This window comes from Perissodus microlepis, chromosome 15, assembly GCF_051167445.1.
Source record: "Perissodus microlepis isolate ML-2025 ecotype Zambia chromosome 15, ASM5116744v1, whole genome shotgun sequence".
In the NCBI taxonomy this organism is placed as follows: domain Eukaryota; kingdom Metazoa; phylum Chordata; class Actinopteri; order Cichliformes; family Cichlidae; genus Perissodus; species Perissodus microlepis.
Genome location: NC_140475.1, coordinates 3,571,183 through 3,643,271, shown reverse-complemented (window position 1 = coordinate 3,643,271; position 72,089 = coordinate 3,571,183). Strand labels below are relative to the sequence as shown.

The window sequence follows — 72,089 nt, the reverse complement described above, 5'->3', positions numbered from 1 at the left end:
CATCTGCTGCGTATCAACGCGACATGAAGCAACACGAGATGAAAGTGTCTCTTCCAAGCCATGAGGTTTTGCAGATTTCACATGCATAAGTTAATAATTATCTGCTGGATAGCTGACTCTATAAGCTAGGTAGGGATTCAACAGAAACATGGGCTCGCTGTGCTCTGCTAAACACAAGTCAGCATTTCGTCACTTTAAACGCTAAAATTGATCATAAACTGGAAAGTTGGAAAATGAAGGTAATATCAGGATTTCAGCCCTCAGTAAAAGGTTTCTGTTCTCCTTTGAAGCAGCATAAAGGAAAGACAGACAGATGCTGGAGGTTGAATGTGGATATTTTAAAAGATTTTAAAAGATTTTGTATTCTTCAATGCAGTTTTGCAGTCGTTCATTGTGTGAACATTTGTACGTTTTATCTGGCAGCTGCTCCAAGTAAGAGGAAGATAAAATATGAATTGCTAGAGTTGTAAAATTCTCAAGGGTGTTGAGTGTTTATATTGTTTGATAAACGCATTGCATTTCTCTGTGAAAGAGTACTTAAATGCACAATTGTGCTAAATTCAGTAATCACATTACAGTTACAATTATGTCATTACTTGTGGTTCAAAACCTTTTCTTTCTGCCCACTTGTGCTGCAGTTAGCTTCAGTTCGTGTGCAGGGAGGAGGACAATGCTGGAGCAGTCGACGACATTTGACGAGTGTGGATTTGGACATTACTTTTATTTTTATTGCACAAAAAGAACAAGAGCGTGATGGTAAAGTGCAAACTGAAAGGAAAGAAACAACTGCTTTATTCTAGTTACACAAAATCAGCTCTTTGCAAGCATCTGCAATGAAAAATGCTAACGGAAAACTAATGAGGATCCTAGAGTGACATTAAAGCTGAGCCACGGCTGAGCAGACGAGGCCTGATTTTCGACAGGCAGCAAAGTCATTGATGAGCAGTCAGGCTTGTAGCCTCCAATTCTACCTTCACCTGTTTTTGGTTTTTTTTACAGTAGAATCAGTGGCGATCACTTTGAAGTCTCATGGGCTGGTTTTCAACTTCATACTGTCGGCTTTGTGTTCAAACGTAAAGGTTCATATTGCTACCTGAAATGTGACCGTGTATTTCAGGCCACGTTACAGAGTAATGCAAAAGTAATGTAATGAGTGGTGTTTCTCCAAATTACTGTAACATATAATGTGTAATGCATTCTGTTTTTAGATTAACAACCTCAACACTGTTGATCAGCCTCCATGGGTACGATGAGTTTTTAAAATCTTCTTTTTTAAATATCGTAACTCTTGTCTGGTAATTCTGGTAAAGCTAAATCATTCAGGTCAAATCATTATTATTCGGCTTTTGAGTTAACTGCTTTTGTCAAATCAAGATTGTTTGACAAATAAAAAATCTGCCACACAGCAAGTCCAACAATCTTAAAGTCTAAGTGAGAGTGGCATCAAGTCATAAAAGCGAGTTACAGTTTATTTAAACAGCATGTCCTGGGGGAACTGACTGTGTTTTATATGGATTAATTCATCATCAGTAGCCTAGAACGCAACATGTCCTTGAATAAAGAAGCCCCAACTTTTCACAAACATTTTTGAAGAGTTTTAGTCTGTTTTATTTGTATATGCTGCTTATGTTTAAGTTCAGTTGTTGAACAGCTTCATGTCTGCATGAAATGACACTTCCGAAGTAACATGATTGATATTTTTGCTTCCTTAATTGGTGTACATGCTTATATGTATGCTCAGCCCTTTGCATGTGCAAAAAGCTGTGAATGTGCATCTATGTGTTGTTAGATGTGTATGTTTGTGTGAGAGAGTGTGTGTGTGGGCGCGGGGCTGAAATTAAAGAGGCCCCGGGATGAATATGTAGAGCAGATGTAGCAGCCAAGCTCAAAGGCTCACGCCTGGAGCCTATTTGACGCTGTAGGAAATGTTGTCTCTGACAGAAGGAAAAGAGACTGCTGGGTCACCAGGTTGAACTAATAACTGGGATCTTCAAAATGATATAAACATATACAGAAGTATAAATGCTTGACCCTTCCAGAGGAGCGTTTCTTTTTAACAGTATAATGGAGGCTGTTGCCATAAGTCTGGGAGTGCACTTTTACGACTTCCCCATTTAATTTCTGCTCCTAACATAAAGGCATTTGTAATATAATAAATGCCAGCAACTTCTAGGGGGAAAATCTATAATTCACTCCAGTTGGGTAATTTATTCCATTTGTTTAGTCACAAAGGGCTTTGGTCAAGATCAGAGACAACTGTCTTTCGAAAGCGAGCAGACTGGCCGGTGATCAGTCAGTTCCTCCGGAGCAAGAACGAGGCAAACGTTTCTCTGTAGTCTCAACAACGCCTCCAAACTCACGGGCCATTTCTGCATCATGAGGAAACTGTATGTCAGCATTTCATCTCAGGACTCCCACTCTCTCTCTTTTTCTCTCAACTCTCCATCTTTCTGTGGCTCCTTCCTTCTTGGATTCTTCTGTCTCAACTCTCAAAAAATACTCACACATGCCCATAAACAAGCTGGAAAAGAAACATCCACTAAAAAGTCTGTGAAATTAAACCTCAACACCACAACATATGCTAAGCAGCAAGAAAGACATGTTTGATTTAGCAGTTATGCATGCAGACAGTATAGCAGGAAACTGGTGGCTGTAGCCTAAAGGTTAGAAAAGCTGATTTGTGACCAGAAAGTTGCTGAAAGGCTGGAATGGCTGTCGACCTGTCTCGTACCTTGTGTTTAACCCTCAACCAATCCAGCAGAGCTGCTTTGTGGCCAGCAGTTGATGACTTTGGATATTTTTGCAGCTACTAGGTGTGAATGTGTGTAACTGTATAAATGAGAAACTGCTGCTGAAAAGCGCACGTGTGGCGTGTTGACTTTCAAAAATTAGACAAAGTCCGTCAATGGCGACAATGAAGGAAAACGGAACAGAAGGTGCGCTAGGTAATAAACGCTAATTATAATGTCGATGATGGCCGACGGTGCAGATTAACCAGTTAACAGCTAATATGATCCGATGGAACATAAAATATACTTTAACACGACATCTCACTGAAAAGCCTGCTTGTACAATTATATAGCCATGATTGGTAAAACAGTATCCACCGCTACCCAGAAATATCTCAAGCAGCTGATGTAGCTGCTTTAGTTGTTACGTTAAAAGCAGCAGCTGTCAACTGTCAAGCTTCTAAATCTTTTCCCAGATGTTTTCTAAATTAAAAGTTTGGATTTAATGTTGTCCAGAGTTTTAGCTGTCTGTCTGAACCATAACCTACTGTGATTAGTGTTTTTTGGCAAACAAGCAGTAATGCAGCTTGAGCTCAGGTAGCTGCAAAAATACAGTGTTCAAGAACAAAGGTGTAAAAAAAGAAAAAAAGCTTATGTAATGAGAACAGCACCTGTGACTATGATAAACAATATGGAGCCAGTGGTAGCTTTTCTATGCCAAGAATAAATCAAGCATAGTGTCAGATCAGGTAGTGGAGTTCCCAGTACCAGTCATCATCAGCTGATGGCTTAGTCTTCGCCACGCATCCACATGGTAAATTGTTAGCACTGTTGGCGCTATCTAATCTGTGTTAGCCCATTTGCAGTTCTGCAAGCCACTTTGTAATATGCACCTGTTGAAATTAATGACTGCTTTGTTCTCTATGGGGGATTTTGTTGCTGCCTTATCCCCAGACCATGACGCGACCTCCACCGTGTTTCACAGATGAGTGTAGTTACTCTCTGTTGTACCTCTTTCCTGACCTCCTCTGTACACACTGACAATAATTTCAACCAAACATGTCAAATTTAGATTCATCACTTTACTTCACTCCCAGTTCTTGTGTCTTTTCTCCTTCTTTAAAAATGGCTTCTTGACAGCCGCACTTCCACATTTCTGGTGATGCTTCAATGAACAGCAGATCGTTGGCGTTTTTCATACATTCAGCTAAAGAAATGGGGACAAATTATGTGTGTTCTTTTTTTTCCCAAGAGGCTTCCAGTAACAAAGTGCCTAAAGATACATTTTAAAATTGGTTCTTGGCTAAGTTGTTTGTTATGTGTAGACACAACACTGATTCATCCTTTGAGTTAGGTGTCTTTTTTCTGCTTAAATGATTCATGGGTCAGCGTTAAGTAGCTTACCAAACAAAAACCATTCCTCTGAAAATGGTCAGGTACAAGGACTGGCCTGAAAATGAGTGAAAAGGAGCCCATGTCCAAAGAAAAACTTTGAAAGACCTTCAGAAATCTTGGAAAACTCTTGCTGGAGACCACTTTTAAAAATTACAAGAAAGGCTGGCTCCTTGGTAACAAAATATGAATAAATGAGAGATACCTCAAGACTTTTGCACAGTATTGTAAAGTGCTGCTGTGAACACTATTAACTATTATTTGACCTCAGCTGTCTCCTGTTAGCTCTACACCTGTGTGTGAGGAGGAAAAGGGAGAAACTACTGTGACTGTAAATTACAGCAGTTTGAACTGAAATGGGACCAGTCCACATAAATTAGATAAATGACACCAGCAAATTTTAATATTTTTATGTTGTGAGCCAGACCTTCCCAAAGTGTGGGGCCCGCCCCCCAGGGGGGGCGCAGAGCCATTGCAGCGGGGGCGCGGGATGAAAAGGGGGGGAAGAAAAAACAAAACGCTTGGACACTGCTAGCACGGGGCGCCCACAGAAATGCAAAGCAAGTATGTTTCCAAACCAACTTAATTCTAAGCCAAAGACTAGAAAATTTGGTGAAGCAAATCTTCCCTTTGGTTTCACCTGCACAAGTGCCGAGGTAGGTCTCCCTGCAGAATTGGTTTTCCCGGCGTCTGGAGCAGCGCTGGGCTCTCCAAATCACGGACAAACAGTATCCCACAGTTGTTTGTTTTTAAACCCATTTTGCACAGAGAGGCATTTTTTTTGAGAAATACATTGATAGCAATGTTGAATATTATTACACATACAGTAAAATAATCACACCGTGACGCCTCTGCCTTTCTGAATGGAGGGACAGTAACTGCTTGTATATATGTAAGCGTGTAAAACCTGCAGATAGTCAGATTAACAGTATTTTGTCTCTATCTGCCAGTCTGCAATTCATCTCATGTAAACAATAACGTGGCGCACAGCGTGACGTGAAAAAAGGCACATACCTTTGACGTTGCGTGACGAACTCTGTATTCCTCGTCCACACGTAAACGCAAAAAAAGGAGTTTTAAAAAATCTCAGTTTTCAGTGATTCAAAACGCCGTTTACGTGTGGACGAAACAGCTGTTTTTTCAAAAATCCCCGTGTAGGTGTGGACGCAGCGTAAAAGAGTTAGTAGTTTATTTTCTTACTACCAGTAATTTATTGCAGGTTACTTGTATTTGCTTAATTGTTTACTAAATGTTTGAGGTGTGAAAGAAACCGCAATAGAGCAAAATATGGGTGTGTGTGGTTGGAGGATGTGGTTGTGCGTGTGCGTGCACGCGTGAGAAGGGGGGGCAAACATTTTTCTTGTAAAACAAAGGGGGGCCTAGCAAAAAAAGGGAACCACTGGATTAGTTGACTGATAAGTAGGGATGGGTACCGGTATCCGGTGCCATCATGGCACCGGTTCTGACATAAACGGTAGTAACCAGACCGAAAAGCAGCGCACATTTCGGTGCTTTTTTTTCCTGAGCTTTGATACACTTTAGATTCTAGCCAATCATTTTACGTTTCCGAGGATAGTAGGCGGGTCCAGGTACGTACGTTCTTTTAGAGCAGAGCTACAGATTAAAAATGCCCAAGGTGAAGCGGTCAAAAGTCTGGCTGTACTTCACAGCAAAATATGCAAACTCAGCAGCCTGCAACAAGTGCTTTAAGCTGATACTGTGATACTGTCAAAGAAGGTAACACCTCAAATCCGATGAAACACCTGGCGACGCATAGCGTTTTTTTTTTTTTTTTTAAAGCCGAGAAATGCGCCGTATTTGATAGCTTGCTGCGAGACCTCACATCGAGCACATCTACTGCGGGTGTGGTGCCTGTTATCGGACCCGGAGTTTGCAACATCCCCCAAAAACCCGAAGAGGAGAGTCCTGGCCCCTAGCCCTGCCAGTGTAGCAGAAATGATGACGGATGATGATGGCAGCAGCAGCCGTTCTTCTCTGCGTGAGTAGCTTAATGCTGTTCGTGTGTAATTTACGTTGAGTAGGCTAACCACGTTATTAAATTAATGCATGTAAGGTGAACTAGCAAACACCATTATAGCTACATGCGGCTGTCTTCTTGTTTGATGGCAGATACTCCCTTCACCCTGGCCAAAAAGGCTAAAATGACCAAAGAAAAAGTGGAAAACAGTTAAACATGAGAGGTTTTTGGATAAAGTTTGTGTTTTTTTCCATTGTTTAAGCACTGCTTCCAGCCAAGAGTGATACCATATATGCCCCATAGCTGCAGAAAAGGCTAACATTGTTATCTTTTTACAAAAACAGCTGAACATGAGAGGTTTTTGGACCAATTTTGTGTTCTCCATTCTTTAAGCACCGGTTTGAGCACCGTTTAAGCACCAGCACCGTTTCAAAAGTACCGGTTTGGCACCGGTATCGGATAAAACCTAAACGATACCCATCCCTACTGATAAGTACCAAAAATTCAGTAAATTCATGTTCTTGGATGTGTCTAATTCTTGCATTTTACGCTACAAAATGAGGAAAGGTGTTTAATTTGAGCCTGATTTTTGTCTTAAAATTTAAAAAAATGATTCCCATTATCTTCCTCAGAGTGAGGAATACAGATTACTAATTTAGGAATTAATCTGATTAATAATTCAGTATCTGTTCAGTAGTTCAGTACTTTGCAGATACCCACAGCTACGGTATTGTTCTGTACTCAAGACTGTTTCTTGTTTCAGATCTTTTGGACGGTGGCATTGATGCCCCTATTCTCAGTGACAGAAACTATTTTGAATGTGTCCTCCTGTCTTGATTGACTGTGTTTATTTTTTCAGTGCAAGACTCAGAACAAAGACAATGCAAGGAGATTCAGACTGGGACGTGGCATATTTGCAGAGGCCCTGAAGCACATTGTGGGATAAATTTTTTTTGCACCTGTCTGTGTAGAGAGGGACAGGGACCAGAGCTGGGTGTTTTTCCAGAGTTTGTCACAGTAGGAAAAGATTTACTTTTCCTGAGTGTAATCTGAATTGTTTTAAAGCCTCGCTATAAATACAGCACTGCTCTACTAAAATGAAAGTGAATGGACTCATATGGCATCACTCTGTGTCTGTCTTATATCATGTATTTATCACTGACCAATTCCTTTAGAGCCCGTTTTACATCTTTCTGCAATTTGTAGCATGGAACTTCAGCTATCTATTGAAACCATGTGTCTCATATTAAACACTTCCCTTCCACTTCAAATAAATCAGCCATAGTTGATGTTCTAACTTTATTGCAGCTGTATTAGGCTGCGTCATCTCTGTAGATATTCTTTTATTTCTTTGTTACGGCTCCTGTTTGGCTACACAGACACCCAAAAAGGTACACCCCTTGATTCTTCTTTATACATTCACCAAACTTTAATCTCCGGTTAAAGATATGTTATGCTTGAGTTGATTAAAAAAGAAAGCTCTTTCATACCCGTCACTGAGCATTGAAATAGTGGAAGGATCTATTTTAAGGAGCACTGTTTAGAAAGGGGCCGCCACAGCCCCAAGTAACCGCACCCTGCCCGTGTCCCATCTTACCCCAGAGTACCTAAGTCCTCCTGCTCTTCAACCTGCCCACCCTCCTCCCCTGCACTCCCGAAGCTCTGCTGATGCTTCTCTGTGATAAAATAATCTCAGAGGCGAGGGTCAGGCTGCCGGAGAGGATGACACGCCTCTGACTCTCCTCATCCATCCATGCCTTTCATTACTAATCCCCGTGCAGCTTCATCTTCTGCAAAACCCCAACCTTATAGCCCCAGCCTCAGACTCAACCTCAGCCCAGGGCCCTGCAACAGCCAGGCAGCCAGACCCCTTAGAGAGGCACAGGGCCTTTGTGTGGCTGCTTGTCTGCTCCCTATTATTCCCCCATTCAAGCTCCAAATCAAAGCCAGCTCACATATGAAATGCTTTTGAGGTTTAAAGCTTAACTATACTGCGAGTGCAACTACTGCAGCTACTATTACCGGCACGGCATGATGGATCAATACACATACATGTGTCCAGCTCTACGGAGCTATAGGGACAGTCATCCTACAGCAACTAATACCTCTAACATTAACACTGTCTTTGTGTTTCCAAAATAACTACCTTCCAGTCATCTAAGCTCTAATGTGGGCTAATATATTTTATTTTAATTAATAACTACTCCATCTTGTGGTGAGCCGTGATTACGCTGTACCTTTTTTTTCACTCTCAGTTTGACAAGTGGTCAGTCAAACGGAGCGCCAGAGGCCTGCAGACTTCAGAGTACAGAGGGACTTTTTGCAGCTCGATCTTTATTTAATCTAGCACGAGTGGAAATGAAGTGACAGCTGCACCGCGCTCACATACTCCCCTAACAGTGATGATGGATGCTTTTTGATTCCCCTTTTTCTGATGTTCATTTTGCCACGGTGCCCTTTCAATAAATATTTTTAAGCCTGTCAGTTAATTCTGAAATTCCATCGATGAACTATGTTTGGAAAAATAAACAGGCCAGCCACAGCAGTTGGCCTGGATGGGGAAGTGTTATTTTGCTCGGACTATTGGCAGGGACTCTCCACAGAAATATTGCTTATTTTGCTTCATTTCAGATTCAAGCTTCTGACAGTTTATGTGAAAAACTGCAAAGCGGATTGCCATTTAAACACAACTGCTGTGCTCTGTAATTACAAGCTCCATTCACACAGGCTGATTGGGGCAGCCAGCCACAGAATGAGGATTGTTCTTGAGAAGCTTCTCGTTCCTAAGATCTATAACAAATTGTGGTCAAATTGCAATCAGAGGGGGGGGGGGTGGGACGGATAATTTTCCTCATTATATTAGTCATCTTATTTGTATCAGTCTCTGCTTGCTTTTTGAGGATTTAAACTAGAAACCTTGGAATTCCCAGGAGGGCAATTTGTTGGATAGAATTTGGGAAAACACTGTGGTGAAATTCAATGTCCGCTCTCTGTCATATTTCTTTATAAAGGATGTTGCGCTGTAGAAATGTTGACACAATCACCTCAAAAATGTCCTGCGTCAAAACTTGCAGCTTCGTAGGCTGTTTTAGACCCAATCATCAGTCTTTGCTTTAAAAGTCAAGAGTGGGCCAGTGGCCGTAGTGGCCCACAACCCACTGAGTGGGCTCAGTCAAAAATAGAATAGTACATTCCTAACCAATATAACAGCGGCACTGCACCATCACAAGACCGCAGTAAATGGCAAAATTATTGTGCATACTTTCTGAGGCACGCCTAAAAAACCCCACTGTGTCCACATGCACTCCCGCTAACATCAGGTAGCACTTAAGTGTCCTTCGCCCTAATGTATGACTAAACATGCTGCCCCTTCACCCAGCTGCCCCTGATACGCAGAGAGGGACGCTGACATGTGCCTCACGGCCACCGTAAAGATACCCAGGCTTTCAATAACAGGATATGATCCGCATTTCTCATTTTGAAAATGTGCACAAACAGCCCTTAAAACTAAAACACAGCTTCTGTTTGATTTTAAAAAACAAAACAAAAAAAAGCAAAGAGTCGCAAAGCAGCTGCCTTTCTTTTTTTTTTTCTCGGAAACTTTGGCGTGTCGCTGAAGCCTTTTAAAAGTCTTCTCCACTCTAACACCAGAGTGGGAAAAACTCTTGTGTTGTAAAAATCAGGAATGTCGCTGCTATAATGAAGCAGCTCTCTGAAAAGACGGGACGGGAGAAAATTGAATTAATGTTAATATGGCCATTAGCTTACCACCCAGCAGGAGAAATATGGCAAACCTCAGCCGTTCATGCTACCGCTGTTAATCACTTTGTTACACTCCAAACTTTCATCTGCATAGTTTTGGCCTGCAGCAGGGGGAGAAGGCAAAACCCAGAGCTAAACCAGAGATCTGTCTGCAGCGTAGTCTGTCTTCCAACCACGCACTGAAAGCTCCTGGTGAACACACAAACTCTGCTGTGAGGTATCCTTGAAGAAAATATCCACTTACTTCACAGCAACACACAAAGGTGTGTCTGAAACTGGGCTGAAAAAAAAGGCTGACACACGCCATCACTCTAGCTGTGTCAGATATCCCTGCTCTTTCCAGTTCTCAGGGGTGAGTGTATCTGGCAGTACTTGTTGACTCTTTGGGCAACAAAAAGGAGCAGTGACTTGGACCAAAGCTGTCAAACGTTTTAATTTAGTCTTGATGGAAAACTTCATCTCATGCAACAAATAAGTATTGCAGATTTTTATGTCGCTCGGGCTCTTATTTGTGAGAGAATTTATGGTCTAAATATTGACTTGAAATTGGTCTTTTAATTACCGTACCAGCCTGAAATAAACAGAAGCAGAAGCAATGAAATCAAGCATTTGGATGCAGTCACTGAGTGGAAGAGATGCAATCTTGTGCTCACATTACACAGATCCGAATCTCCCCGTGCCCTGTCGACGTATTTGTATATATCCTGTGAATCATCTGTTGTCTTTCAGCTAGATCCACAGATTCATCTGACAATGGGAGTAGCATCAACATCAATGTATTCCAGATCTGGCAACCTGATAGCCTGCTTTTCTTCTCCCTGTAAACAGATCATCTATTCAAAGCTTCTACGTTTTACTTAAGACCAGCCCAGGCTCTGCGTGTCCGCTGACTGGTTCCACGTGTATGCAGGCGGCACTGACTCGTGTGTCTATGTGGTTGTGTATGCTCCGGCTCTGCTGAGAGGGTCATGAGTCACTAGAACACGGGCATGACTGATGCCTTCTCTGAGTCTTAGTCTAATTACTGTGAGGTGTTTGTGATTGCCCCAGTGACAATCCCGAGCTTGGCTGCTGTGTTGTTACAGCCCCGCCATGATGACATTGTCACAAAACCCAAGTCCGTAATCTGTAATTGTGCAGGCTTCAAAAACACTGCGCTTCTCAGTCACTGCACACCTTGACGTTTGGATGTGCGTAGGTTGTGGCAAATAGCAATCCTGTCAACTGCCGTAGTAATTGCTGCTGAGTAATGTTCTTGCTTTGGCTCGGATCGCGAAAAAGCTCACCAATAAATCTGGAGGCCATTTTAGGACGTTCGGCTTTGAGTTCACATGGGAAAAAAGCAAAAAAAAGCCTGACTACTATAAGCCAAAGAAATGGCAAAGTTGAAACCATACAACCTTAACAACATCAAATTAAAGCTCCCATCAAAAGTTGGCTCCCGTGGAAAGAGGGCGAGAAGGCACAAAGTTGGCCAACAAAGAAGCACAGTTGGAGGAAATACCCACACCACTGACTGCACAGAAGCACAGCCTCTAGTCATTTCCAATGCTTGCAAAGACAATGGGGATACGCTGAGGCTTAAGTAATAAGCCCAAAATGACTTCCAGAGCAGCAGGGCCTCCTCATTTCAGTGTGGCAGCGATGCGGGGAAATCAGAGCCACGCGAGCTGAGGGTTTCGCGAAGGATCAAAGATCGTGATTAGCCTACACTGTCCATCCACCATTATGGGTAGATCTGCCGCCGATGGCAACCATATGCCGGCCGGATTAAACTCTCCATCACAATCACTACCCAAGGGAGGAGGAGACGAAGACAAGAGAAAAGAACAAGAGAGGGGGGGAAAGGGGAAGGAGAGGAAAGCAGAACAGAGAGGTGAGAGGAGCCAGAAGAGACGGGGGAGCGATGAGGAAGTGGAGAGGTAGAAAACATCAAATGTCAGTCATTGATGTGTGGCATAACACATGTGCCCAATATGCAGGAAGGCTTTTGGCAGGTTTCCCTGACCTATATAGTCCGGAAGTTAGAGAAACTGCAGGGCTCAAACAAGTCTTTCAACTTTTAAATGAGCCACAGTGGATGTGCTCTGTACTGCACATTTGGAATTTTAATAAAGCTGATACAACCGAACCGAGAAGCAGATTAATTTCTTAAGCTGTTTTGAGGGGGTAGAGTCACCAATTTATTAACTAGTTTAACATTTCATTTAAAACTATACTGAAATGTAACTTCTCATAATCCTTAAAAGTTTGAAGTGAAAGTATTCTGCAGCAATTTATTTTCTGCCTTTATTTCATGCAGAAGAAGACAGAACACAGGAAATGAAGGAGGGGAAAGTATATGAAACAAAGGTCCCAGCCAGATGTAGTTCATGGCCCAGAAGCGAACCCCTAGGCCAGAGAGGTAAATTTACTTCCAGGGCGCCACACTTTATATTCTTTTATTTCAAAATGAGGTTTAGACTGTTAACAGGCATATACATGGAAAAAGTGTTTGAGCGACAAGCGTGTAAGGGGACCCCAGTTATTTATAGTACACAACTAACTGGAGATGGTACAGCCTGAAAAAGAGAGTGAATGGTCCCATTTTCAGTGTTGTGTTCATCCTGCTCTTTAAAATGTGGGATTTAGGAGTTATTAGTGTATCAGTTCAGACAGATTGTGGAGATATTCACAGACAGGGTTGTGGTCAGACAGTGACAAAGTTTAATCAGCTGCATTTGCAGAAAAAGAAAATTAAGACTAGCAGTTTTGAAGAGATTGGCCTTGAATATTTTTCCAATAAAAAAGCTTTTATGTAACATTTGATCATTTGCATCTTTTCATCGTACAGTAATCTCTTATTTCAGCGGTCCCCAACCCCCGGGCCTCGGACCGGTACCGGTCCGTGAGTCGTTTGGTACCGGGCCTCGAGAGTTGAGGCTCAGGTGTGAAATGTATGGTTTTCAAGGTTTTTATCGGTTTTCAGCGTTATTTTGTTATCGTTTTTATCGTTAACTTGGTTTTCCTGGGTCTTTTCACGTGTGTTATGAATAAATCTTCTTTTTTTCCGTACCGGTACTAGTTTTATTTTGTTGTATTTATCCGCGACACCTTAAAGGCCGGTCCGTGAAAATATTGTCGGGCATATACCGGTCCGTGGCGCAAAAAAGGTTGGGGACCGCTGTCTTATTTTACAGAACATTAGGACAGTGTGAGTCATTAAACTGTTAAACTGAGTGCAACAGCATCAGGGAGATGGGCTTTGGCGTTTATTTTTTGGTTTGTTTTTTCCAGGTTGTGGTCAGTTGTTCAATTTTTATCGACTTTCTTGTGTTGATTTCTCAAACTCTTATTACCAGGCTGTGTATGGTTGCCATGTTGTTGCACAAAAGTGGTTTAAGTGCTGAAATTTCAACTTTATTTTGTTTCTAAAATCTTTTTTTTCAATCTCCTTAATGAAATAACCTTCCCAGCACTTACAGTGGTTCAACCTGGAAAGATTCTAAATCAGGCATTCCCAAAGTCAAGACTGCTGCGGCCCACTTAAAAACAAAGCCCACCTAGTCTTAAATGTTCAGTCTAATCAAAATACAAGAGGGAGTGATGTAGTTCCTTGAAATTATTATTCAAAAAAGCATAAACAGCGCAGGTTGTTGGCTACAAGTTATCTATAAATTGCCAAGATCAATACGTGACCCACCTGTCACCGGGACACTTCAGTACAAGAACAGTACATTTAGGTCAGAATAAAAGTAATATCACTAACCAATAAATCAACCACCTCATTTTAATTCCCTTTTGAATAAATACATTTAAATAACTATGTAACTGTACATAATGATGTAATTTCTGTTTTTGACTGCAGCCCCACCAGGGGGGCACAGTTTGAGAATCACTCCTCTAAATCATGGCAGAGCAAAGGTAACAGGAAGGGCTCAGAAACACAATTATCTAATGCTTAATGTACAATACTGCGACTCTTGCTGTTTAATAATGGATTTGCCTACAGAGATGAGATTTTAACTAACAAAAACGCACTCCTGTACAGTCCTCCAAAAACCCATGTTTCTCAATGCGAATGACATTGTGTGTCGATCTAATGCTGATTGGTTGAAAAATGGGGTGAAACAGGGACGGGATCAACAGCTGAGTTCACCAGGAATGGAAAAAGTGTGAAAAACAAACAAACAAATCAACAAAAAAGCATGAATACAGCATAAAAAACACAGACAGTGGCTGAAGTGAACACTTTTCATTGCTTTTAACACCCAGTTTCACATCAGCGCTTTGTAGGGCAATCCCTAGCTGCCAACAGACTGCCAGAACGCTGACCACCTCTGAACCATAATTTCCCCTTAAGTTACAGCTAATCAGTATATTCTTACTCAGTTTATTGACTTTGAGACTCACTGGCTTGTTTTCAGAAGTTTTATCCAGCAACGAATCCAGTGATTTTTGTCTCACGTCTCTTGCTTGAAGACATTCCATTAGATTCATAATGAATATTAAGTTAGCTTTCACCAGTGTTCCTGGCTGGACTGTGTTCACAGAGGAGGAGGCAGCAGTACGTTCAACCGGCTAATCCCTAACTGAACATGCACAGTCAGGTCCTTAATCATTTATTTTTTCACAGTAGATTTTACATCACAGAATCAAGATGTGATTTCAGCTATAATTCCAAGACTTTAAAAAACATGGCATGAACTATAAAGATTGCACCTCTTTGTATACATATAGTCCTGAAGTCCAGAACTCGTGGACCTCGCCGAATGCTCTGTCAATCATTTACTGCAGCCACCTTCAGTTGCTGCTTGTTTGTGGGTCTTTCTGCATTCAGTTTTGTATTTGATAACTGAAAAGTCTGCTCTATTGAACTGGGATCAGGTGACTGACTTAACCATTGAAGAATATCCGATTTATTTGCCTTGCAACTCTTGGGTTGCATTTCAAGTATGCTTTTAAGCATTATCCATTTACTCTGCGAGTACTGTCCAGTTATGCAGCATGTGGCTGAGTCTGAGCAGGGAGAGTATCCCTGCACACTTCATCCTGCTACTTCTATCAACAGTCACATCATCAATAAACGCTAGTGGCCCGGTTCCACTGGCAACCGTACATGTCCATACAATAACACTGCCTCCACAATGGTTGAAAGATAATGCGGTATGCTTTAGATCGTGAGCCGTTCCTTTCGTTCTCCATACTTTTCTCCTCCCATCATTTTGGCACAAGTTAATCTTGGTTTCATGTGACTGAAGATTTTTTTTATTAATTTTTTTCCACAACTGTGTCCACAAAGGTTTTTTTTTTTTTTTTTAATGTTTTCTGGCAAAGTCTAATCTGGCCTTCCTGACCAGGAGTGTAACCGGTGGTTTGCACCTTGTTGTAAAACCCCCTTCATTTACATTCATGAAGGTGACTATTGATTGTAGACCTTCACAATTCATACCTACCTCCTGGAAAGTGTTCTTGACTTGGTTAGATGATTTTGATTTGAATGCTCCTTAGGCTTTTTTGTAATCTTTCTGACCACCTGTATCGACATACCTTGGCACCTCATGTTGGGATTTATAGTGAAAAGCTACCAAATTCAGGTTCAGCTCTTGGAATCAACTCCAGATCTTTTGTCTGCCTAATTTGTCATGAATTAACAAAAGAAAAGACCTCACCTGGCCATGATACTGCTTGTCAGTCAGTTGTCTAATTACTTTTGAGCCTCTGAAATGTATGCATGGCTGTAATTCCCAACCAGTTAATTCTGTTATTTTGTCAAACCCTTTGAAAGCCTGTCCTTCAATCACATCATGATTGTTTTTTTCCACTGTGGTTGTGTACAAAATAAGAAAAAGCGTGTCATTGTCCAAAAACAAATGGACTTAACTATATGTGCTGTGAATGTGTGTGCCCAGTAACTAGTCATTAATCCACACTGTTTGTCTGTGGGACTTGTTCTTCTTTGTTTGTACTCTAAATAATTTAAATTTATTACTTGGTCTTGGCTCTTTTCACAAAACTGTTTCCAACAGTGACTTGTATGTATGTATGTATGTCCAAAGATCAAACCAAATACCCCTCTGTGTACTGCACATTGTTTCCTTAACATACATGCCACCAAAAGTGAAGAAATCCTACATATGTTAGTCAGTTGTTTGTCTCTCTCTATCGTACGTCTCCCTCACTCACTCCCCTAATTCTGTGCCTGTTCCAAATTACTCAGATGAACCGATGAGTCCTAAGGCTTAATGGGGCTCTGCTCGCTTTCATCAGCAGAGAGCCCAGTCATCACTACTGAGTGGAAAGCCTATGTGAGCTTGACTGCTCAGGGAATAGGAGCAGGATTAAGTGATATCATATTGTTTAGCAGGGGATCTCCCTCCCTTGGCAGCAGCCCTGATATTCAGTCATGCCTTCAATAGGTGGGTAGTCATCGTGCTTTCTGACTCGGCTCTGTATCTCCACTGGTGATATTTTATCTTGCAGCTGTCATGACAGTAAATTGAAATTAAAATGAAGGCGTTTGTTAGAAAGAGATGAGTCACTTGTATATCATACAGGCACATTCATGCAGTTATGTGACACACAATGAGCATCTGCTGTAGTCCATCTTTCTCTCCTCCAGCTGAGAATGAGCCTGGGTGGGACATCCTTATTCCCTTGAGGCCTGTTTTTTTTCACTGAGCTATCTGGTGAAGGCTGTAGTTTATGGTTTATACATTTTCTGTGTTAAAAAAATTACTCTTGTTTGAAGTAATTGCTCCAGTGACTTAAGGGCCCTGTTAAGTTTCTTAACACTGAGATCATGTTTGCACATCAGCTTACAGTGAAACCTAGATGAACTTACTGTTGCACAGAGATGCTTTAGGGAAACCTGGCCCTGGTTATAAGAGCCGGTCAGAGAAGATACCTGCTGCTGCTGCTGCTTTCGAGACTTTATAATAGCGGTTGACACTTAGCCTCGGATGACTCCCCCGTGGCATTTTTGTGCTCGCACCAAAAGATAATGTCAATTTTAGAGCCCTGACACTATGAAACCTGAACTCCCTGCAGCCTTGCAGTAATGTGCAAGATCATGTCTTGCTGAATTAGGTTTTATGCTTAAATAATACAACATATGACATATATCATTCATTTTGAGTTTTCCCCAAAATAAATGAAACGTAGTGATACGGCGCCTGAAACAACACAAAGACATTGCAGTTGTATTAGAGCAATGGATATTTGTGAATGGGGCGGTGGGCTCGTGTGAATGAGCAGACCCTTGTGTCCACCATTCCTCTCTAATTGGGTGCAACAGATTCAATATAAACGTCACGGCCTTCCATATAATCCTGCCCATTAAAATAAGAACCACCATTACTGAACTCTAATGTAATAAATGTTATGAATGCAAACAGTTCTGAATGTCAAATGTCATTTTTCATGGCCACCCAAGTTTCTGCATGTTATGAAACATTTAGGAAGGTTCACAGAGGATTATCAGAATCCCACAGTGCTTTTCTCCATTTTACACACACAGAAATGGTAAGAGTGGAAGTATGGTCGCAGATTTTAAAAAGGGAATGCATTACCAACAACTGGGGTAGTGATGGTGTGTCTTTTAAACTGAAACATGACTTTGCTACAAAAACAAAAAAGTGCTTTGTCTGGTAGAGTCTAACCAACATAGGATTAGGACCAGTATTTGGGTTATTTTTGTTATATAGATAAAAATAGAAAACAGTGAACATTATTTGCAGCTTGCAGACACCAGTATGTATTAGAGCAAACAGAATCAATGGCATTTTCCATCCCTCTTTTTCAGTGAGCTACTACTAAAGCTAAATCAAAGCACTTCCATAATATTAAAGTAACTCCCTTTTTGGGGACTAAAAAGGAGGCTGACGCATTGCTCTCGTTCTCAGACATGTTTGGTCTTGTGTTATTTTGTGTTAGCGAACTTCATGTTGCTATAACACTGATATGATGGTACGACACTTTTTGATGAATCACATAGATTTTTATACCAGTGCCATCCTGGACTATATGGTATCGTACAGCTCATTTAATATGATGCTAATTTTTATATCAATGACTATTTGAGAATAATGAATTGGTAATTTCATCTTGATGTAACTGTTAAATGCCTGTTCAGCCTACATCTCATGTTTTTTCCAGTGACACCTGACCTGAATAAAAGAATAAATAAATAGAATAAACATGAATAAAAATATTAAAGATATCGATGACAACGTAAAACATTTCTAAATCAGCTTAGCAATAACAGAATTTAAAATGCCTTATTGAGTGTCACGAAAACAGCATATGAAATTTCATATGAGATTAAAGTGGTTCAGTATAGCAGCGGTCCCCATCCCCCGGGCCTCGGACCGGTACCGGTCCGTGAGTTGTTTGGTACCGGGCCGCGAGAGTTGAGGCTCAGGAGTGAAATGTATAGTTTCGGTTTTCAGTGTTATTTTGTTATCGTTTTTATCGTTTACTCGGTTTTCCTGGGTCTTTTCACGTGTGTTATGAATAAATTTTCTTTTTTTCGGTACCAGTACTAGTTTTATTTTGTTGTATTTATCCGCGACACCTTAAAGGCCGGTCCGTGAAAATATTGTCGGGCATAAACCGGTCCGTGGCGCAAAAAAGATTGGGGACCGCTGCAGTATAGTACAGTATGTTGCAAAGTGTAGCAAACAATGCAGTATAGCGGGGGAGGGGGGTATTTGTGGGTTAATTGTTGTGTTAATTGTTGTGTGTGCATGGTTTAAATAAATAGCTTTGTTTTATTTTATTATATTAAAAATGAACAGGTAAACCTAATTAAGTGTACAGGGACTATTTTCTAGCACTGAACACATGTATTAATACTTGTTTTAATACTTTTGCATAATGTTAGTCTTAATGGAGAAATTACACTAAAAAAATATTCATGGGCCAATTTGTCTTCCTCAACACAATCCTACTGCAAGCACTGTAAACATTAAATTTTTGAATGAAAGATTCAAACTACACACGCGCGCGCGCGCACACACACACACACACACACACACACACTGTGTACATAGTGTTAATATCTATCAAAAAAGAAAGTGTAGAGATAAAGCCAGTGTGTGAATGTGTTAAAACCCTTTTTAGAAGTGCATTTATTTGGCCCCCACAGATTGTCTCGTATCAACACCTGAAAATAAAAACTACTTTTAATGCTTTTTAAACCAAGCCTGATGTGGTAGGTAAGAGTACTACATTTTAGAGTGAAAAAGCAGAACTCAAATATATTAATTCATTCTCCTCATGCTGTAACTTTAGTCGTGCCTCGTGGAAATGTCTATTCCTGTGGTTGGTTATCCAAGAGACAACACAAAAAGACACTTTAGATCATTTCATCAAATTTCATGACATGGAGAAAAATACGACAAGACAAATATTATTTTTAAGGTTATGACAGTTGACAGTAACTGTGATATATGAAGTGCGATGTGTGAGTTAGAAACTTCTTCAGTTCTCAAATAGAGCAAGGAGTCTTCCAGAGGAAACAGCTTTAAGGATGAAGTGTTCCTTCAATCTATTTTGAGTGCAAGTTGGTTCATTTAATATGCTGGAAAATCACATTTTCTATGCTGGTCCGCAGCATAAAAGTCAAAGAGAGGAAGCTTTAGAATTCCAAATAAAGACTGAGGTGGATTTTGTCTTTAATGTCTCATTTCTGTTATTTCAGTGGGATCAAATGGTAATATTTCACTAGAGCAGGAGTCGGTAAACATTACAGCAAATATGTACATTGGATAGGCTGGAATGCCTCTTCAAATGTAGGTTTTGGTGAATTTCACAATCTTAAAAGATCTCCTCCAGTAAAGGAAAGCTTATAGTTAATTGTGAGGCAGTGATGTCTGTGCAGACATAAAAATGTTTCTTCCCCACCCCGACTCTTTAGGGAAGACAGCAAGGGGAAAAACTGTAAATCTCTCATATGCAAGACATTCAACAGTTTAGTCACCCTTTGAAATTTGCCTTGATGAGCAGTAATTGCTGTGCAGACCCTTCCATCTTTTGCACACTTTCATGTCCCCTCAGTGGGTCTTGAATCATGGCATCTCGTGGTCTCCTAAACGACCCTTGGAGTGTCTGAAAAGACCACCAAAAGTGCAAAACTTTGGCACCCAAGAAAGTCCTATAGTGTGCCCATTAAATCATCTAACCCTATTCCCATCTCAATATAGCCCCGTATTTTGGAACAAGATAAATATTTGACCAATATATACAGTAGGTGTAGCTCTGGGCTCGGGCCAAAAACACCACTGTCAAAACATGAGTGAAAGAGAAGCATTCACAAGTCGCTGATTATTGCAGGTGCTGTGTCTCCGATAAGGCAGGATATTGATTTTATTAGTGTGGCAGAACTCTATAATTACCTCCTGAACAAAACAGCCAGCACTGATCTAAAGCCATGAAGTCGGTCTTTGTATTTTGACTGCTTATTGATACAAATTAGGTCCTTACAAATAACATCTAGAAAATATTCCTGGTGTTTGCCTTCTTGAAATCTGCTGGCCGAAGCACTGTTTGCTAATGAAAAAGAAAAATAATTGCAGACTAAATGTCCTTGGTCTCCAAAGAAACGTTGCCTACATTCAGAGCTTTTCCTTCAATTACAAACTATTTCAAATACATCACATATAATGTGGAAAAAATAAACACTGATAATTTGTTGAGAGATAATTTTGAAATGTTTACGGTATCTCAGTTACATAATGCCTTTTGGGTTGAGGTCCAATTGGAGAGACACTGCTGGCTTTCATTAGCAGCAGGCATTTTTCTCCATCATATTGAGCGATGCTGCCAGAAGTCTGTGCTTCTGAAAACATTGCAGAGCCCTGCCAACAAGTAACCCCCCTCACGCCCCCTTCCCATTCCCGGCGCAGCCAGAGCGGGGCCAGTTTGCTGAAAGGCAGCACAGGCAGTGTGGCACTTCTCCAAGCCTGGCCACTTTGGAAATCGCCACACGCAAGTGCTGGCCTCCCTGACGGTGGCGTGATGGGGTCACCTCTGGGGCCTGGGGTGTGTAAACACACATGACCCAAGACAAACTTTCACAATTCCGCCAGGTGTGCAAACAAGAGGCCGCAAAAATACCCGGAAAAGTCTGACCATGCAAAAACAATATAAGTGCCTCTGATGAACTCCTACAAATACAGGAGGAGAGGCAGAAAGGCTGACCGACCCTGGGTGGAACTGTTGTCAGAGCATGTTAGCGCTGCACATACAAATTCGTCACGTATTAGAGAATCAGAGAGTCTGATGGGTTTGACGAAAGGCTTACCTGTCCTGATTGGTCACCAATGTGGAGCTCGTCCAGCCCACCCAGTCAGCTGAGAAAACCCTCATCTTCACAGAAAAAGAGAAACAGGAAAAGCATACTTTTTTTTTTTTCATTTTTATTTTTTTTAGAAGGGTAGATTAAATCTGAGCGCGTCTACTTTTTGCCTCGTCTCTAAAATTCTAGCTCAGTAAACCTCCCCAAGTGGCCAATGGTCTCTTTTAATGCCTTAAGCCTTTATAGTGTTTTTTCGTCCACGGCCTGCACTACAGATCCAATCCACCCTGTCCTGATCCATTGTCTCCTGGGCCGGTGAGTCCTGGAGCTGACCTTTGTGGGGAGTCTTCCAGGCACCACATGTTGGTTTTGTGTTCATATGAACTCTACTCGCTTGAGCTGTTGGGCCTATGGCACCAAGTCTGAAGGACACAGCAAAACAAGGATTTAACTGCAACCAGATGTAGCAATGTCCTCCCATATCATCTGTTATGCTTTGTGTCAGATCTTCCTCAGATAGCCACACTGCCAGTTGAAGGGGACATGTGTTTGTTTGCCAGGGACTATCGAAGCACTGCAGCATATTCACCAATATGTTTTAATTCTGGCTGCCAGTTAATGCCCGACCATAAACGTAACATCTGGATTTGGTGAATGTGTTTCTTTTTAATTGGTTATTCCAGAATTATTCATTAACGACACACGGTATAACGACAAACAGATAATTCTCTTTAAACTGCCGTAAATCTTTGCCATCACAACATGCAATTTGAGCCGACCAATTTCTACTTATAATGATATCATTGTTACAGCTTACCTCCGCTCACCCCTACTGCTAGACATTGAGTGAGCACGTAGCAGCCTGCTGGTTATACTATTAGCAACACAGATGAGAGATGTCTGCATGTCTGTAAAGTCAACCTGTAATTATCATGGCGGTATATCCCCAGGCAAGAGACTAAGTCAGATTTATAGATTTATTCTGTCTTCAAATTAGCATCATGCCTCGGATTCCAGCATTTCATCTCGCAGGCTGCAGGAATGTTTTGAGAGTAAGAAAAGGGAGTCATTGTAATTCACAGCTACACATCCCAAAACCACCAACTGCAAAATAGGGCTGTAGAGGCAACATTATGTGAGTGTCGAGTTCAAAGCACACATATTAGAAACCTCATTTAACTGTGGCTGTACCCTTCAAAAGTTTGGATCAGTTTAGGGCTGCGGGGATAAAAAGGGTTTGTAGCTTTGTGCATCGTTTGGAAATAAAGATGGCGCTCTTAAAGCAGGCAGAAACGTACGAGGAAAATGAAACTGCATTAGGCTCTTTTTGCCAGTTTAGATCTCATGAATGATTTTTCATGCTGCATGCAAATATGTTGCTACCACAAGGCTCCATTCACAGTTGGCACCAACTAGCAACATCAAAAACATGCACTGCATGTCACGCTTTGTGTGTTTGTGTTTGAACACGTGCAGATGTTTACTTTGGGTTTTTAATCATAGATTTGGACAAACCATATCAGTATATTTTTAGATTGACGCCACTGAATTACTAATGACCTTATAAGGTAGTGTTAATAGTAGCAAATTTGTTTCAAACATGAAAAACAAGACATCCTAGTGGTAACTTTTTAACTGTATTTACTCTTGGTACACTGCTACATAATTTAACTTGCAAATCTTATTTGTTTACATATAATATAAAGATTTCCTGTCGCACACTTTGTTGCATGGACTCTTTCTAACTTTCTTGCTGTCGCTTGAAACCTGCTTTGAGTTACAACAAAGCATATTGGAACGTGTTTCGTGCTGTCTATACTGTAATATATGCATTCCTGTGTATTCCACTACGCTCTTAAATAAGTGAAATTCCTACATGTATTATAATCATAACATGATAGGTGCTTTCTGTTTGAAGTGAAGTGTTTTCTCCACGAGGAGTAAATACATTCCTCAGTTGGCTTGTCCTGGATTGATCTCTGCTGACTCAGAAGGAGGATTGCATACCTACCAAACATCTAATAGACAATGCCCTGGGGGTTACCGCTGTGCACGTACAGTCGGCTTTGTGTGGAGAACAATGTTTACAGTTCAGCCCAGTCCTTGGGGTAGAAACACAGACACTCATTTGTACTGGGTTTCAGCAGACTTTAGCATAATACTGTCAGCAAGACGGAAACATTAATCTTACAAGAGATGCAGGTGATAAATATCACCTTTTTACATCCCGAAACCGAAACAGTGCTCATTGTTCTACTGTTTTATTGTTAATAAAATAGGAAAATGTGTACAATCCTAAACGCCATGACAGCGTTCTTTTTGTCGTTATAAATCTAGGTTAGCGTGGCTTTGGAGTACCCCCATATGATTTGAATTTGATATTCTGATATAAATAAGATGTAAGGCCATAAACTATGGTACAGTTGTGTGATTATCCTAAGACAATGCCGCCAGTGAACTGTGGGAGCTGGCCTGTGTGCCTGTGCTCCAGGCTGTATTATGACTGGTTCAAGTCAGCGTCCTGCTCGTACATCTTTCTAAAATTATACACCACAAGGAAGAAAAGCGGCCACTTCTAACAATGTCAAAAATTCAGATTTAGACCTCCCTACGCCTCCCCCCGTTTTTTTTTTTTTTTTTATCTTGTTATTGTCTTACACGGGGACTGAAAGACGAGTCACAGCGTTATGAAATCATGTGATGAGGGCAATTATCCATCACAAAAGCCCCACAAAAAGAAAAAAGAAAAAAATAACCCACCGGCTGGAGAAGACAACAGAGCCTTTTGTTTGCTGCATTGTCAGTGACACAGCACCGAACTCCTCCTCATAATAGCTTGTTTCTCTAGAGCACTGTCTGCCTTTATCAGGCACACTTTGTTCTCCTCAACAAGTAAACTGAGTTTGTGAGAGTCATAATCGGCAGCTCATCTGAAAGCTCATTCAGGTTGGGATTGGCTGTTGTCACCCCCAGATTTGAGTCACGGCCAGCGCAGAGTTAATTTATTCTTCCTAGCGCACGAGATGAATGACACACAGTCATTTCTGTTATTGACATTTGCCTGGAGTGACGACATCATGTGACCGGGGGCGTCATGTGACTCCCGGGCCTTGTTGCCGTACAGTTGTATCATCAGTGCATTGTAATTATAATGCTGACTTAGCAGTTCAGCCACTTGAACTCTGTCAACCTTGGCCTTAGCAGCAATAGTAAAATCTCTCAGCTGTTGACAACTGACCACACAATGACAGGGTTTCAGGCGGCTGCAACTATACTGTACCGGTCTCAGTGGACGCGGACTGTAGAGAAAATCTGAATAGAGTAGAAGCAGGAACATCACCAAGGTCCTCAGTCATGGTCTTTGGTCTGAAGAAGCTGCTGTAAGTTTCATTTCAGGCCTCAGCGGCGGGACCTGTCCTCACCTTTAACACAGCATGGCATATATAAACCAGACAGCAGGATTTGTGGAGGACCAGTATGCTTTTCATACAAAAAGCACCATGAAGTTTCACAGAGGTGGAGAAATAGCGGGAGACTGGTATGCACGCCAGAGTAAGGAAGATATATATAAGTCAAACTCCATCTACTTAGCACACAAATTAAACCAACTTGTCAGTGAACATTTAGAAATCATCGCTTGGGTCTCAGCGGGCCTCGCTGTTTGAACTGCAGTGTAGGTAGGCACTGTTTATCCTGGACTGGCCCTTGATTAAAATGAGGAATGGAAGAAGGGGGGGAAAAAAAGAAGAAATGGCTCAGTCTCTCGGTGGTCAGCCACAGCCTCCTCATCGCAGCCTCCACCAGTGATCTGACTTTCTCCTTTTTGCAATTTTATGTAATCACAACTCCAAGAGCTATTTTTAATGTGTGTTTAGGTTGTGCGCGCGCCATTCGATATTAAACATTTCCCCTTATTACTTAAAGGCCGACTTTATTTTCCCTCATAGCTGTGACTCCAAAAACAGCTGTCCAGACACCACAAGAAAGGTCCTTAAGTCACTGGAAGATGTAGATACCGCTGCTGGACTCCAAAAGAAAAATATCTACTTTTCATTAAGATTATACCATACCGTACTTCACCAAACAATTCACAAAGAACATCAACATCCTCTTGGCAAAACGGCGTGATAGATTAAGTTTTTCACTTCCATGACTTTTGGATCCCGTTGAAGCGAACCTCTGCGTGGCGCTCGCTTTATTCTGTTGCTTCAGGTCACCGTTCTGCCTCAGCAGCAGCGTAAGGGGATATTTACGTTCACACCAGTGGCGCGGTGGCCAACAGAAGCTGATTGCAAGTGGTGTTTGTTTCCAACGAAAGCACGTTAATTCGGGCCCGGCCGCAGTGTAAACTACCTTGGCGTTTTACAGATGTCGCCTGTTAAAGTGAATCACTGTACCTGCCTGTTTGCCCGACCGGGCCGTTCTGATGCCTCGCCAGAGAGAGTACACAACACGAGCCAACGGGGCTATTAATAAGCCCTTCCTTTTCTAATACTGTAATCCGTCCGTGTGTGTAATGTCTCGCTCCGGGCTAATTATGTCACGTCATTTTTAGCTTTCGCGACGAGACGAATACAGACAGCCTCAGCCTGAGTTCATTTTAACCCATCTTAGGTATCATTATCCCCCAATATTTTTCAGAAATAATTTTCTTTGAAAACAGTCATCTGCGAAGGTCATCTGCTGTGACAGAGCGAGGAAACAGCAGCACTGCATTACACACATGCTGCGTTAATAGCATGTGTCGTTTTTTAAGCGCGCTCCAACACGCGATACCTCTATTATGTGTCTGCGAGAGCTTGTGATAACAAAGCGAGTCCATTTGAAGGTGTGTGGTCCTGAGTGGTAGAAGAGGGAAAGTGTCTGGCAGGGTGGGCCATCAACCACAGTCCTCAGGGCAGACCTTGGCCAGAGCTCAGAGTATGGCCAAGCTCTTCAGCGCCGCACACAAGTATAGCAAGCTTAGTGTACGGCCACCAGTGGAGAACCAGTAATGAATGAAATATTATATTCCACATTATATTTCAGCCTTTAACATTAGTACCTGCACATAAAATCTCTCTTCTTTTTTTTTTGACAGCAAGATGTACGAATGTTACAGAATAAAGCTTCAAACCCCCAAGCGACGAGGTACAGTTAAGTATTTCCTTTTACTGCATTTATACATTTATACATAGGCCTGGATGTGCAAAATATATAAATATATGTATAAAAACAGTGTTTTTTATGAGCTCTAAATACCAGCATGGATGGGTTTTGCCGTGTTTGGCTCTTCTCTCGTCAACATAATTTCCAGAGAAAAATTCTTCCAATCAAGCCGACTTAAATCCGAAGAATAGCTTTTCAAGTGAGCTCTGCTGAACTGCACAAAGTTCCAAAAACAATTCTTATACCAACAAAGTCAGAAGCTTTCATTTGGATGTCTTCTGGATTTGATCTAGAGGGAGTTAAATCTTCAGATTTGAAGACCAGCAGTTTCAGTGCTGGAAAAGTGCACAGTGGTTTTTCATAAGGTGTGCGAACCTCTGACCTGACAGCGAGATGGGCCGACTTCAACGAAACTTTGCTGCTGTATCGGGGGGGCATCTGCAAAGTTGAAATCTGTGCAGCCCGGACAGAATTCATGCGAGATATCTGACACTACAGCATCATCACAGTTCAGATTTTCGCCATCAAGGTTGTTTATCACATGCAGTGCCACCCAAGAAGTTATGTTTCCTGCCATGTGAGTGGGGCTTGACATTTATACTTTACTTTTCGTTCCATGTTTTAGATTCAATCACGATGTGCAAATTATATCCCCATCAAACTGCGTGCAATTTACTGTGGCTCAGCGGCACTCGGTGGTGCTGGACTCTGTCCTAAAGTTTAATACTTCTGACGGAAAAGCATCCATTTGCAGTAACCCTAAAAATGTTTATACATGACCATAAATATTATTCTTGAAATACTTAAAGTATCGAGCACTAAACTGATCCAGATCTGCAAGCGTCTGTCTTTGCTGCTGCACTGCTGTGATCTAAAACTTAGAACGTCTAACAACTGCAGAAGGCTGCTTCTGGGGGTTTTAAATATTTTCTATTTCGAGTGAATGTAAACTGCACGGATGACACGATCGATTAAATCTCGCCACGGAAACAGGTACTGTCTGTGATAGTCGGTGTGTTTGCAGGATCTGAATGGCCCTTCCCTAAGGATACTGTAACATGCGCTGCAACTCAAGAGGCATGTTCTTGTTTTAGACAGCAAATATTTACAAAGCACCGCGCCAAGGAAAATGTTTCGCTGTACGAAAATAAGGTCGGTGGCAAAGACTTGTGGAAATGCTGTTGTGCCTCTCGGGGAGGGGGAGTGGTGTTATAATTTATGTTTGACATATTAGTAGTAGTATTTGAAACAAAAAGGGCTCAGACTCAATTGCTAGAATATGACAGTATGCTTAGTTTTTACACAGTAGTGTTAATTGATTTGTTGACTGTGTGTTTAGGTCTTTTTTTGAGATACAGTGATACATTTGTTTATTGTGGACTTTGGCTTTGATGTAAAATTTTCAAGACTGTTGCTTAAGCATGGTATTTAAATGCTATTTTATGTTTTTAAAAAACACCCAAATTTTAATGTGCCGTCTATTTTTAATATATTATTTAAAAGCAGACTGTTAAATAAAAAAACACTTATTCTAATTTATTTCTAAAATGTGTATCTGTGTGTATAGAGAGTGATTTTCTCCTGCCAAACCAGGAGCAGTATGGATACATTACAATCAATACATACATTATTAGCAGGGCCTGAATTATATATTATTTTTCTTAAATCACAAGTAGCATGAACAACCCACAGAACCCAGTGTCATTGGATCATTGGAGCTTCTTTGTATCATTTCTATTAAGAAACACCTCCAATAATCTTCACTCACAACAAGAGTATTTTCCATAGTAGCTGAACGTAGTATCTCTCTGCTTCTTTTTGTTTCTTTGTGGGTTTAATGTAATTGAATGTGGTGAGCCACACAAATAAAAGTTGACTGTTATCCAGTGTATATTGGCACAGGTAACAATACCTAGGTAGAATATTAAAAGAAACTGTCACGTAAAAGCAAAATTACCTACATGAATGCCTATCATCTCATAAATTATAAGCATTTGATAGGTTTATTCTAACGGCTAATTAAAAGGGAGAAAGTTTCAACTGGCAAAAACAACTCCTAAGACAGAAAGACAAAAGGCTGAGGAGCTGCTCGACTCTTTGCTGCTTAGTCACACATGCCTGCTGGCAAATAAAAGAATGATTAAGATACTGTTAACACTTTCAAACCTGACTGAACTGCCAGCTTCATTCCACACATTCCTCTGCTTCTCCTCTAACACCCCGTCTGCGTTTTTGTGATGTGTTGTAACAAACACCTGTGATCGGGGATCAAAAGACAAACCGTGCTGAGATGTGCGAGGGTGTGGGAATCGGTGTGTGTGTTGTATGTCTGTGTGTGTGTGTGGGGAGCGTGTGATGATTCACTGTTAATTGTCGAGACCTGCCTGCTCTGCGCTACAGGTTGGCAGGCCGTTCTTGGCAGGGTGATAGTATGTGTGTGTCTCCTGTTAGAAGACATCTCTTTTACAGAAAAGACAGGTGGCCATGATCTATGGCCTCTTACGGGAATCGCCCCCCTGACTGCTGCTTCAGTGAGAGCCAATGAAAGCTCAGTATAAGCTTGGATGCATACATGCACATGCACAAACACAGCTATTACGGTAATAACGCGGTGACATAACTACTGTTTGTGACACAGCAACGTGCAAGGAGTGAGAAAGAGAACAAATTCAGGCTGCACCGAGACGACTCTTCAGAAACGCTCCTCTGTAAATAAGCAGAGTGTCACACCGCCTCCGCTTTCCCTTCACACACATGCGCTCGTCCAGCTTTTTCCTCTCTTCCCCAATTCTTTCTGTTGTAGACAAACACACGCGCGCACACACCCAGTCTCACACCACCACCAGCCAGCCAGCCATTCACTCCTCACTCACACCCTCAAATCTTACCAAGCTGAGCTCTCCCTGCTCAGAGGCAGACAGGAGCAGCACGGCAGCCTGCTAAAGGAGTTGAGGGAAGGAGCAGCAGTGTCAGGGAGAGAGAGAGTTTGAGGAGAGAGAGTGAGGAGGGAGGGGGATGAAAGAGTGAAGGGAGACCAACCCAAGAGAGAGCACTGCTCCCCATATGCTGAAGAGGCATGGGCGGTTGAACAAGCTGCCCCCACTGAAGCCTCCTGACTCATGGGAGCGTCAGACCCCGATCCCCAGAGAGCCTGGAAATGCTGCCGAACCACGCGCAAGAGAGAAGGAGGGGAGCCAGAGAGTAGAGGAAAAAAAAGTCCAAGGAGAGGAGAGGGAAGAAAGCCACAACGGTAGGCTGTCCCAACTCAACTGCTGTGCCGTGATGACGTCAGAGGGCATGTGACCCAGGCTCTCCAGTGACGGCACATGGAGGGCAGGAAAGAGACGAGTTTTAAAGCTGGTGCCTTTTGGGTTGTGTGAGGGCTCTGCTCGCCTCCCAAACAACCACAGAACCACAGACGTGCGGCTCGGGGTTGGTGTTTGAGGGCAACCTGGAGTGTAAATGGTTAATCGTCGCGGGCCAGCACCAGTCACAAGGACGGCGCTAAGCGAGTAAGTACGTTCCAACCACACTCGCCAAGCAAGCAAGTCCGACACCATCTGATCTATCCGCAAAGGCGATATTTGTCTCTGCAATTTTTTTTTCCTCTATAAAACCAGACCTGGTTGTTACTTGTGGTCATCCAAATAGTTGATACGTAAAAGCATGTCTTGTGGATGGCTTTTCCATTTTTTTTTCTTCATGACATGCTGCGTGCTCTTGGTTTAGGACGTGTCAAGGGTCAAGGAAACCACAGAAGAACAAAAGTGGGGCTTGCTGCAACCAGAGGCAGCTATGGCATCTAACAGCCTTTTCAGCACAGTGACACCATGTCAGCAAAACTTCTTCTGGGGTGAGTACCACTTTCCTGCTCCCTGTTGTGTCTGGATTGGGTTGGGGGGCTCGGGTCACAGGAAGGACTTGGGGTCAGGTGGTGAGGCTTGGGTGGTGGAATTAATGGGGTTCGAGGAAAGCGGGCGAAGATGTTGGAACTGGTCTGATGTTTTGGGTCCAGACGAGTGGAGGGGATCAGCTGAGGTCATGGAGGACCCCGCTGTCAAGGTCCAAGCTTTTGTGGCGGACGAAACACCCAACTATCATCAAGGCTTTTTCTCTTTTTTCTTTGTGCACCCAAAAAAAAAAACAACAAGAAAAGAAAATCTGCCCATAGAGATTCCAGTATTTATTCTATGTGATGTTTATAAATATTTTCCAAAGAGGGAGATGATATGTTTGTGCAACATACCCTTAGATTTACAAAGCGATGCCATTGCGGAACCAAAAACAAAGGCACGGGTGATATTTTTGACAGACGTAAACAGACGCTGCACAAGGGAGTTTACAGTGGAGCATTGGAACAAGATGTGGGGGATTACTGGGCTGTGTGTGTTGGGCGCCTGTGCTTGAGCATAGAGAAGAAGTATTGATTAGTTTGCCAAGAAAGATCTGTAATCGCTTCCTGAAATTGTTTAGTTGCGCTGCTATCGTTAATTAATCGGTGTCGATTTCTGCAGGCTCCAGGGAGCATTTACTCGACAGACATAAATCCAGATTGAACACGAAGTTGATCCATGCTGACTTCCTTTCTATGAATTCGGTGCTTAAGTCTGTAATGATTAACGTAAACGTATCACAGTGATTGTGTTTGACTTTATTCACTTCTACACAAACGGATAAAAAGATGAAATGTCTTTTGTGTGTGTAAGAAGCTCTTAATTTGCACTTTTACAACCAAAGAAATAATTACGTTATTTTTAATGTGATGATCTAATATCTAATAATATATATTCTTAATATCATATCTTCCAAATAAATACAAGATTGTGCCTCCTTCCTGAAGTGGATCTATATGGAAGTAGAAGCAAAACAAATCCAAAAACTTGTGAACGGTAGCAGTGACAACCTAATGATTTTCAACTACCTGTGAAGGTCAGCTTACGTTCTCCAGGCTGCAGCCTGTGTTTTGGGTTTGCTCTATTGTACTGTGACAGCTTCTTTACACAGTCTAATTCAATCAGCAAAATAAATGGTTTACAAGATGAATTTTCAAATTTAAACAAACATTTTCCTTCCCTTGCGACACAAGAAATAGACAGGCTCAGCTTAATAGACGACCTCCTCCTCCTCTCCCCCACAACCCGCCGCCCTCCTGCCTCCCGCTCCGGTCCATAGCCTCCCGCTCGTCTTGTCCAAATCAAATGTTTAAAAGATGTTTTTAAGAAGTCGCTCGGTGGTCAGACACAGCTGTTCTTCTGGGCTCCCGCTCCGCACAGAAGCAGGGTGGCTCCTAATACACTCTGAAAGCTGGGAGAGAGTGAGCGTCTTCTACCAATCACCACCACCTATTACCATGTTAACCCCCTGACCTTTCGCCGTGTCTCGGGGGGGGGGAGGGCGGTGGAGGGGGTCGGAGCGCAGGAGAAGGAGAGGAGAGGAGCAGCAGTGCAGGAAATTGAAAGCACGCCGTGGGAGAGGGTGAGGAGAGAAGAGCAGATGTGTGCAGATGCTCAGGTAGAGAAGACACCCCATAAGGATGATAATCCCTGATCAGTTTTCAGACATCAAGGTTTGCTGATTGATGCCGTGCCACGCCTCATTGACTTTGCCCCTGTTTATGAACATCTGGGTAGTAAATCTGTCAGTGCAACCACAAAAAGCCCCCCTGACGGCACGGTGTGATTTTGCAAGACCACCAGTTCTTTCTGTTGTATTTATAATTCTGAATAAATAAATGTAGTGTACTGCGCTGCATCTGAACTGGCAAAAAATTAGGAATGGCACCCTGGATATTTTTTTGCTTTAGCCAAACAAAAAAAGGAAGGGGAAAAAGTAACGTTGAACTCATTTGACTTACATAAGAACGTAAAACGTGGATTTTCTGGCATAAATATTTACATCTGTAAGCATCCTTATCAGTTCCTGTGAACTTAAAATGCATGAAGTGGATATAAAGAGAGCTGGAGCGTTGACTTTTGTTGATTTTACATATTTTCTTCAAGTCCCCCCGCTCCCGTGTTTCTCCTGGATCATTTTGCCCAGCGTCAGCCGGTTTGCCGAGAGCACAAAATACTGTTTTTGTAGTTAGAAAGCCACATTACTCCATCCGTCTGTATATTTGTGTTCATTAAGGACATTTTTAATTTAGAGTCGAGCCTACATTCCCATGCAGCGATAAATTGAGCTGACTTGAGGGAACGGGCAAATATTCCAAATTAAAGTAGAGGGGGCTCATTAAAATTTGTCTTGGCATTTACATGAGGCAATTTTAATTTAATTGCTTTGAATACATTTTTTTTATAACTCCTCATACTGGCAGATCAGATGGAGAGGGCAGAATAATCTTCAACATGTGTGGCACCCACTCAGCCACCGTGCCTCTCCGGGGAACATTTAAGTGCCTCTTTTCTCTATTACAAACTTAATTACATATAGACAATTAAGTCATGGGAGCAATTATCGCTCGGCAAAGCCGTGCAGTCGAGAGGGGGGAAAAAAGAAGTGCTTACACACAGACGGACCCGAATCAACAACATCAAAAGAAAGAAAGCGGGGACGATGTGGGTAAATATCTGAAAACTCCAGGCGGAAAACTTTCCCCCCCGAAGAAAATCTCGGATAATTTGCAGGGAAACCGTATATATGTATTTGAGAAAGGGAGCTTCTGTTGCATAAGTGTTGCCTTAGATCTAACCACAGGCCTGCTTCTTGGAGACGTCTTAAAAGTGAACCAGACATCCCACCGCACCACCACCACCACCTCCCACCCGTTCGCCTCACCCCTCCCACCCCCTCATCCACCCGGGGAGAGACGTGTAGCCCACTCATCAATAGGTAATTTGAAAATGCCGGGGGATGGGTCGGGGGAGTCGGGGGAGGACGATGTGAGGGCTTCACTGGCTGCTACTGTGCAGCGGAGACTCTTCCCTTAACTCCAGGCTCAAAGGAACTCTATTTAGCATCGCTTAATTGTACCTCTGAGGCAAACATGTTATTTAATCCCAGCAGGGTCATATTGATGGAGTAAAATAGCGCTGTTTGTGTTTGCGAGCTGCGCCAGCTATTAGAACTTATTAGTGCTGATGGTTTACATTAGCCTACATGATTCCTCGGGGTAATCAGGGAGCGTTAATGTGATCGGGGTTTAATCAAAGATAGATTAATTGGTGTGTAATTCACTCAAATGTACTGTGAATGTGAGGCTGATTGTGCCCAAAAATAGACTTTAGGCTGTTATTAAAGTCTAAATGAAAGCGTCGTGGGAATAACGTAAGCTGTGATTTTTACGGTCTGAAAATCGAGTGTGATGTGAAAGTTGTGGAGAGTTTTCTGTCATTTTAAAAAATAATAAAGGGTTGATATACTTTACTAAAGGGGAATGAACGTTGAGAAAGCCTCTGCTGCTTTCTGAAATTATAAATGCGGTGTCTTTGCTGTGAATCGCTGTGCTTTGTGGTCTCGATGTGGTACAATGTCTGCTTCACTACTTTCAAAATAAAGCAGTGAAATGAGGGAGATTACTCTCATCTCTGTAATATGCAGACTGCAACAACAAATGTAGAACTCAGTGTAAATACTCACAGTGCACTGTATATTATCTCTTGTTCTGTCCTAATATTCAGTCGCTCTGGGGCTAATTACACTATTATGATAAGGTAACCTGCCAGCTGAGTGCTTATCGTAGGGTTCTGCCTATTCAAAGCATTGACATTAGACTCAAAAACAATCTCCTTAAAGGGCCAATAAAGCCTGTTTATTAAACACTTGAACGCTTGCTTAAAAAAAGTGCTAACGCCTCGCTTGCTATAAATCAGTGCAAATGTTCAATATCCCGTTGGTGTTTTGGCGAGATGAGAGCCAAATTGGTGCGTATTTTTGGATAGCGTTGCAAACTCATTCTGCACATAGCTATGATTTTTGAATGCACCATAATTACCGGGTAGCTTAATGCCATTGCGTTAACCAGTGAAGCTTTTAAAGCGTCGCTGTGCTATTTTCACACTTAACAAGATCCTGCAGCCACTCATCCATTTCAATAGCATCAAGCTGGGTGAATTACCGTTATCCGATATAAGCCCTCAGAGAGGAAGTAACTACCTAACACTTTGAAAAATTGGTCTATCTTGGAACGGCTTCACCCTAATGAAACATAACACCAGTATTATAAAGCAGTCTGCTCTTTCTTTCCACATCCTCCATTTTTTCTTCTTCTTGGCATTTATGTTTTATTTTAGTTGTTTAAGTCAGAAGATGGCTTAAAGCGGAGCTGATATGGCAAACCACAGGAAAGGCTGAATAGCAGCGTTTCCCCTGTTGCCCGCCTTCAAATAGGTCGACGCGGCCTTGCTTCCACACTCCCGTGTTTCTATAACGGGGAAATATGGAGTGTTGAGCCTCCTGGATGTTTGGGTTCAGCGTGTAACGATGTGAGTGAGAGCGTGGCCACAGCATCTACACAAGGCCTTACCTGTTCTTCCCCATGCCGGAGAAAAGGGCAGGTTTTTTGGCTTGTTAGTTTAATCTTAAAGGAATGCGGTATCCCCTCCGACTCAGGCCAGACTCCTAAATATATAACCTTACTTTCCAGCACTAATGCGCTGAAGCAATTCTGATTATTTAGTTGGTGTAACCTCTAACGCGTGGGAGTGTCAACACAGACAGTCTGGATTGTGCTCAGTTTTTGAGGAGAAGGTGAAGAAGATGAGCAAAGGAGCATCAAAGAGGGCTGAGCTGACTGCGATCGATAGCTTGGCAGCACATCAGTGGAGCACCTTGTTACAACGTGTCCAGACATCAGTATCAGCGCTGACTTTCTCTCAAGTATTTTCCTTTTATCGCATAGCACTCTTATAAAAAACATTTAGGGACAAATTTGGTAACTTAAACAGACGTTTGGCATGTAGCAAAGTCGCTGAATAATGACAGGTGGGTTTTGTAGTTTCTATTGTGCGTGCACATTAAAGGTGTGTGTGTGACAGGAGGATCTGTCTGCTTGATTAATGCTCTCGCTCAAACTGGCACCTGGAACCAATCCCCCCCCTTCTGCCGCCCCCATGTGCACCGTGTGTGTGCATTCCACACAGTGGGACTTTAGAGGAACTGAGGGTGGGCGTTGAGCTGGAGGCGCAGATGGGACCGGGGGACTTGGAGCGGAAGAAAAGAAAGGTGTGCAGAGGTGGGAACAATAGACGGACGTGCATTGGAGGGTATAAGGGTGTCATTAATAGTGCACAGGCCCCATCTCCTAATTTGCTCAAATTACCTGCCCACACAGTGGGCCCCCTCTGCCAGTGCTGAGGTGTGAATACAACAGATCAAATACACCTGAAAATCAGAGAGCCCACCCACTCAGCGACGCCCACGCGAGGCTTTTAAGGTGGCCTGACAACTCTCGGTGCCTGTGCGTGGAAGAGAGGGGTCAAATGTTTACTCTTTCATGTTTCAGAAGGGAGTAAAAAGTGAGAAAATTAGAGAGAAAGAAGAAGACATTCGGAGGAAGAAAAAGAGTAAGTGAGACTGGGATATGATACAAAAGGAAGGATCAGTTTGCACTCAAGAGGCAAGTACAAAACTGACTCGTACAAACCACCTCCCATATGGCACTGTGGGGGCGGCTATTTACCATCATTTACCTTCCTCGCCTCCCTTCATCCCTTCCTCCTTCTGCTTCTCCTTAAGTCGTCCCTTTATCCTTCCCCTCCCACCCACGCTTTCAGGAAAAGGTTGATGACAAATGTGATGGGCGGCGATGCTTTGGTCACCACAGTAATCAGAGTCACCAGCACCGTACCACCTGTGGCACACACAAGCTGGCATGGAGACTTATTCAGATGTGTGCAGAGACACTGAAATTAAATATCCCCCCGAGACACAAAAGGAGGCCCGGAGAGTGTGTGTAGGTGTGTGCAGTGGGCTGCAAGCCTTTGAACTTCGAGTAGTGTGTGTAGCTGATATTGACAAGTCTCTGGGGGGAGACGAGGGAAGCTAGAAAAAGGTAGCTCTCATTTGTAAAGTGGCCTCCAGAGAGAAAGAGAGGAAAAAAAATACTCCTTAGCTCCCCCACCCCCACTGCTAGGATTTATTAGGAGTGTAGTATAGATAATATACTTACACCTAAGTCAGCCTATGAAGTACCTGTTCACTTCCTGTTAATCTGCGTGCACATTGGAAGCAATTTGCTCGTCACACCGCTTTGAAACTGATGACTGGTCGCTCGTGGACATTGCAGGCGGCAGTTGCCTAGATGACCGTTTAATGTATATACTACCAGTTCATATGTTATTCAGTGGTATTCTTCACTTTTATGGTAGTCACCTGGAAGTTGAGAAAGGTTTAGCTTGGGTCCTGCCCACCTTCCAGCACCTGTGGGGGTTTTTTCGCCCAAAGTCGCTTCACTTTCGATGTTCTTTGGTCGCCGCATCGCAACAGATTGCTTTTAGTACTCATGGAGCGTCATTATGCAGAAACTGACCGTAGTTAGAGGGCGCTCACGAGAGTGTCCTCACCTGACTAGAACAAATGAAGCCAAAATATATACGCCTGCTTTTAAACCAAAAAGCTCCAATTGGATTAAAGTTTTTGTAAATACATTTACATTTAAAGTCAGTTTAATGTCTGATTAAGACGTTACAATACTGAATTTTGCCCATATTTTTTTTTCCGCATTCGGCTAATATACGCTGACTACCAAGTTAAAACCCACGGGTTCCACCTCCGTTAAACGAACCAGTTTTCAAAGGGTTTCCACAGCGTTTAGTTACATCAGTACACGAACTTGCACAAGGAGCAGCGAGCGTGGCGTTCGAAATCGATGTTACCAGGTGGCTGTTGCTAGAAACTCACTGGCGTCGCTTGTTTTGTGCATGAGATCGAGATTGCAAATTGTTTAATTTTTGTTCTGGTTACAAGTGACAAAAACTGACATTTTTTTTGTCCACAATTACCAGTTTTCCCCTTGGAACAGCGATGACCTGTGTATAAGTACGCGGTGTGTATATATTTGATTTATAAATAATTAAATGATTTAAAGGTCCAAACCAAAATCATGTATAATTACTGCATTTCTTAATATATGGTGTGTTCAGCTGCACTTCAGCTGGGCATTCAGCAATTCACAGAGTTTGTAAGTTGTATTTAGAAGTAAGAGATAAGAGAAATAAATTAAGTCTCAGATCCAAGTCTCTGTCTAATGATATTTATTACTAAGTAAAGTGCAGGATCTCATAATCATATATCATAAGTGTATGATCACTTATTACATTTTAATCTTTGTCTCATAAATGCTAAAAATGATAAAGTGGAACTACTCAGGTTTTCTGTCTTATACTTTCTCAGACTTTCTAAAGTCTGCGTGACTCTTGCTTGTGAAAAAAAGCAAAGGTGGGAAAGTTTCGAACAATTTCTGCTGGAACAGCAGTGCAGAAATCCCCTACGTTACATTTCAGGTTGTTTCAAAGGACTTTCCTGTGACATCTTTTTGAGAACATAGCTGCTGTGTTTACGTTGATCCCTGAGCTGTTCCAGTTTACACACATTCAATCCGATCACGGCGCTCTGACAAGCAGCGGCGTCTGATCAAAGTCTATATACATACATGGTGTCTGATCCTCACCGGAGCAGGCTCGAATCCTGTCACTCACCCAGACAGCTGCTCCCTTACAGTCGTCTGTAGTTCATTTTGTTGTCGCAGTTAAAAGTTTTCCTTCAGCTGTTGCTCTGTTCAGCCCGTTTGGTGTCTTTCCCCAAAGGAAACAGACCAATAACAGGCCTTTTCCACTTCACTTCTCCTGATGCTGAACGAGCAAAGGAGGATCCCAGAGGAGCTGGAATATTTTATTAGAGTGATATTTTGAAAGTTGCTCTCCTCGGTCTTTCTTCCTCTCTCATGATGAAATTTTAGGATGCTGCAACAACTCAGCGTGTGTGTGTGTGTGTGTGTGCATGCGTGTGAAAGAAAACAGCTCACACAGAGAGCAAAGACGATTCAAAGTTACAGCTAAATGACAGGCTGGGAGCTCTGGTCTTTTGAATTGCATTGTTTTCTTTTTATTCCTGCTTTGGAGGAGGGTTGGTGGGGGTGAAAAAAGCCCAAATGGGACACAAAGCGAGCAGTTTAGTCTCAGGAGAATTACCCTCAGCACAAACAAAAATAGCAGTCATTTTTTGCTGACAAACCCTTTTTAATGCAAGGGTGCTTTTTTAGCAAAGTTTGGCTCTTTTTTTGTTTTCTTATTTATGACAAAGCTGCCATTTCAGAATAGAAGGAGTAGTGAATGTATATTCTTGCACTGATTTACTGTAGCTTAAAGATGCATGAGGAAGAAAGGACAGGGAGGGTTGTCGAAAGTTCTTCAGCTTAGTCGGGGCCCTGGTTCTTTGAAAAATAAGCACAGTGGGAATTTTGAGGAAACTGATCATTCAGATAGCATTTACAACGCTCACACACGACCTGTTCACGGACCTATTCTTGTCACTTTCACATGAATTCTTCATTACGCACAGAATTACACCTCCACACTTTTTTATGCACACACCACCAGACAGATACGCCCTTTTCCTGCAGGACCCTGCAGATGCAGCAGAAACAGTAGAGTTGGTCTCTCTGGTAAACAAACAGTGAGAGGCTGCTGGGAGTCTTCACTGGGCCTCCAAATTATAGTCTGGTTAACCAGAGTCTCTGAGCCAGCCCGTTTACTGCTACACACATACACGCATAAGGTACACACACACATGCACATGAGCACATGTGCACATGACCTATGCACACTAAAGGCATTATAGAAGCACGCTTTAAAGCCCATATACAATCAGGTTCTAATGGGAGCTTGTCTGTGCTACAGTTGAGCTAAGGGTAAAAGGTTTTATAGACATAAGAGAGGCTGGAAGGGAAGCACACCCTAAGGGCTCATAATAAATATTACCCAATCATCAGGCTCACAGTGTGAGGCTATTACTGATGAAAAAGAATCCCTTGCAATGTAAACACAGGCTTAATGTTTACAGCTTCTAACCCTGTGTATCACTTTTATGATTCTAAGGTTTTCTTTCCTTCTGCAAGTTGGTTTGTGTAACCTGAAGTATGCTTCGAGGAGCCTTATGATAAGGCCCTGTGTTTTGTAGATATTCGATGTGAATGTATATGTTTGCCTTCTTAGTAGGAGCAGTGCAAAAACAGGGTTTAATTTGTGAGAGGCTTCCATAAAACGTATCTGAGTGAGAGGAGCTTCTTTAATTGCCTGTAAATGAGTTCTGCAACTACTGGGGACAGTTTTAAGCCTCTTGAGGATGCAAGAGTGTATCAGGGTGATCTATGGTGCCATAAAATCCGGTTCAAATATTTAAGCTGATCAGTTCTCTCAAAATTATTCGCCGTAAATCTCGTGTTTCCAGAGTGACAGCGTATTCCGAGCGGACAATTTAATTGTCAGTTCGAAACCACATCCCAGCAGCCCCGTTGCCAGAGAGAGATTTTTTTATAAGTGTGTGACGTTCACATTCTCAGCTTTGCCATAATGCAACACCACAGAATAGATTGTGTTTGAAGGACAGTGTTTCACAATGTGATTGATGCTCCCTGTGGGACCCAGCAGTTGATTAGATTCTGTTTAGGACTCGATTTAGCCTCTATAAGGCTGGCGTCGTCAGAGTCTCAGCTTGGGGAAGAGAAGTCCTCGTCCTGGAATAACAGGCAACGTTTCTGAGCGTATGTGGAAAATACAGGGTCACAGGTCGAATAATCAGACAATAGTCGTTTATCTTCTGGTGAATTTCCCTTTGCTTTGATGATGCTTTCTTTCGCTGAACCCTTTTTTCCGAAGATGACTGGAATTGATTTTGTCTAAGGACATCTCAGGCTGGAAGCTATGAAAGTGAACTCCATCCACCCGGCTCTTTTTCTCCGCACCCCCACCTCTCTGTGACTCATTTCTGACCAGTAGCCTAATAGTCTCGGTGTAATTATAGGCTAAGGTTTTAGGCAAAAGCCAATCTCTGAGTGAGCTGCATCAGCCGTGACAGTTTCAACTTAACTCTTTAAGTCATTTAGCAACATCTCATCCTACACGTCAAAAGCCAAGGCGTCCCGGGGCCATTTTGACATCTGAATGGTTTGGAATTTAAACTGGTGTGTACTGCTCCAGGTTGTGGAGTTCAGACTCAGTGTTTTGGAGCTGCTCCGAGCTGGACTGCGATCAGGAAGAGCTCAGGAAAAAAAAGCGAGATCCAAACACTCTCGACGCACACCGACTGCAGTGGCTTGCTCGCGCTGCCTGCCCATTACTGTTGTTTTCATTTTCTCTTTATCTGATTGGCTATTGTCTCGGCACTGGACATATTCACTTGACTGACAGTTTTGATGTTGATTATCTCCCAAAAATGAGGAAGCGAATTGATGCCAGAACTTCGTCCTAAGCTTTTCTACACGAGCTTTAAAAGTCCATCCATGACAGCCAAGCAAAATAAACGATATATTTAATACAAATTCTAAAGCTCCCAAACAAGAAATGTATATGGGACATATCCAGGCGTGGGCTTACTCGATCTATGGCTAGATGTTTATGTCTGTGTGCAATTGAGCATCGATGACAGAATTTTCCCCCCCTCCATCTGGACCTCTTCTGCACCCCCGTACCTCAATTTGGACCCAGTTCCCTTGGACATTCCTCCACCCCACCTCTGTATATATACATACATGCATACATCCTCCTGTCTCCTTCCTTTTCCTCCCCTGTTTCCAGCCACTGCCTTTCCATCCTTACCTTCCTCTACACTCAGCTGAAAGGGTGGAAATGGGCAAGTGATAGCCAATACCCCCCCTGCGAGTGCTAGTCTGGGCCGCAGGCTGTTTGCCTCTTGCCATGTAGTCACTCTATCTATCTCGCCTGTGCGTCCATACCTCACATAAATCATCCTCAATCGTGCTACACGGACGGGGAGAACAGAGAGAAATCTCCCCCTGTAAATCTGGTATTAGTTTTACCTCGCATAATGAACACAGGGCTAAACGGCCTGGATACATGAGAACAGCATGTCTTGCAGATGTACTATAAATATTTTGATACTAGCCGGCTAGTTTGCAGAGGGGAAGTAGACCAGTGAAATACACAGAGGAAGGGAAAAGTGTAAAGTGGAATGTTGGCCTAGCCCGAGTGTCTGTATTGTCTTTAGCACCTACAGAAGGTCCCGGTCCAAGAAAAACGCTCTTTACAGGGTTCCTGTTCCCAGCAGTGGTCCAGTACCACTCCTGGATACGCTGCGTTGCCTTCAAGCCAATCCGTCAAACTGGTCTCCAAGGAGAGGGGCTCATTGTTTGATTAATAGCAGGATCAGACCTGATTGAGTGATAGACGGTTTAAAGGGGAAACCAGCACAGCTTTAAGGACATTCTGGGACCAAGTCTGGGAAAAGCTGCTCCAGCTAGAGTTTGATTGGTGAAACGGCTGAATTAAAGTGAAAGACTAATAATAGCATAGCTAATGATACACAAGCTGCATGGTGAGGGGTTGCCCAGATATGCTTGATGGCTTTGAGAGTGTTCTTTTGCAAGCAATGTAAAGACAAACTGTGAAATGCCTACAAACACTTGCATGTAAAAGTGGAAAAACTGAAGTACCCCTTTTTGGCATGTTTTTGGCTTCAGCCGCAGGCACTGTCACCCTACCCCATCAAAGAGCCAAACACCCACCCACACACACGCACGCACAGAAAACCTACAAAATACACTCTTCCACATGCACGGTTTAAGCGAAGTGACAGCAGGTGGTGTGTGACACGTCAACATCTGAAGGTTCCCTGGCAGACGCAGAAAGAGTTCTCAGCTCTGCGCCCCACTCAGATCTATCATTGGGACTCTTTAATGGCAGCCTTCGTCACATATCGCTGCTTTATTTTCTCCTCTCCATCTTCCAGCCCACAGAAGTTCCTTTTTTGTTCCTATTTTTAAGTACAAGTGATCTCAATTAGGGACCTCCGTGAAGGCAGTAGGCGGCAGACAGTCAGAGCAATAAGAGCAGAGAGGAAATTGTCTTTATACCCCTCCCACCCTCCCTCCCTCTTTACCCTCCTGCCACAAGCAGCGAGCAGCCGCCCCCTCCGTGTCTCCATCTCTTTCCACGCTGCTCCGTGCCATTTCAAAAACTGAGCAAAAATATCAGACAACTTTCTGTACCCCTCAGCGAAGCACATGTATACATATGTAAGACTTCGAGGGCGCAGTCGCCGGTCCGGCTTTCTCAGAGTTTAATGTATTTTGGGTTTGCTCTCTGTGAAGGCAGTTGCATAGAGACACGCACAAACACACACTCACACACCACAGAACGTGCTGTCCTCGTCCTAACAGTTTACAGTGATGTCACGGCCTCGATCACAAACAGTCATTAAGGGCTTAGCTATGATCTGGGATCAGCGCTGGGATGTGAGTCGCTGAGGTTGTGTCGATGAGGTCACAAGGAACAAAGTTTCTGTCCGTCGTCATCCTCCTCTGCTGGCTAACTAACCGGCCCACTAGTTTAGTTGGTTCTGCAGCTACATGCCTGTGCTCCGGGTCGGTTTGGTCGATTGGATCGTGTGCTGGATCTCTGGCTGGTTTGTTGCGGAGCCTGGTGGGCTCTCTGATTGGCTTGCTGGCAGGCCATTTGGCTGGTGGCCTGCCAAACATGGAAACATCCCGTTAGAGCTGAAAAAGCCTGGGCCTCGTCACTGCGCTCCTCTAGAAGGCTATAATTAAGTGTCTTGAAAAATGCAGCACTGTGAAATGGAGTCTTAATCCCGAGTCTTAAGTGGCTGTGCTTTTCCTCTTGGATGAGAGTACAGTATATGCTTATGAAGAAGCGAAAGAGTGAGGCTATATGACCGTAATGTTACAAATTATTTTTCTAAGAAAGCTAAAAGTGAGCGTATTTTCATAGTTGGTTGTTTCCTGCTTAAACTGGAAAGTTTACACACATTTCTAGCTGAAACACTGAGCCCTGTGTCTTGTCATCTTCCTTAATGAGGTGTTGTTCACAGCGAGGATACGCGCGGCTCGTAAGTACGTGTCTGAATGCGTCTCTTTGAATGTCAAACAGCGAGGGAGACATGAAGGTCACAGACGCGCCGGGAGAAGCTTTTGCGCAGTTCGTTTGCTGACAACATTATAGGCGGTGGATGTGTGCACATATTAGCGGTTCACACACTCTTTGTCATTCCAAGTGGGAACGAGAACAGAAACTTTTATTACTCGCTTGATATCTCGACAGGAAAATTAGTCACAAGAATGTCAGCTAAGTTTGATTTTTATTGAAAACAAATAATTGAAACTGAGCTGCCGAAATACAATATTACCATAAATCATAAAACGCACATCCTGCTCGATGTGCTATACTGTGGTTCCTCACTGTTAGTGACTTCTCCTACTGTGCAGTGACTCCAAGCCAGTGTAACACAGTAGATGAATAATACCAGAGCTGAGAGAGACGATCCAGCTGTGCACCAGGCAAGCAGCAGAACCACTGAAAAGCTAAACGGCTTTATGCTAGATTCATTACTACATCATATGAAATCAGTTTATGCTGAGGAGGATCAGCGGAGTATCCTTAAAAGGCCAATTCTGCCCGAAACCTTCCAGCATTCGCATTTAATCAAAAGTTGTCGGGTTCCTAAAATGTTATTTTGGTAGGCATGGCATGTTCTTTTTTTATTGAACGGATTATTCTGGCACATTAACGCCTTCTTTCCGTCACATCTCTGGAACATCAAACGTTTTAAACTTGTGCAGAGTTTGCCCAATACCTCTGACTGACAGAGAGCCGGCGGTAAAAAGCCCTCGCGCTGTATGAGTGTGGACCGTATCCTGTAGGGAGCTGGAAGACAGATGCTGGATGTGCAGCGGAGAAGCAAAGCGGAGTCAGATGGGACAAACACTCTTTGATGAGCTGAGCTTGTCAGAGTTTAAAGCACGGCTAGGTAGGGAGGGGGAGGGGGGCTGTTTGGGGCCCTGGGGTTGGGCCGGGAAAATTACGTTGCCTCTGATGGGACAATAACAGAGTGCAGCAAATCTAAATTTAGGCATGATTAGTTTGACTTAGAAAAGTTGGTGAGTTTGTGTAATGTTCTCATTAAAGGGTCTGTTATTCATAGAACGTGCACATTGACAGTTCCACTTCAAATTTAAGTCAGGATTTAAAGTAATAAGGCTGATTTGGCTGATGGCATGAAATTGCCCCCCCTCCTTTAAATTTCCTAAACTAGATTCCTCTACAACATTAAGGGTGTTTTCCCCATTACTCTACATTTACTCAACGATAAAAAAGCGATATTATCAGAGCTGAAACTTAACTCTGTTGGGATAACCGGCTCCATGGTTCCTGCAAGTCCATGTTTATCACTATTACAGATTTAATTACTACTATTCACATTTATCCATCCATGAATTGTTAGATGATCTTTGAGAATGTTGGACAATGTGAACCATATTTCTGGTGTTTGGGGCACACGGAAGGGAAGCGTAACTCAATCACTCCCCCCCCCCCTCCTCCGTCCACATGACGAGGTGCCAGATGCGTGTCAGTGCTTTCAGACATTATATATATATTCCTCCCACATCCTCACACTCACACACAACTTAATAGACATGTATATGTGCACACATACTTGCTTGTGAAACTTAAGAACTTGACTTATTTCAAGCGCTCGGGCTGTAGTGTACGGTGAATTACATTATTTCTCTTACAACACTGCAATCTTTAGCAAAGTATATAAAACTGCATCTAACTTTACAACATAAAAACAAGCTACAAAGGCTCTGACTGGATCCAAATAACCCAACAGCTGTGCCTCCCACTTGTCCCATTTATTTTGAAACAGGCCTGGAGTATCAAAGCTCTTTGTCTTAAAGACTCACTGCAATAAAAGCCTGTTTGGGAGCAATGGAAATGGAACACAGAGTGGCAGTACACATGCTGATGTGTGATGTGGCATCCAGAAAAGTCTCATTGGGAGACCGATGGGTAATCAGGGCTGAGGGTGGGGTGGGGTGGGTGATGAGTGCCGGCTGAGATATAGAGGCTCACAGAGGGTAAATGATGCCCTCTACAGTAGACACAAGAGGGACAAGCTAAGTAGGCCCTCTCACTGTTTTCAGTGCAGCAGGCATAAAGAGTATGTCAGCCATAAAAGTTAAAGTGTGATATTTTTTTTTAATTTATTTGTTCTGTTTGGTATGGTGTAAGGATGCATGTAGCAATTTTGTTTTTTAAAAAATAAGGCTTTAATAAAATGCATGATTTTTATGTCATGAGTTGCAGATCTACTATTTTTGTTGTGTTAAATATTCTTGAGAATTATTTTCATTCATTTTCTGAGTTTAAATGTAAACAGCAGCTGCGAAAATAAAAACCGCAAGTGCCGAAAAATCAACTGAAGGTTTCAGCATTTCTAAAGCTGAAAAGTGGCTCCTGTGAGAGTTCCTCTGTTGTAAATTACCGGGTTATCTTTAAGGATGCATACATGTGTAAGCAGTGTTTTGCTGTTGGCTGAGATTGAGCTGGTTTTTACAATTTGATACACTGTTGGCTAAATTTACAGCCGTTCGGCGTTTTTGTGTCTAACACATTCTGCAATTAAATAAGAAAACGGGTTAAATAATGTGGTGCTGTAGTAAAGTACAATAAGTGTGTCAAAGTAGGAAATAAAAGCTGCGTTAAATGGACTACTCAGTATGTGATCTCGTTTTGAAATATGCAAATACATTTTAAGTTGTGCGTAATTACGCAAGGAGTCTCATTTTGGTGCTGCTTATGTAGATAGATCGTTTATTTTCGGTCTATGTGTAATAAAACGACCGTGTAATAGATTTAACAAGTTGTATGAGGCACAGAAACTGTTGAAGTTGGATTTTCCATAAATGCCTTTCCCAAACGCGCAGTCGGTTCACAGGGCGGCCACGTGGATGGATAAACATAAATTAAAGCCCCTGTAAAGTAGAATACCTGTACACCTGCACAACAGCTCTCCCCTGTGACCGAGTGAAACTCTACCCCTGCGCCTCTACCTGACTCACCGCTCTCCGGTGACTCACTCACTCCTATACCTTATGGAGTGTAACTCGCTTCTCGCCGCGGCTCGGCTCTCTCTGAACGCGTCTGTGAGCCGTTTACGGTCAGGACACGGCGGTAACACTACACGGTCTGATGGACTGATGTGCGCGTTGCTGACTGAAAATGAGCACCTCCGCTGTTAGGAGCGCGCTGATGGTCCAGGGGAGCGGTAACATGTCGGTACGTACGGTATAGGCTGTGAGCAAACTTTGAAATGTGGGTAAGAGACAGGCGTGAAACGCAGCTCCACGTGTCTTTCATGAAGTTATGGCCATTTACAGGGAGATCTGTCCGGCAGTCTATATAGGCGTGATAGATTATGGCGGAGGGAATGCATCTGACTCCAGACACCACGTGTTGGAGTCGCATCAGCGCAATAATTGCTGGGCGCTCGAGCTATATAAACCACAAAAAGCCTGAGCACGGGAAACCCCGGCCTCCAAACACTAACCGCATTTACGGCTACAAAACCGGGATTCGTTTTTCCGCCTCCTTCATCTCACCGGCGATAGTTTTTTTTCTCTTCAAACGTCTTTAAACCTTTTTTTTTTTTTTTAACCCTACACAAAATCAGCGGCACGGCCGGAAGACTTAACAGAAAAATATGTTGAATTTGCAGGCGTCGCGGGATTGTAAATAGCCCTGTAAAGTATTGTTAAAGCTTATCCCTTTGACTTTGAAAGGTTTTTTTGTGTGTACATAGCCTGCGGACTTTCAGAAAGCCTTTCAGTTTGGCACAAAGACTTCAATGACGCACCTGGAGCTGCGCTTTGACTTTTCACTAAAAGGAGACAGACAAAAAACTTTTCTTTTTTTGAGCATCTGGGTCTGCTGTTCCATTTTAGACGTGCTTTTTTTGTAATTGTATAGCCTATTACGAGCTCGGACATTTATTTGATGTTATTTATATCCGCACATGAGCAACTACGCCAGCGTTATGGCACATGGACTCTTCCACCGAGGAGTTTGAAAAAGAAAGAAAGAAAAAAAAGAACTTGTCATTTAAAGCATCATCAACTTTTTTAAGGGTTGTTTTTCTTGCTGGAGAAGTCTATTTTATGTCGTTTGAAGGCGACCACTAAAGTTTGTAGTGGAGAGGGTTTTGAAACGCGGTGTGCGCTCACTCGAGTCCCATTTTCCATTGGCAGGCGCGCTGAGGTTCAGCGAGCAGCGGCGCACGCTCCTGAGTTTCTCCCTGTGTGAGAGAGAGAAAGAAAGAGAGCAGCCGGAGAGCCTTTGGTGCCTTTTCTGATAATCCACGCTGTTGTGATGCGAATTCCCGTAGATCCCAGCGCCAGTCGGAGGTTCAGTCCGCCGTCCAGTAGCCTCCAGCCGGTCCCAGGAAAGATGAACGATGTGAGCTCTCCAGCCGGGCAACCGGACGCAGCGGCGGCGGTGCCAAGACTGCGCCCCCACGAAAACCGCAGTATGGCCGAGATCATCGCGGACCACCCGGCCGAGCTTGTGAGGACCGACAGCCCCAACTTTCTCTGCTCGGTCCTGCCCTCCCACTGGCGGTGCAACAAGACTCTACCCGTCGCTTTTAAGGTGAGTCCCGACTCAGCGCTGCGCTGCTGAACGAATAAAGCGACTTTTGATGTCTATCATGGCGTTCACTGCAAGAAAAAAACTACTAAATGAAGCCCAAAGCTGATTTTGAACTACAATAAACGCGTCATCTTTCTCTGAAGACATTTTAACAACGTTAGATGACGAGAAGTTCAGATTTTTAAAAACCTTCTCTCACTCGATTATTTACCTCTTTATCTCTTAAGCCTTTTCTTTGAGTTTCCAAGCCTTAATGGCTATTAATGTAAACATGCAGAATCCGGAAGTTATTACTGTGACATTAAAAATAAATTATAGTCAGGAAATGCATAAAAAAATAATATTATTGAAGTTTAAGGGCATTAGTCTGACGGTTTTAATTGTAGGAAAATGAGTCAGCGTCTGGAAGAAAGGAGCCACATGTGCATATTGTTTTCATCTTGCGTTTAAAATAAATCACTATAATATTTATTTCCGAGAATCAGAAAATGTTGTGAATTAGTTTAATACAATATACAAGCCTTTTAAAGCAACTTCCCACCCAGTGAAATAAGCAACAAAGACTTCATTGTTTTGGATATTTCTCTTTTTGACAATTTCCATCAAATGTGAAAATTATTTAATAAACATTACAGCATGTTGTCTACATTTAGTTAGTCTGTACATTTTCATTTTCCTCAAGCTTTTAATACTCCGAATCAGAAAAATATATTTCTAATGCTCCAAAGAATAATGCTTTTGTGTATTTGGCCTAATTTTTTTCCCTTTTTTTTCTCTTTGTTTTTGGCTTGCATGATATTGCAAAGAAAAGCCTCTGTTAATTATTTGACAGGTATTATTTAAACGGCAGATCAAAGACACTCTCAAGTGGAAATTTGTAGCTACAGCCATGGCTCCAAATCAAATGTGACACTTTTTAAATATACGTGTTATTTAACCGTTCTTATAACTACAGCTCTGTAATTATTCCACTTCTGTGGCCTTACTTATCCTCTTTCATCTGCATCCAAGAATCTAAATGAGAACACGAGGCCTTGGCGCTTTTGTTTTGAAAGACTGCATTTTACATGATTCAACTGAGGACATTCATCATGATATCAGGCTGCTTCGAAGCATTAAAATTAAATCCATTTATCAACCTAATTTGTAGGAGGATGGCAGGATGTAAAATGATGAGTCTAGACAAGCTTTGAATAGTCAAAACTGAGAACAAGATAATGTTTTTGTTTTCCCACAGCTTCTGATATTTAAACTAAAATCTTTCCCCCCCCACAGGAGCAGTGGAATATAATGTAGCTTACGTCAGATTGAAAATTTGAAAGGAGAACTTTTGTGCTTCTAACAGGTGGTCGCCCTGGGAGATATACCTGATGGGACCGTTGTCACCGTAATGGCGGGCAACGATGAGAACTACTCCGCTGAGCTGCGGAACGCCTCAGGTGTGATGAAGAACCAAGTAGCACGTTTCAATGACCTCCGTTTTGTGGGCCGCAGCGGCAGAGGTGAGGCCTGGAACTTTCTCTGTGCTCCTTTCACTACAACACAGTAGTAGCTATTAGGTTCAGTGGTGTGGATTAGTGGCCACATTCACTACGTGGCAACCACATAATGATCTCTCTGACTCCAGACTCAAATCCCACCGCCCATCTCGCAAAGCCCGAGTGGTGAAGCGTGTTGCTCCCCCCCTTTCTTTCCCTTGAAACGATACTTCTCGATATGTTTTTCTATCCTTTAATCCAGACGAGAGACGAGTTGCTTTTTCGTACTTGTGATTTTTAGATTGAGAAAACAAACTGTGCAAAGATAGAAATGCGCAGCTCTCCAGTGTCAGACACATTAAAAAGCGAGAATCTGATAACAAGAAATACTTATCAAACTCACAGGCTTTTTTTTTTTTCTTCCTTTTCACCTGATATGACCCAGCTCAGTTCAGGCTCATAAACATGTTGGGTGGTGCTGCAGCTCTACGGCTGATCACTCTCTGCGCATATCTTCACGCTGTCAGGCAGAGAAGTGCGCCTATTAAGTCCAATGGCATTCTTCAAATGTTTGGCATCACGAAAGTGACTATTTGCATCATTTACTGTCATGTACATTTGGGTCTCCTGATGTGCTCTTGCACTCGCCGTGCTTTCTGTAACTATTTTATTTTTTGTACAAATCTCACAGAAAACCAGTCGCCTGTCGTAAGTTGATGGTGATAAGTGCTGTCAGCAGCTCCACCAGCAACTTTTCCTCCCGGTTTCCTTCTCTGTTGTAGCTGTCAAAAAGGGGAGGGAGCAGAGCAGTCAGGAGGGCCGAGGAGTGACAGAGTTTTAAGAGGAGACAACGAGGCATTTGGGCTTTACCTGTTGCCACAGAGACCTTGCGTGCGTCCCTTTGCTGTAACAAAGAATCTAGTAACAGGAAGTGACATAGGAGCCAGGGGAGATCAGACTACGAGGTGTCTGAAATGAATACCCTGCAATGACAGATAAGTACAAGCGAAGTGAACTGATAGGATGTTAGATAGCTGAAAGTCATGCACGGGAGAATATGAGAGAGAGAACAAAGATGCACAAGGATTGATGGTTACAGGGCTGACATGGTGCCTCTGTATGATGATAGCACAGATGCACAGGACGGCTAGTTCAGAGGTCTCAGATATCGCTGATAACATCATTAAAATTAATAGTGTCATAGCGTACAACCTTACCTTGACAGGAAGCACGAACAGGATCACAATTAAGAGATGACAGCAGCTTTAACAGCAGTGAAGCAGGAACACAATGCACAAGATGTCCCACTGTATCATAGATCATCAGTATGTGTCACTTTATTTATATGTAACAATAAAACAAAGTCAATAAAGGTCCGTACCAGTATTTTGGTGATGTACCGGTGCATCCTTAGTATCCACTGTGTTGAGCTACTAATATCATTTGTTTATCCTTACTGTCAGCTAATGATTTGAACTCTTAACCCTAGTTGCAGCTAGCATTAGTTTATGTGTTCCAGTTATTTAGAAATTCCTTTTAGTTGCTATTTTCTACAGTTTATCCATGAATTGTGGTCAATTTTTATGTTGAAACTTGTTCACAACCACTTAAGTCATTAATTGATTGTAATCATAGAGCTAACCTTTCCAAATACCACACCTGATATCGTTGAAGTAACCCTCTGGGGTTCTTGGTCGGGAACACCCACATGCACCTTGAAACAGGTATGAGGGACGCCTGTTGCATCTAGGATCTGCTCCTCTGTCTGACTGCTATCTGATCTTTGAAAAGCATGTTTACACTTAGCTGGGGCTCAGAACGGAAGAGGGGATGGCACACACAGGTGTATGGATGAATAAACAGGGGCTCGGATGAGTTGCTACCCCCGCTTCCTGTTTCCAACGTGTAGCCATGGTTACTCATTGCGTCTGCATACCTCAGATATTACTGTTCCTGCTGACTTGGCTGTTGGACTCTGATTCATAGCATTCCTCATCCATGCACATAGGGACGCATACACTTGCACAGACAAACACTCAACCCCAAGGCAGCAACTGCTGGGGATTATCGAGAAAGGAAGTGACTATTAAAATGCCTCTCGCCCACTCACAGAGCATTAGAAATTCTGGATAACACGATACTGGCTCCTGCAGTCAGTCTTCCATTTAGACTCTGCCAAAGGACCTAAATAGACCCTCTCAAACAGCCAATGTTGTCTGTTGTTAATCCTCTCTAAGTCGTTTCTTCCCCAGTTTGTATTGGCTATTATGTGATCACAACCACACTTGTGACTTGGGGATGTTGTAGAGATGAATACTAGCCATTGTCTCAATTGTCATTTGATGTTGCTTGATGTCACTACAGGCAAGAGCTTCACTCTGACAATCACAGTATTCACCAACCCGCCACAAGTGGCCACTTACCACCGAGCCATAAAGGTCACCGTGGACGGACCTCGTGAGCCCAGGAGTGAGTACCAATGCACGCACAAGCAGTACAGTATGGAAATAAGTGCACACACACAAGGAAGCATCCTAAGTCTTCTTTCAATTTGCCAGTTTGCAAGCTTTCAAATATGGGATTCTACTTTTTCATTAGAATAAGTAGAATCCCATCGTGTTATGTGGGATCAGATTCTAGCTCATATATGTGATGATGATAATATCAGGGAGCTAACTGTGGAAAATACTTCTCAACTTTTACATAGTTCTTCACCTATTCTTGATATGCAAACTCAGTGGAGTGCCCTTTAACTGAGCTATGTGTCCAGCCAGCAAACAGAGTCGAACGTCCGGCTTAAATGATGACAGTAATAAAACGAGGAAATTAACAAAAAAGAAAAGGTTTACAGGAAAAGGTTCTAAATTGTGTTAATTAGCAATCACTTAAAGACTTCTCACAAAGCAGTCTAGCCTCCCATGTGACACTTTGAGAGACAGAAGAGAAATAAAATGTGAGGCAACGTATTCCTCAGAGGGTACGCGGGGTAGCAGAGTGCTAGCATCAGCTCATTTTAATGGGCCATATAAAAACAACTGAGGAGGGAAAAAAAAACTTTACTATAGCCAACAGTGCCAACTGGTCTGGCATGCAGCTGTTTCCACAACCCTCCTCCCTATTCATAAAAAAAAAAGCATATTCTCATCTCATGGCGTCTCAATGAACAATATCACATCGCAAACAACTCACCCCGCCTGTCCTGTCACATATGGCACCAGGACACGCAGAGACACAGAGGAGCCAGGAGACACTAGGATTAGTACCACCATCAGTCTCTCGTTGTAGGAAACCTGCCTGTGGTGCCAAAAAATGCCTCACACACTCGACATTCAGCGCTCATCAACATGCGCCCTGAAACAAAGGCATATGCTTGTCCTCAAACGCACATGTACTCACGCTCACGCCCACTTTTCCCCACCATCCGTTCTCGCTCTCGAGCCATCTTGTTTGATCAAAAGCATTTCCTGTGCATCTGCTGTCCCACCCCCCCAGATGACTTTCAAACAAGTCCTGTTATTTGGTGGCGAGCAGATGGGAGTCGGAAGTGAATTTGTTTAGAAAAGCTCGGTGCGGCCTCAGCAGAGCTGCCGTCTTAGATTTGTGTCCAGAAGCCTGAACACACGAGAAGCGAGTCTTTAAGCTAGAGACCTGATCAGGTGAGGGTATACTGGCACAAGACTTCACTCTCACAGGCATTGTTTTTTCTCTATTTAGCCTGAGTAAAAAAACATACAGCTAGAGTTTGCATGTTCCAACTTCAGTCTCAGGACAGTAATTTAAGCAATAAAGACTATGTCATCATGCATAACCCCTGAACTTCTTTCCTTTGCTGCTAAGTGGTCAGAATTACAGTGGTGGTGTAATTTACCCAGAAACTACAGCCAGAACACGTCTCCCTCTCAGGGGTCATTAAGTCGAGGTCGGAGGGTGGCAAAACACACATGTGCCCTCTCCACAGAGCCTCCCCCTCCTCCAGGTTTTCAGTACAGAGAGCTGAGAGCAGTGACTGTCTCCAAAACTGTGATTCTATCTGTGAACGCTTCATTGAGACGCTGGGAGGGGGTATGGGGGGGGCTTTGTTGGCCATTACAGCTCTATTTTGTGTTAAACGAGTGGGTAATTAGGAGGCCTGTGGTATAGCCAGGCCCCACCAGGGAGGGTTGCACTCAGAGATGGAACAGTAGGCTATCTTAAAGTTGACATACACTAGCCCTTTGTGGCCCTCCTCTTTGAAAACACTGTGGGGGTTTTTTGTTTGTTTGTTTTCCTCCTGGAAAATAAGTTGACAATAGCAGAAGATTTCAGCTGGTTCCTGACATAAAAGTTCAAATGTCCAAATATTCTTTATGCTTTATGCTATTCTTAACTTTTTTTCTAACCGTATAATTGCTTGCCTGGTTGTGGGTGTCTCATTCAGGAAGTAGATTTTGTGTTAACTTGTTTGATGCTCCTTATGGTAGCCATATGAGTCTTCCTGAGGGATGTCATTTTCCCAGCGCTCCCTTGTCTAATATCAGTAGGACCACCCCTGCGACTCAGTAAAGCACACATCTCTGAACTGTGGACCCGAGCCTTAGTTAATTAATTGCGTGGTCGGTGACGAAAATCAGCGAGGCCCAAGTATAAAGATCTGTGGTATAATTTTCCTCAGAGGTTTACAGTGTGTGTGTGTGTGTGTGTGTGTGTGTGTGTGTCTGTATGGTAAGTGGTTAGTCAGGTCCCTCTGGCCACTGTGTCATTAGCGGGAGGCTAACTTGGTTTTTGTGGCTCGTATTGTGCTTAATCGCTTGACAGCTCTTGGTTAACCTGTGGTTTGCCACCGCACAGACGACTCATCGACTGTGTGTATACATGCGCCCGTGTGTGCTCTCACATGCAGATGTGCGTATCCGTTTGCTCACGTGCGTTTCTCGCAGCGCCTGTGTCTGCTGGTGTGCCCCCACATGACGTGGTTTGCAGAATGTGTGTTATTGGTGTCATTAGTCTAGTGTAGCCACAGTGCTGATTTGGAGCAGAGCTAATAGGCCTCATTAAATGTCATTTTGAGCTAATAGACAGGGAGTGGTTGTTTAAACCAATATGCTTTTATAGGTGGTTCTGTCTCCTTTCAGCTGCTCCTGACGGTGGCTGTGGCCAGCTGAGACAAACTTCCTGAGTGATAATAGCCGAGCCGTATTAACGCAATATACAAGCCTTTCTGTCCAAACCCACTATTCTCATTATAGTTAATTGATGACAGACAAGCACAGAGGGTGACAAAAACCATTGTGGCATTACACATACTGTGTCTTGCTGTGGCGTAACACGGTGGTTATTTCTCATAACTTGGTGTGTGTGACGTGTGTGTGTGTGTGTGCGCGAATGTTGTGTGTCAGCAGTGGAGGTTAGCGGTCAGGCCCGTCTCTGCACTATGGGGTTTGAAGCCGTATGGTCTCGGGGGTTCTGGGCATGGGGACGGGGTCGTGTTTTGGTTCAGGTTTGGTCAGGGTGTTAACAAGTCTGGTGAAGAAGCCATGGTACTTACAAGCCTGCAGACAATATTAGTGGTTCAGGAGACCTGTCTGCCAAGCCAAACTCGTGCAACACACACACACTCTCACACACACTTAGATGCACAATACTTCCATATGGAGTTATGCTTCTCTATGTACTTGATGATAATAACTTGACTTGCAGCTACTTGGTGCTTTGCAGAGTAAAACTGAAGACAAGAGTGTGTGCATATTTTCAATAATATTACGAAATAAATGATTTTAAAAAACATATATATATATATATATATATATATATATATCTCCACCAAAACAGGAAAATCAATGCTGGCTTTCCTAACCAGGAATTCCAAAGCTGGGGAGTCCTCACGGCAAAAGTTCCATCATTTTTTTCACAAATCTGGATTAGGAATATCCAGAATAAAAAGCTGTTTACTCTGATTTATAATTTGATTATTTCTCTTGGACAAGATCATCTTCATTAAAACCTCTTACATTTCAGTTTAGCTGGAAAAAGATGACTCAGGACTTTGGCATTAGGAGTGGTGCATGATTAATAGGGAAACAAAAACATGTCACTTAATTAGCAGTGTTACTACTTGGTGAGCTTTTGTTGTGGAGCTTATTAAATTAATGAATTTAAACTGAATGAGTGATACTTAATTTACAGTAAAGAACACGGAGAAAATAACAGCCAACAAAAGAGTTGCTATTTTGTAATAAAATGAATTGACACTTTATTAAAACTGAAAATAAACCGATCGCAGACACACTCTGACACAGATTTGCTGCTCTTTCATTTTTAGTGTTTTTTTTTCTTTATCACCTTATTGTGATTCCTGTGGTCAGCTTGAGCTTCTCTGTGATTGGTTTTGTTTGGCACACTCTCAGCTGGGTTAATACGCAAAATGTAGTGCCTACTGTTAGATATAATGATACAAAAAAATGCCTCCAAACATTTTTATATTACACACCTACAAATGCCATTGCATGGGCTTGTACAGTAAGTGCTAAAGTTCCATTTGCATTAAACCGTTAAATTCAAATGATGTCAGACAGATACCATTTAATATCCTTGAATTATGTTCAGGAATGAAGCCCTCTACGTGTCTGGATTATTGTACCCTTTCAGTTACTGCCTTAAGCAGTAACTGAAGAAGTGTTCTTTTGTTCATCATCCAAGTAATTAAAGAGGATTTCAGAAGATTCACCTATCGGCTACAGCCACACTTGAAACAGCTTTTACAATGGTAGCTGAACAAATAAAAGTCATCCAAACATCAGGAGGGAAAAAAGGCAATGAAATGAACGATGAACAGAGTAGGAAGGTGGGGAAAAGGGCAGAAGGAAAAAAGAAAAGAAATACTTCAGGCTTTTCTAGAGGCGGCCAGTCACTTGAATGTCTTATGAAGTCCCTTGAAGACGTGCCAAGGCGTCTAAAGAACAAAATAATCCAGTGGGAGGGAGAGACAAAGAAGACAACAGAAGAATGGAGAGCGAGAAAGGGAGGCAGAAGTGAATCATAAGGAGATATAAAGATAACGAGACAGAGTCTGGATTTGTTTGGCCCCGAGATGCGACAAAAACATCTCAGATGGATTTGTTCTCCTCTGTTCTGAATCAAAACACGTTAATGCGAGCAGAGAGGTGCAGAAGGAGCCTGTCTGAAAGCCACACATGAGCTAAACTCTGTGTGTATGTGTGTGTGCGTTTGGTGGGTGGTGTGTGTGCGCGCTGGTGCTCTTTAAACTTTGTACAGTATTGTACAAATGTGTATAAAGTGTGTTTGCATTCAATAAATGTATCGCCTTTGGGAATTTTGTGTGTGCGCGTGTGTGTGTGTGCCCTTCCCTTGCCTGGCTAGCTTCCTCCGGGCTGGAACGCATGGACCACACAGACGGCTGGCAGCGCTCCACGACAGCCTGGCTCCCCCTTTCCCTCTTTCTCCTTCACTCCTTTGCTCACTGCCTCGTCTCCTACACCTCCTCTCTCCTCTCTCTTTTTTCACCTCATCATCGTTTCCCTCTTTCCCCCCTTCAGTTCTGTTTTTATTCTCTTCTCTCTTCTTTTTCTCTTCTCCCCACCTCGTCTCCCTTTATACCAGACCCCCATGGTAGACGTGCGTTTGGCTGTCACCCACTAAGCCACGCTTTGCCAGCTTCAGATTGCAACGTGAAATAATTCATTGTTTCTGACCACTCACAAAAACAACATGGCCACTGTGAAAGCTCCAAATAAAAAAGTGAAATATGGAACCAGCGTATTCATTCATCCAGTTTACTGTTCCACCGTGAGATGACTGACACACACAAACACAGACGGGCTGATTCAACCCAGGCTCCATGAGTATTGGGGGAGAGGTGGGGGGTCTGAATCAGCCCCAGTGATACATTCATCCAGGCTCTCCCGGTGATCATAAACCAGACTGAAGGGCTTAGAGGGCACGATGTGACACCAAATATATAAATTATTCCATTTATTCAGGATTTTCTGTTGGTCTGCATTTTCCTCAGATTTTACTTAGTCAGGCTTGAGGTAGGAGAATTTCCCACTGATGTTTCTGTGGTGACACTTGAAACTTGATAAGTTCGAGGAGGAGGAGGAGCTTTAAATGAACAGATCAGCGTTCTAAAAATACACTTCTTGATAGGCAATGACAGTCGATTCCAGCCTCGAGCGTAGGCTATAGCCAGGAGTAATGATGGTAATCTGGGATCAGTTCAAATTGTCCAGTCCATTGAAATTGCATGCCTCTTTGCTTATCAATTACTTCAAACGGTGCTAGCAAGTTTTTCAGACAGCTGTGCATTATGCAATAATATCAGCTCATTGCAGACTCACACCTGACTCACTTGTAGACTCTTATTTTCCAACTCTTCTCAGTGTTTCCAACAGATTTAAACTGGGATGATGGGAGGATCCTCCCCCCTCTGGTCTATATGACCCTGCCGCTGCTAGGGAAAGAATTTTATCCAGATATGAGTGTTGAAGGATGACCCAGATCAGTTCAGTTTCTACTTTTCATAAAGCCAGAAACCACCACTGTTTCAGAGTGAAAACTACAATTATCTAAACAAAAGAGAAGTGAACTTGATTCAGAGAGTCAGGTGACTCGCAGAAACATCCTTGAAATACTCCTACTACGTGTCAAATATTTGCCTGATTGCTGACATCTGAATTCCCTACAAAGGTGTGTCCTGCACCTTCTTCTTTTGACTTGTTGAATTGTACTGGAGCTGCTGTCTGCAACAGTTATGTTAAGCGCACAATTTGATGGCTTTGGTGTAGCGGTTGTGGCCTACTAACTATTGAGCAGGGGTCCTAACCTGGCCGTCATTCATTGCATCATTCACAGGTTAGAACCTGAAGCTCTAGTCAAGTCATTTTCACATTTTTATTAACTCTCAAATGCAAAAGTTCATAACAGTAATCTGTTACAGTATTCTTGTTAATGCTGTGGTAATATGTCTAAGCTCTGAACTTGTTTAGCTAAGGTTTATAATTATTCTGCAAACACTACAGTGAAAGCAATAACTCAATAGCCAGCCTGCTCTAACAGGCTTTAAAGTATATAGGACCACAATGGTTACTGGATTGTTTTTATGGAGGGAAAACAATAACATCTCCCACACTTATTTTTTTTTACAGATTACACCATGGAATTAGATTTAGTTAAGATTCTTTGCTGTAGAATGGTTTAATTTATGGGGGAAAAAACACCAGGTCCCCTGTTTAGACTGCAGCTACTGTAGGTAGTCTTTGTTCTGCTTTGCTGCGTCGGTGAGTTTACCATTGCAGCAGAGCAGATCTGCTGGTTCTGTTTAGATTGGGCCTCCTGTCATCCTGTCAGACGGAGCCACCCACATCTGAGGATGCGATGAAGAGTAGCTGAATCATATCGAGGGCTGTCATAATAGCAACCCGGCCATAACGCCAGCCAGATATGAGAAGAGCTGGGGTGAGCTAATTAGCAGAGACTGAACTGGCACATCAATAAAATCTGTCTCTAGCTTGGAGACATTATCTAAGATAAGCATAAAGACCTGTGACTGTCACCACCTCCTGCATGCACTAATTATTATATTATATATTGTTTTTAATCTGTACAAAATTCGTTAACACTGCACACAGCCTAGCTTAGCTTAGCTTAGCCTAGCATAGCTGTTTCACCAGTGTCCTGTGTTTGATAAGCTTTGCTATCTGCCTGTAATTTCATGTGTACATACATTTGCTATAAAAATTCATAAAAATGGCACAAAATTCTTCAAACATTCCTAATATTTTAACTATTGAAGCTCTTGAAGCTTTTTTAAAAGTACATTGATACACCACACGATGCAAAATCCCTACACAAACCACTATCCGGCTAAAAGAAATGTATACGGTATTTGAGGGATATTCCTAGCCAGGACATAACAGCCAACCATTAGTCAAAGATCTCTGTGCTCAGGCTCAGATTCAATCTAATGCTGCCATTAATTATGGAAGACTTATATTGTGTTTGCCTACTTGCTCTTACTAACTGTTATCAGATCAGCAGGGGTGAGCTGGATCCAGACTTATTTCTCTGGGACGGCTGAAATAATACTATCCTAGGATCAGCATGCAACCGTGCGAGTTGAGATACTATCTATAGAGGTGTTATCTAATCATTCTAAATCTTAGTTTGTGTGTGTGTGTGACTAAGTGTGTAGTGGCTGAGTGCAAACACGCATGATTGCGCATGCAGTAGGAGTGTGTATCCATACATCCTTTTGTTTTTTCTGCGTTTCTGGTGTTTCCGTGTGTGTGCGAGTTGTTCACATCTGGTCTGAATCTGTCCATGTTTCCGGGCGCTGGCTGGGCAGGGAAGTGGCAGGCGCTATCGAAAATCTCCGCTGTTTTCACAGGGATGATGGGAATCTCAGGGACTTTCCCTACGGCAGTGAAATCATCCGCCTTTCCCGCTCCTTTAAATACCCCCGGCTCATTCCTCCGCCCTGCTAGGGTTCCGATAAAACAGCTGAGACATCTTGTGTTTGGCAACAGTTGTCCTCTAAAAGGTGTAATTAACTCATGAAAAACTGTATTTACTGTCAAGGCCTGCTAAACTAATGGACTTGAGGTCTGGCTGGTTGGAGTGTAAATTGGACCTTAATGTGGTGGTTGACATGCAGCATTCCTATAGGAGAAAAAATACAAAGGCTTCCTTTAAAACGGAGTGTCATCCATAGATTTGTTGACATTTACGGTGGCTGAGGATGGAAGCTGAATGAAACTGTAACAGAAGTGAAGTTAGCTTGTTGTATGTCGTGTCAGTATAATTTTTATCTTCTTAAACATCTGTCTATATTTTGGGATCGTCAACAAATATGTTGAAATCCTAAAGTCTCCCTAACTGTTTCACCATTCAGCACTCCTCACAGAGCCTGCGTCGCCTAACCAGCCCAGAGCTCTTAATTTACTGGTCATCAGGGTCTCTCCCTCGCCGGCGTTACCTCCCTGCTCACGCCTGTCCCCCTCTGTCTCCCATCATCCCCCTATGGTCTCCCATTGCTATTTATTCCCATCACTAGGAAACAGGCTGTGCACAAAGCCTGCTCTGTGTCCCGAGGCTTTTTTAGAATAGAAACTGTGTCTGTTGAAAATGGAAACGCTATGATTGACTGGGCGCAGCTTGCACAGAGAGACGAGGAATGCCAGCGAGAGGCACAAATTATCTGCAGGAACGATGGGGAAATATTATTAATGAAATATGGGCTTGAATTATGTTATAAAGTCTTCAATAAGCTGAGGTCTTTAGTAGCCGCTATTATTCTCCTTTCCAGAGCAGCTAGAGGAGACCGATGATGAGATTGTCTATTTATTTTGAGCTGGATGATGCCAGTCCGGTAACGTCATTGTAATAAAAATCATGGTCTGTCTGACTGTCACTGGCTGCCTTCTTTTTTTCTCTGCCGCCATTCTCGAGTCTCAATTTCATTGCACCACTGTTTGGTATTAAAGTTCCAAGCAGTTGTTCCAGAGTAAATTAATTTGTTGTGAGAGAGTCACATGGTTTGTAGCAGCATAACTGAGGCTGAAATAATGCTTTGTTGCAGTAGTGGAAAAATGTTCGACTGTTATGGGCGGTTTCTAAAAGAATTTCTGTCTTAGTTGAATAAATACAAAACGACAAACTTAGATAATCAGCACAAACAGGAAAGATGGATACGACATGCAGCGGAGCCCCTCAGCTGGGATGTCATCAGTACACATAGTTAGGCTGCGGGGCAGCTCTTATTTTTCTTTGATCTCTCTAATGATGCCTTAGTGATGATTCTTTTTAAAGCTCTTTTTTGTTCGCCCTCTCCTGTGCACCCACCCGGTGTTATAAGAGTATTGGCAGGCCTTTGTTCCCAGCTCAGGCAGCAGTCAGGTTAGGCAGGATTCTGAAGTAGCGCGCTGTTTCTGCCTGAGCCAGCTGGAGCCCTGCCAAGCACAGCAGGAGTTTCTACTCTGTTTGATATTTACTTTACCGCCTTTACAGGAGAACTAGTGCAAGACCAGACAGACACACTGACACAGGACTGTGTCGGTGTTAAAGAGAACTCTGTGTGTGTGCGTGGGTGTGTGTGTGTGTGTGTGTGTGCGCGCGTCCAGGCCTCTCTCTACCCCACCTTTACTAAACTATAATCTACACCTGTGGGCCCTGGGCAGGTTTTGCACTGGTTCCCACTACAAGGCCAAAACGACTGCTAAGACAGGCTCAGACATCATCTTGCATTTGTGTACAACCTAAATTGTATGTGTTAGCAGCGTGCATATGTGTTTGTATGTTGGAGGAGTGTAGAGTTACCAGGCTGAGAGAGTGGAATAGAATCGGGGATATAAAGGGTGTAAAATTATTGGTAAAGGAATGCAGGAAGAGAAAATGCATAATATATTTGGCATAGGTTATGACTCCTGTGGGGATAATGGGGCAATGGCGTGAGAGCTTGTGTTTACTAGTGGAAGAAGCCTCAGGTTAAAAATTAACATATATCAGAACATCTCTTTTTATTCCCATGCAAAAAGATCCAAGGGATTTGCCTACGACTTTGTTACTTATCAGGGTCTGGGACACCATTCCCAGATGCGCCTGCACCTCCTCCTCGTTTGGGGTACAAACTGTGTTTATCAGGAAGTGAGCCTCTAAGGTTCAGGAGCAGCAAACCACCTAAGAGTTGAACGTTGCCCAGAACTTTTCTTTCACAATGATAAAAATATTATTTGTAGGCAACATCGGAGCACTTACAGTCAGTGTTTAAATGGGTGTTCCGCTACTGCCTGCGTCCCGTCAATATAACAGTGCTTTGTTTTGTTTTTCTGTGTCTGCAGGGCATCGTCAGAAGCTCGAGGATCCTCCCAAAACTGGTCTGTTCTCCGATCGCCTCAGCGAGCTAGAGAGGATGAGGGTGAGGGTCGCAGTTCCGACACAAGCTCCCCGGCCAGCTCTCAACACGGCGGCCAACTCCTTCAACCCACAGGGACAGACGCAGATAACAGGTGAGCCGCCAAGGACAGCTTATACAAACCTCCTGGTGTTGATGGAGAATCCAGGCGCTGGAAGCGTCCAGGAAGTGTGCATGCACAGAATCTCTTAGCATGCTGTTCCTTATCTGATCTTAAACCTCTGCGATTTTATAGTTCCTTGTTATAAGTTTCAAATACAAATATTTTGCTGTTGCCCAAGCTTCGTGTGTGTATGTGTCATCTAGGATACCAAAACCCTCCTTGTGCTGAACATGATATGATCATACTCTGCTGTCATCCTGCAAAATTGAGTTGCCAAAATTCCATATTGTATTAAGTCTTCGTATTTTCACGTGTGAAGAAATCCTCACACAGACACACATGCTTTGAACTGTGGATGCACACAAGGAAAGGAAGGTTTTAAAGGAGTTAGCGGGCATTTTTATTTTTAAAATTTGACGTTTTTCACATCGCTTCCCTTCCAAGAAAGTATAACCGAGTTGACGCATGGAATAGGCGCGTGTCCAATACGTGCCATGCTTTTTCTGGACAGGCGGGCTGAGTCACAAACCGAGCACCGTTTACTGTATGTAAGGTGAAATATTAAACCCCAATTGGAGCCTCAGACACATCCTGAGCCACAAAACACCAAGCACGGTGCCTCTGAGATCATCTGTCTTTCTCTGCTCCATCACTCTATCAATCTTAGAAGGTAACAAAATCTCTCACGGTTTGGGATGGCTGCTACCCGATCACCCAAATCTCTGGAGGCACGTGACACGTCGTCATTTAGCTCTTAGTTAATCTCTGTCACGGTTTTGTGTTGCGACTCGATGGATCGTTGAGGGCACGGTTTCGCAGCAAAGCAGTGCGGGGGTGACAATTGTACACTGGACTGAAAGTACCACGCGAGCTAACTGCCAAACAGGTGCTGCTTGATTGATAAGATTATTTGGTTTCTTTGGGTTTTTTGGCATGCCTCCTCACCTTCCGTGATCTGACAAAAACAGTGAAAGAAATCACTTGAAAGTGAACAATCAAATAGTTTAGTTTTGTCATGCACACATAAACACGCGCACACATATACTTTCTGTCTCAATCAGCTTCCATTCTGAGTCTTTGTTGCCGCACAGACACAATGATAAAGTGTTGTGGTTGTCTGCCGGTGTGTTTACACCGTGGCTGAGTGCCAGCGAGGCTCTCTGTGCCTCAGCTGCGAGCACACAGTTTTACAAGGCAAACAGGAAGATCTTCTCTCTAAAAGGTAAACATTAGAAGTCTTATTATTAAAAAATGTTGCATAACATGCCCGGAGGATATTTAACCCTAAACACAGGCGCGGAGAAGCATAGCGACAGATCAAGTCCGCAGCTCGTTGTGTTATTGTTGCCAACCTTCCCGCCCCCCCTCCCAAAAAAAATCTGAATATTTGAACAAGCTTGTGGGCCAGTGGTAATTCTTTCGTTCTTCCTTTCTTTTCCTGTCTTGTGTTTTCTTTATACGTCTTTCTGTAATCTTCCCCCCCTCTTTCCCACTTCCATTTCTGTCCTCTCTCCCTCCGTTTCTCCCCTTCAGACCCTCGTCAGTCCCAGTCCTCTCCTCCCTGGTCGTACGAACAGACGTATCCGTCCTACCTGAGTCCCATGGCGTCCCCCTCGGTCCACTCCACCACCCCCCTCTCCTCCAGCCGAGCCACAGGTCTGCCTGCCATCAGTGACGTGCCTAGACGATTGCCAGGTACTGTCAGGGTCATTTAATCTGCTACAAGTAATTTAGTTTACAACATTTTACAACAAGTTTGCAGCATTTTTCTTACAGCGAGAAAGGGGGGGTAGGGGTGGAGAGACAGGCACACACGCACTTTCACACTGTCAAAAGCAGAAACGTATACAAAGAGGGGAAAAAAAACTATGAGCTACTATTTAAGAGAGAATAATTCAGCAAAGCAAGCTCATTCTCAGGCGAACGTGAGGAATGAGGCCATATTGTCCAACCATCTCTCCAGAGAACGCTTTGCTTGATGTTTTTCAAACAGTCGAGGGAAAAAAAACAACTATTGTTTCCTTTTTCTTTTTTTCTTTTTTTTTTTCCAAGCTCAGAGCCTTTGATCCCAGAGGAGCATGGGTAATAACAGGCCCAGGGATAATAACAGGCTCGTGACTGACAAATAAAGTGTCTTTACAGCGATGTGCCACTCTCTCAAGGCATTCTGGGTAATTGCATTAACCAGTCTGTTTGCAGTAACGGCAGCATCTGTGTTCCAATTTGTCCCTGTTTTTCCCCCAATGTAAGAGCTCCTTTAAAATCCCTGCACGCCGCCAGACGAGTTTCTGCCCTGTACACCTGTTTGACTCACTGCCACCAGTTTTTTTTCTACACTACTTTTTGTTTCTGTTTCCTTGTGCTAACATACTACACCCTCCTCTGTGTGCGTGTGTGTGTGTGTGTGTGCCCCGAGCGAGGGTGAGTGATTAAGCGATGCAGTCGTGTGACTCTGCATTAGAAAGGGTTTAAAATCCAGCCAGCTGCCTTGTCAACTTTGATTAGTTTGGTCGCTCACTTCAGCTTTCATCTAGCAAGCGTTGGTCTTTGTTCTCAAAGGGCGTGCACCAACACGGGGGCAAAAACTCGCCTCCCCACTTTTACCCAGTCGCACACCTCAAGCGCTTAATGCCTCCTAAGTGATGTGACTAAGGCTCTCAGATCTCCAGAGATCATGTTGACACCTCGCCAGGCGGCTGTGTAACCGTATCCAGCCGCAGAACATACCAACGAGCACGAGCAGAAGCTGATATGGATGCTGTATCGGGGTTCCGCCCTCCCTTAAGCAGTCCGGCTCATGTGTCAAAATGTTACATTTGCTCAGAAGCGATTGCAAAAAAAGTTCATCAGTCAAGTCAAACACCTCAGAGTTTTGTAACATCCTTCCAAACATTCAGACGTTTACACTCTGGTTTTATTTAGGCTGATAAAGTTCGATCTGGCCCATCATCACAGGGCCTCTTTGAGCACAAAAATAGGTCCTGAAGTTAAAAGCAGGGGGTTTATTGAACAGCGCCGGTCACGTCTGAGATCACACTGCCCCTCTGCAACAGAGAGACAATCGCCTACTATTTCTATTAGAATCAAACGGATCTCGGGGGGGTAAGAGGAAGTTTAAAGGCCTTAATTAGCAGCATATGCTATCTCACGCTGCAGCGACAAACCCGGCTTCGCAATCCCTCCCTGCACATAAACACTGCGCCCACCTCCCCTCCTCTTCCCCACCACCCCCTGTCCTCTCGCAGCAGACATGGTGACACAGAAGACGCCTGGTGATTTATGATAAGAGCACCATGGCTGGACTAAACCGCTGAGAGGGAGACGGGGAGAGAGGGGAGGGGAGGACCTCCTATTCTCCTTAAACTCTTCGCCCAGCGCGAAGCTCGCCACAGCCAGTTAGTGGTTTTTTGGGTATTTTTTAAAGGGATGAAGCGAAAAGAGGAACGAAGGGTGAGATGGAGCAGCTCCTTCTCATCCCCCCCTCCCCCCACACACACACACACACTCCTCCTGCGCGCGCTTGCACGGACGCACACTCACACGGATACATACACACACACGCTGGAGCCGATGGGAGGCGAGGAGAGGAGCCACATCAGAGCTCAGCCCTGCCTCATTATGGATCTCATGGAAACTGTTTCTGCTCAAAGTGTTTCCACATGTGCAGCTCCTGATTCATCCCAACTGCTTCTTTTTTTATGTGCATACAGTATTCACACACATACAGCTCCCCCCACCACCCCCACACGCACGCACAGATATATTTGCATGCATAAACAGTTGCACAGATGCACATAAACATGCACCAACACACTCACAGGAACATAAATATGCAAAGGTGTAAACATGCTTGCACGCGACTTTGCTGATGTGCGTTTGGTAACTTCATGGAAACCGAATAGCAGCAGCTGAAAAAAAGCTGACCGAAGTTCATCGATATATCATTATTAATATTGATAGATGAAGGCTGCTCCGCAGCCGTGCCCGCAAAATCTATTAGCTTCTTCAGATTGGTTCATAGACAATTCAGTTTACTGCTGTTTAATTTCTCAAGAGACGTATTTGTTAAATTCAATTACTCTACAAGACAAAGTGCTAAATGGTTTAATAGTCCAAACCACATTCAGCGCAATCACAACTGACAAGCTGATGTGTGATTATTTAGGTTCCGTAATAAATCCTTCCTGTCGACGTCATAAAACACCGACGAAATTCACGTGTTTGTGCGTTTTGTGTTTTCTCCTCTCAGGTTCCTCTGACCTGAGCCCATTCCCCGGTCAGTTCGAGCGCCAGTTCCCGAGCCTCTCCTCCCTCACAGAGAGCCGTTTCTCCAGCCCTCGGATGCACTACCCGGCAACCTTCACCTACACCCCGCCCGTCACCTCAGCCATGTCGCTGGGCAGCGCCCACTACCACACCTACCTTCCCCCTCCGTACCCGGGCTCCACCCAGAGTCAGAGCGGACCCTTCCAGACCAGCAGCACGCCCTATCTGTACTACGGGACGTCCTCCAACACGTACCAGTTCTCCATGGTTCCCGGCGGGGACCGCTCGCCGTCCCGGATGATCCCGCCTTGCACTAGCGCCTCCACGGGCACATCCCTGGTGAACCCTAACCTGCCCAGCCAGACAGAGGGAGGGGTGGACGGCGACGGAAGCCACAGTAACTCCCCAACTGTACTCAACCCCGGAGGCCGCATGGATGAAGCAGTCTGGAGGCCATATTGAAGAAGGCAGAGAGATAAGAAGTCAACTGATGTCATGGTTTGAAAGCACAAAACCTTTTCTTTCTTTCTTTTTTAAATAAAAAGGGGATTTTTGAGCTTACATCAGCTGTCTCTACCTTTGGAAATTAAGGTTGAGATTAAAAAAAGAGGGAGAGAGCAAGAGAGACCAAACGTGTGTGGACTTGTCCTCCTGGAATGTGTTTAGACCGTGGCGCTACAAAGGGAGTCAGTTTCAAAGCAATAATGAAAAAGACAGTTTTGGTTTACTAGGCCCAAGTGGATGAGACATTATTTCAGTTTTATTCTATTCCACAAAGCTAAAGGGATGCTTCGACGATATTTGTTAAAGACTGCCTCTTTTGTACAGTGTTTGTATTTCTTTAAGGCTTTTTTTGCAGAGCATGTTTTTTTTGTGTTTTTTTTTTTTTTTGTACTACGACAATATCAAGATGCAAGTTAAGCACTGAGTAGCAAGTAATAAGAGTAACGCATATGTTACTTTAAGTGGTGTGGACAGTAAATTTTTCTTTAAACCGATTAATTTAACTTGTATATTGTGGGTGAAACGATGTAGATTGAGGCGTTTTCTTCGTTTTAACTTATAAAGCCATAAATTATGTATTGTATTTGAAACTTGAGTCAAAGAAAGGTAATCTGAATATTTTTGATGCATCTATATGACTAAGTTAAAATGATTTTTTTTTTTTTTTGATAGGTAATTTAAGAAAGTAAGTTTTGTTTTTGTTTTTCTGGTAGCACCCAAAGATTTAAAATCGTGTTGAATATGAAATGTAATTTCCAAAGAGTATTGCAACTTTTTTTTTTTCTGGTGTAACTTTCAGTTTAACTGCTCTACACATCCAGAGCCCCACATCCTCGCGAGGCGTTGACACACATTTGGCTCGGAATTAAACCTTTGGTATTTATTGAGCAATAACTCGTATTGTGCCTCTTGGCAACATACCATTAAAGAGAGTTTCAATGGGGGAAAATAATTATCCGTTTGGGGAAATTCTGCTTGATTTCTTTGCTCTGTCTAGTCTGACATGCACACAGATACTTATGCATTTTCTCTTCCAAATAAGAAATGGTGCATTTAGACACGAATTGACATCCAGCCCAAAGATGATTGCAGTGGGTACTGTGCCTAATGGCCCACTTTAAAAGAGGCAGGTCAGACTTTAAGGATCACTTATTTTGTGATACATGAACTCCTCAGGACTGGAAGAATCCTTGGTTGATCCCACAGATTTGCTATATCTGCATTTCTTTTTTTTTTCATACCCAGCCTGGCTGAAAGCACGGTCAAGATTATAGCTCTGACATGCCAAGCCTATTATAGCTTTCATATCCTATGTAAAAGATAGCTTTGAAAAAGTCTGTCTTAGTGTGTGACACACACACACAGAGGTTTGTATTTTTTTCTTGCTTTCTGTCTTTTGGGTTAAAAAGGAAATCGCAGAGAAACAAAAGAGACTCTGGTGATCCTTTCGGCTTTTATTTATTTTCCAATTTTTACTCTGGGTTTACCGAATTGATTTTTACCCTCTTTATTGGCTAATGTCAACAATAAGGGTCTAAATCTAAAATCTCTCTGTAGGCTCGATATGAGGGGAGGTCTGGGTTTAAAAATTACCGTGCGAGATTTTAAAATGTGTTAAAGTTTAAGGGGAAAAAGTGCAAAACAACAACCAAAAAACACAAAACAACAAAGTGGTGATTGGATTCAGCTGCTGGCAGCAAACTGGTAACCAAAAAATGGGAGACTTGTGTATGTTTGTTTCATAAAGCACTTATTTCTTGTTTTATTTCTAGCAGCACTTGCGGCAGGCTGCCAGCAGGGCTCGTGGTTTTGGTCCTCAGTGGAGATGTAACACCACTGGAGTCTCTCTCACACACACACACACACAGAATGGATAACACTTGGCCAAACAAGCCATTCATATTGGAGTTTAATCTGATTTCACAAGGCAGTTGGCATTTGTTTAAAAAAAAAAAAAAAAGCATTTCTTTTCTTGCTTTCATACAGTATGATACTGAGTGCATGAAGGTAATATAATAACCCAATTTTTAAAAGCTGAGAAAAACATGGCCCTGTCCAAGGATCAGACTTCAAGCTTTTCATTTAAGATTTGCACGCACACTCTGCAGAGGATCTTCTCAACTCACACACACACACACACACACACACACATTTCTCCAGCAGCTTCAGCCCAGCACGAAAAGTACTTTTGCTGTTAGAGCGTAACATAAATAAACAAATTCAAAAACCTTTTAGATAGCTGTGATTTTATAGCATTTTCCCAAATACTATGCACATCTGTTGGAATTTATTTAATCTGCTTCACAAATCTTTTAAAAACTGTTTACACCTAAACGCAGCACTGACACCCTAACCTGTCCTCATCTGCTTCTGTTTGGGTTTTTTTGTTGTTCCTCAAAATACAAAGGTTCTTTTTTTTTTTTTTTTTAATGTTGCGTACAAACTGTCATTAAAAAAAACTTGTATTATTCATTGATCAACATGTATGATATCCAGGAATTGTACCTGCTCTTATGTAAAGTTTACTCGTTATTTCTATTGTTATGCTCCTTCTCATGAACACTTGTCAGGAAACTCAATCTAATGGAGACTGTTAGACTTTGCTGGTACGTTTCATAAAGATCATAATTTGTTTTTCGATTGTTTGTTTTGTTTTGTTTTTTAAGGGAAACAGAGACCTGACAACAGTGAGTGAAATTGGCATTGTGATTGTACATTTTTGTTTATTTTAAGAATAAAATAGGAATTTTGTAACTTACTCCCCCCCCCCACCCATCAGAATCTTGTTTCTCCACCAAAATCAGTTTTTCTTTCACCTTAATAGTAATAATAATAATGCAGTTTATGTGCAATGGGGACCCCAGAAGACTTCCCTGTGCTTATCTGACTCTGAGATACACACATTTACTTTAGAAACCACTGCTGTTACAAAATTACAGCCGTGTGATGAGGAAACTTGGAGTGGGAAAACATAGCCAGGTAATTGCATTTCCTTATACAGGATCTTTAATTTAAGAGCCTTAACTTTCTGGGTATTGGATCCAGTTTCCTCTACCTATTTCAAAATAAAAGCCATCACTCGGTCTACTCTTAATCGCCTGTGCACACTTAGCAGTCATTGCTGGTTCGATCTCTCCCTGAAACACGCTGATCTCTGCAGCGTGTTGGTCGTGTCATCTCTTGTCTGCCGCTCCGTCTGCACCAACATTGTCTTTGGACGCGGGCCTGAGGCGGTGTCGAACCTCCATCCCTAACTGCACGCTCAGCCGGCGCACTACTGCAACTGACATGGCTGCATTTCAAAGGTGAAGCGAAAACCCCAAGAGATGGAGACAGAGAACCAGGGGAAGCTGTTTTATATTATTCCAAGACATAATAGAGCCAATCCAAGCGTGCACGTACACAAGAAGCAGAGACGGAGAGGGAGATCTACAGCATCCCCATGTGTTTTTTTTATGGTCCAGATTGGGGAACATTCTCGGGATTTCCCTGAATATAGATTGCGTGGAAAAAGCTCCTGCTGGTTTCAGGTTCACATTCTCAGCGTTCTCAGCCATGTCTAGCAATTATCATAATGAACTCTGGAGGAGCAGCGGGACCCAGACACCCAGGGAAATTAGCATAATGTCCTCCATGCACGGGAGAGACAGCAGCGCCGAGGCAGACTCGTTTAAAGAGGGGTTGGAATAGAGCTTTTTGTCCCTGTTAAATTTTGGTGGTTGAACATGATGCCAGCGATGATGTGCGCTTGATTTTTATACCAGGTTGTAAGTAGTTTTGCAGCAGCACAGCTCAGACTGTATTTTCTTCCTTATATTATGCAATCAACTGACAGGAATACAAACAAGAGTTTATGAGGAGACAAAACCACTCCACTCAAAGGACTGTGCACACACAGATACACACACACACACAACTGACAGCCCAATACAAACTGTTTACGTGACCTCTACAAACGTTTCAGAGGAGCAGCTCAGGCGGGAAGTGATCCTCAAGGGCCTCATACCACTCACAGAGCTGTATATATCTTCCTATGTTTCCGTCTCCACTAACAGAGCTGTGGGTTGAGTGTGTTTGTATGTGTGTGCGTGTGTGTGTGCGTGCATCTTGATTTCTCATTTAGTCCCAAGATAAACTGAGGCTGACGGGCTCTCCGGTGTGGGCTGTAGAACCAGCGTGAAGCCTTTGACCTCCCTGAACCGCTGTTATCTGATGTCATCTGGGCTTCAGTGTTTTGGCGCGACCACCTTCACGTCTCAGAGGATGACCATCTTCTCCGACTTCAGCCCACTCCCACCATAAAATATATAAAAACTGTCAGTAATTTGGTGTGATGGTAACTGACACCTCTCCACCGACACCCACCCACTGCTTGATCCTTGAGATTTTCAAACTGTGACAACCATAACTGTGTACTTTGGCGCACTCTAGTGGCTCCTTAATTTAACCATGGGGACCGCGGGGAGGGGGCCCACCTATACGGCGTTCCATATAGCCAAACTAGCACTTATTATGTTAGTGGAACTATTGCACAGCCTCCAAACACCCCACATCTTGCCTCTGTGGAGTCGAGCCTGCACAAGAGCTTTTCCTCCATAAATGAATGCCAGATCTGAAAAGCTGTTCACCCTCACAGAGAGGGGACCGTAAAAGACAACTTGTCTTCTGACCTGTAATAAAAGAAATGATCAGCTGGCAGGCGAGCCGCATCCAGGCAGCAGCCCAGAACCTCACAGACATGGTAGGGTTGTAAGGCAGCCTTGACATCCTGCACCAGAATCCATTCATCACTAGATTAAAGCATGCCTGTGTCTTTAGCTTGCTTTGGAAACATTTGATTCCATGAAACCATTTGCTGCTAAGTGAAGCTCAAAGAGAGTGCACTTATGAAACCTAAAATGCCTACATTTAATGAGCACTGCTAGTACAG

At 43.0% G+C, this 72,089-nt stretch overlaps 1 protein-coding gene across 6 annotated transcripts; it reads left to right on the top strand.

Annotated features, from left to right (window-relative positions):
• The first annotated feature begins 28,754 nt into the window (after positions 1-28,754).
• On the top strand, positions 28,755-69,917 carry runx2b (RUNX family transcription factor 2b). Of its 6 annotated transcripts, none has more exons than XM_084953041.1 (8): positions 28,767-29,803; positions 30,017-30,140; positions 47,642-47,904; positions 49,250-49,406; positions 51,747-51,851; positions 62,213-62,380; positions 63,923-64,084; positions 66,639-69,917. In XM_084953041.1, the coding sequence occupies exons 2-8, from the start codon at positions 30,083-30,085 to the stop codon at positions 67,115-67,117; spliced, it is 1,392 nt and encodes a 463-aa protein (XP_084809167.1). In that variant the 5' UTR covers positions 28,767-29,803; positions 30,017-30,082; the 3' UTR covers positions 67,118-69,917. The 6 variants fall into 6 exon arrangements, with proteins under 6 accessions (XP_084809170.1, XP_084809167.1, XP_084809166.1 ...); XM_084953040.1 differs by having other exon boundaries at positions 28,770-29,799; XM_084953044.1 differs by lacking the exon at positions 63,923-64,084 and having other exon boundaries at positions 28,755-29,799.
• Positions 69,918-72,089: the final 2,172 nt, after the last annotated feature.

Excerpts from the sequence above, each read along its gene's own strand:
- runx2b (XM_084953041.1), top strand. The coding sequence starts at position 30,083 with ATGGCATCTAACAGCCTTTTCAGCACAGTGACACCATGTCAGCAAAAC. Across the intron at positions 47,905-49,249 it reads CTCTACCCGTCGCTTTTAAG|GTGGTCGCCCTGGGAGATAT; the intron begins GTGAGTCCCGAC and ends TGCTTCTAACAG. Across the intron at positions 64,085-66,638 it reads CGTGCCTAGACGATTGCCAG|GTTCCTCTGACCTGAGCCCA; the intron begins GTACTGTCAGGG and ends TTCTCCTCTCAG.